We start from the raw sequence: 71786 nt of genomic DNA on the forward strand, positions 1-71786 counted from the left end.
TACTTTCTTCTCTTAATTTCTTTTCTATTTCTAATTCACCCCCACTTGGTTCCCTATTTTTCGTTTCCTCACCCAATTCATTCCTACACTGGATTTCTCTTTTAGTTTACTCGGTTTTCTAATTCACTCATTCCATATATCTTATTTGTCTCCGAAATCATCAAATACCAATTCTGATTTTCTCTATACCATGAGCAACAAATCAGATACTCAAAACTCCCATATAATTGATAGTGATCAAGAGGATGATTTGATCATTTTAGCTTATGAAGATGTTTCTGAAGGAATTCAAGCTTGTACACGGAGCCTGGAAGGATTTTCTCAGATCGATCTTTTCCGTAGATACCATGGAAGGAGCTCTCTATGCAATATGGAATAAATCAGAAGGATTCAGAGTAGTTAAAAAATACAGGAACCAGTTTCAATTTTTCTTTGAGAATAACTCTGATGTGACTCGAATTGAGAGGGGTTCACCTTGGTTATTCAAGAGTTTTGTTTTTCATGTTTGCATATGGAAGCAGTCAATAAACATGGAGGATAATCACATCTCTTTTTTTTGTATGGGCACAATTGTAGGAATTGCCTGAACAATACAAAACGCTTGAGGTTGGCCAAAAATTGGGTGGGAGACTTGGTCAAATTGAAGATGTTGCTCTGTTTGAAGTTAGAGGCAAAGATACACGCATAGTAAAGGCTAAAGTGGAACTGAACGGTGATAAAAGAGTGAGGGATACACTAAAATTGCTTGATCCTAATAAGAAAATACTGGAGATTGGAGTATGCTATGAACGTATAGGTGTGTTCTGTACTTATTGTGCAAAATTGGGGCATGAATATAAAAACTGCCAATTTTTTATTGATGATTCTGCCCAAAACAATATCAAGGAAGATAGAGTTGGTGAACGGCTTAAGGTAGATCAAGTCGGTAGGCGTTTAATTGAAAAGAGAGCTTCCTTCAATCCTACTCAACATTGGGATGGTTCTATTCCAGCTCAACCGAAGAAAAAATCTCCACCTGCTTGGCTTTTTCATAGTTTCTCAAAATTGAGTGTGCAAAATGATCAGAAAAAATAGAATAATGAAAAAATTGCTACCAATTCGGGTTCTAGAGCAGAAAATGAGGGTGAATCAGAAAACAATGGTACGGCTACTGATTCTAATTCTTCTTCTAATGCTTTATTGGAGATATCCTATCCCATGAATATTGTCCAATATAATAACAACGTCATGTCCAAGCTTAGAAAGGAGAACAAAAAGCCAAACCTGAAACAACTTGTCAGAAAGTCTGTGATAGGTTTCAAATGGAGGAGTGGAGGTAACGTTACCGAAGATATTTAAAAAAAAATGTTTCAATGATATTGTCTCTGATGCTATGATGGTGGAGAGTGCCAGCCTTTAAGTGGTACCCAAAGAAATATGAAACTGCTCTCGTGAAATTGTCGGAGTTTGGGGAGACCCCTGACAATCCACAATCTTAAAGGGATTTGCAAATCCTACTCCCCCGAAGTTGATTTTATCTGTGAAACAAAAAATTAATCTCGACAAGTTGAAGAAAAATTAAGATTTTGTGGTTTCAAGAAATGGTTTATTGTGGATCCGGATGGATTATCTGGGGGTTTGGCAATGGCATGGAGAGATGGTTGCACTGTTCATATTTTACAGCATGGTAAATTGTTCATTACGGCATCAGTTCTGAGAGCTGGTTATAATGATCCCTATGGTGTTCTAGGTGTTTATCTCAGTTCAAATGATCAATATAGAATGACTTAGTTTGTTGAATTAACTTCAGTCACCCAACAGTTCGATGGTAAGGTTATGTTAATGGGTGATTTTAATGCCCTTTCTAATCAATTGGAGAAAGCAGGTGGGGGTGTTAAATCTCCTTCTTCTATTGAAGCTTTTAACACTTTTATTTATGATAATTCCCTGATTGATATTGGTATGGTCGGAAGACCATTCACTTGGTCGAATAGGCGGAGTGGTGATGAGTTGATACAGGAAAGGCTGGACTGATTCCTGGTAGGAGTTGATTGGTAGCAACTCTATCCCAATGCAACAGTTCTTAGACTGTCAGAATCAGGGTCGGATCACTCTCCTTTTCTCTTATACTCTAATCCGAGAACTGAGAGATCTAAACGGCAATTCAAATTCCAAAAAAAATGGTGTTCCAATGATGAAATAAGGCAGATTGTTATAGAGGTTTGGCACGAACAGATTGATGGTTCAGCCATGTATATCCTAACTCAAAAAATAAAGCGTTGTCGGCATAAGATTGTCAGATGGTAGCAAGAACACAGATCTAATTCGAAGGAGGAGATTGATTTACTACAGTCTGAATTAGCGAAACTTCGTTTAACAGGAATTCATGGAGGCGACATCATTTCAGAAATAGAGGACAAACTTGAAAAAGCATTACAAAATGAGGAATCTTATTGGAAAGATAAGTCTAGAGTCAAATGGCTCAAATCCAGTGATCAGAATACAGCTTTCTTCCATCAGAAATTTAGAAATTGAACCTGATGGAATAAAATTTGGCAACTAACTGGCAGTGATAGTGAAGTGGCTACTTCAAATGCTAATATTGCTTCTGTGGCTGAATCTTATTTCAAGGACATTTTCTCCTCCACTTGACATGAGAACCCTGAACCTCTATTTACTGATTTTGAACATAAGGTTACAGCTCACATGAACTATAGGCTTCAAAGGCCATTGACTATGGAAGAGTAAAACGTGCAACATTTAGCATTCATCCTCAAAGTGCTCTAGGAGATGATTGTATGACAGCAAAAATTTTTCAAAGCTTCTGAAACATACTTAGTGGTGATGTGTTTCGAGCAGTTAAGAGCTTCTTTTCAGGGGGCAGAATTTTGAAGGGTTTTAACCACACTCAGATCTGTCTTATTCCCAAGATTTCTGATGCTAAAGGTATGACTTAGGTAAGACCAATAAGCCTATCCTCAGTCTTTTACAAGATTATCTCTAAGGTAGCATTTGTTTTGAGGTACTGGGACAGATATTGGAAAACTGAGACTCAATATCATGTTTGTTGGCTCAGAGACTGGTACTAAAATTTCTGTCTCTGTCCCCAAAATTTCAGTATTCCAGTACCTCCAAAAACTGGAGACACAGGAGACTAAAATTTTTAGAGACGGAGATTGAAACTTTAATAACATTTTATACCTAAAATACCCTCATTTCAATTAATTGATTCTAATTTTACCCTTTGTACAAATTAAATTAGAGCTTCATTTTTGTTTAAATTTTTGTCTTCCACTTTGCACCAAACAGAATATTGAAATTTATTTCAGTCTCTATCTCTGAGTCTCTATCTCTCAGTCTAGTCTTTCAATCTCTGTCTCTCTACCAAACACTACCTAAAGTACTTGTACATAGACTTCAGGGTATGATGAATAGACTAATTAGCCCTGTGCATAGTGCTTTTATTAAAGGCAGATTAATCTCTGATAATATCCTAATTCCTCATGAGTGTATGCATTACTTGAAGAACAAAAAAAAGAGAAAAATGAAATGACGCTAAAATTAGATATGAGTAAGGCATATGATAGGGTGGAATGACACTTTCTTTGGTTTATATTGGAGAAGTTTGGTTTTGACTCCCAGTGGATCATGTGGATTCGAGAATTAGTGACAACTGTTTCTTATTCTATCATTGTGGAAGGACAGCTCTATGGTTTCTTCAAACCAAATAGAGGTATTCGACAAGAAGATCCTCTATATCCCTATCTTTTTCTTTTCTGTGCAGAAGGTCTCTCCTTCTTGCTACACAAGGCAGAACAAAACAGACTAATTCAGGGTCTTCAGATACATAAGCGATGTCCCAAGGTCAACCACCTCCTCTTTGCTGATGATTCCATCTTATTCTATAAGGCTAATCCTGAAGCATGTTCATACATCCTGCATATATTGAATTCTTATGAAAGCATCAGTGGCCAGAGGGTAAATCTTAATAAATTTCTTGTATTCTTTAGCCACAACATTCCCTCCACTACTCGTACACTACTGGCTAACTCTATGAATATTAGTAATATTGGGGCTCAGGATAGATACCTTGGTTTGTCTTCTACAGTCTCTAAATCGAAAAAGACTTCTTTTAGTATGATCAAAGAGAAGGTTTGGAAAAGAATCCAAGGGTGGAAGCGCAATCTTCTATCGTAAGGTGGTAGACAGGTATTGCTTAAGGCAGTGGAAGAAGCTATTCCTATTTATACGTTGTCTTGCTTCAAGTTGTCTGATGGTTTAATTTCAGAAATTCACTCTCTACTTTCTCAATTCTGGTGGGGACAAAAAGGTTCTGAAAGGCGGATGGCTTGAATTAGTTGAGACACTATGACTCGTCCACGAAGAGAAGGAGGCCTTGGATTTAAAGATTTCATAATCCAAAATCTGGCACTTTTGGGCAAACAGTTTTGGCGACTCGTAACATAGTCTACTTCCCTATTATCCAAAATCCTAAGAGGTAAATACTTTAGTAATGGTAATGCTATAACAGCAGAAATTGGAGTCTTACCTTCTTGGGGATGGAGGAGCATACTGGAAGGCCGAAATATTGTTGAAAAAGGTCTTAACTGGGCTGTGAGTATTGGAGAGAATATCCGAACCTTTGAGGATCCTTGGCTGACACCTCTGTATCCTTTAATAATTTCTGACATGCCAAACAGACAAGCTATTTCTGATTTGGTTCCAAGAGTTAAAGATCTAATTATTGAAGATAGGAATTGGAATCAGAATCTCATTTAAGAATTATTTTTCCAAGACGTTGCAAACAGGATTTTGTAAGTTAAAATTCAGCAGAGTAGGGACAAATTGCAATGGGATTTGAATAAATTCAAGCAATATGATACAGCTTCAGGTTACAGAATTGGCTATTTATTTTATCATCCATCTCTGGAGCTTTGTCCTAATTATATATAGCAGAAAAAGGCGTGGAATGATCTATAGAAGTTGAACTTGCCTCACAAAATTAAGCTATTTATCTGGAAAGCTCTCCATGGCCGACTACTGGCGCTTGCTCAGATTCATCACCGCATTCCATCTATATCGCCAATATGCCCCTGCTGTCATGAAGCAACAGAAATAGTCACTCATTGTTTGATCGATTGCTCTAGAATTAAAGACGTATGGTCTCACAGTTATCTTTATGACGGTCTTCTCTCTCAAAGTCCTAATGACTTTTGGACATGGTGGACTGCATCAACAGAGATACTTAACCCGTTGAAGAATGTTGACCGTAATCCTCAATTGCTTGCCATTATTTGCTGGAACTGCTGGAAAGTTCGCAACCAGTTAATTTTTGAAGGTTCTACTTTAATGCCGTCTGTCATTCTAGCAAGCTATGTCAAGTTGCTCCGTGAAATCCAAAGAACTCCCAGTTTAGATCGTCATCTCCATGAGGCAAACTCTTAGTATCATTCAATTTGATTTATCATTCTTTCTTCTTTAAGATTTTTCTTCGTTTTTTGACCATGCACCGTTGGATAAATATCTTCAGTGTATTGTTTTGGAAAATCTCTACTTTTTATTATGTTGTCCTGCTTTTGGACATCTTTCTATTTCATTTTTCAATAATTAATGAAATATAATCTACTATTTTTAGAAAAAAAAGTTACAACAGTAGTCCACACTTTATATTTTATGCTGGTCATTTTGGAGGCTGGAGATAGAAAAAATAAAAAAATAAAAATAGTTAATTCAATCCTATAACATATAGTGAAAAGGTTATTCCCACAGTGAAAGTCCTACATGTCATTTATCGGGTTTATTCTCAATTTCGATTATATTTAAAAACTGGATCAGACTGGCCAGTCGAACCAGTTCAACCAGAAACTGGCATGGAAAATGGTCTGATCCTCTTCTTAAGATTGCTAATTTCTAAACCACTTAGAAACCGTTGAACCGGCCGGTTGGATTGGATCGCAAACCGACCGGTTCCTGTGAACGGCGTCGTTTTCTTTTTTTTTTATTAAATAAAAACCCACGTTCAGCCTTCACTCGCCCAACCCCTTCCCCCCAACACACGCCCCCCCCCCAATCGTGAATCACTATCCCTATGAACTCTCAAGCAAATTTCAAAATCACCCAATCAAAACCCTAGGTTCTCCCTGCAACGATTCTGCCGCAGTGCCGCCGCCGTCCGTGCTGTCCGCGTCCTCCTTCCCCCTGTCTCCGTCCTCCCTGGCTTCTCTCGAACTTGGAGTAGCTCGCCGCCGTGTCGCCGTCGTCTCGCCGGTCGCCGTCCGTGTCTCCATCGAAGGTTAGCGTCACTGCTTTCACTTCTTCAGTTCTTCTCTTCCTATTATGCTCTGTTTGCTGATTTTGTGATATTGTGAATGGATTAATGGAAAATCAAATAATTGATTTTGTGCTGCTGCTCTTTTTTTAATTCCTGCTCTTTTTCTAGGATTAATGAAAAATCAAATCATTATTGAAATTTTTGTTTAGCTTTATTGATTTCAGGTTTAGTGTGATTAGGTTTTACTTGTTGCTGTTTTGTAATGTTTGTTGCTGAATGCTAAAAATGGAAATCAAAGCAAATGCTGTTTGAATGATAATTTTTGTTGCTGAATGCTGAATGCTGTTGGTAGTATTAATTTTGTGCTGCTATTAATTTTCTGGCTATGCTGCTGCTGCTATGGGTTCTGAGTTCTGGTGTGCAGTTGTGTGTTTTGTGGCTCTGCTGTGTTGATCATCTTTATCAAATGTCAATGTTCAATTTTTACTTGCGTTGTGTTGATCATCTTTCTCAATTATTGTCAATGTTCTTTATCAGAACTGAGAAGGAAAATGGCAATCTGAACCAGCAAAAGGATTTTCGCAGCGTCAGCGCGTGCTCACACTTGCAGGAACAAGAAAACTAACTCTTTTTCTGCCCTCTTTCTGCACTCGTTCATTGTATAGTAATTAGTAAGTCAACTCTTTGGATTACTGGCATAATTGAATTGGAGATTTAAGAGACAGTTGATTTCTTAATACTGAAAATTTACCCTTAGTTTTGATCTAATTGTGTTGTTTAGTAGGAACTAATATAATCTCTTCATGGCTTTATCATCGTCTTTTCCAAGTTATACTAGTTTCTTGTAAGAGAATTAAAGCTAGCTAGTTTGGCCTTCCGTTTTGCACAAACAAAAATATGTTAATACGGCCATTTTATCAAAACAATAGTCACAATTAGGAAGTTTAATTTAATAGTATATGATGCAGATACGTCTATGATACAGATATTTGAGTAGAAACGAAGTATTTGTACATTATAGCTTGCATATGTTGTGGAATAGGATAATAACAATTAAGAGTATTGAGTATTGATATACTTGTTATCTCTCTTTGAAATGTTACTTTCTGTATTTACTGTTTTGATTTAGCTTTGCATTCTCTCATGACTTCTTGGAACAGCGATTATATTGTTGTTTATTGGGTTTCTTTCAATATATCATGGTATTATGTGATATCTTCACACTTTGTACTATTTGAATTGGCATTTCTTTCAATAGTCACTCACAAGCTGCTTCTATATTCTAGGATGTTTATAATTTATTTATTATTTTATTTTAAAATGGTTTTTCTGGTTGAACTACGGTTAGACCAATTTCATTACACCACACTTTTCATGACCATATCCAATTATTTCACGTGAAGTTGATAGTTGAGAGTCGTTAGATGAAAATTTAGTCAAATCAGTCAAACCATCCAACGACTTTCAACTATCAACTTTATGTGAAGTCGACTGCACCTAAGTTATCACCTTATTTATTTCCCTTTCTCAGCTTGCTTTACAATTTACATGTACACACACCCCTAAAATTTCAAATTTTAAATTTTGAATACAAAATTAAAATTAAAAAAGGGATTCTCTCTATTCTCTGTTTCCAATTTTATCTCTTCCTCCTCTTCTTCGGTTCTTCTACTTCTTCATCTTCAGTTTCTCTTCTTTTTTCTCCTCCGTTCACTGATTCTATTTTTGTATAATCTTCTTCTTCTTATTCTTCAGTAGTTCTTATTCATCTTCTTCTTCTAATTCTTATTGTTCCTAATTTAAGTCAGAGGTGGAGATTATAGAGTTAGTGTATGCACCAAGGCAGAGAATATCACTGTACCTGATGGCTCCAACCTTTAGGGGAGTCATCGCGGAGGAGGCAACGTCATCGCTGGTGTTAGGGTTGCGGCGGTGGATGAGATGGCGACTGCTACGGTGGTGGACCATGCTATGGCAGTGGTGGTCGCAGTAGGTGCGGTGGAGTTCGTGGTGATCTTCAATGCTGTAGTGATGGATACTGAGGAGGAAGCGGCGGAAGAGAGCAAATCGCTGGAAGGTATTGAGTCGCTGCCACAAAGAGCGCATGCAATGAGACTATTAAAGCAGAGAGCACAACAACGATATAATAATTTTATATTTGTCTTTATCTTTCTGTCCGTATAGATCCAGACAAGGATTCATCTTCATTGTCAAGACGTTCCTCATTTTCAAGATGTTCCTGATGTTCGTCCTTTTAATTTTGACTAAATCTATATGTAATTTGAAATTGAAATTTGAATTTTTAAATATGCACAACCTTATCAAGCATTCAAACCATCTCTCAAATAATCAAATTTCAATTTTCTTCTTACCATAACCCTCTTTCTTTCTCTATCTTCTCTCATGTCTTTCTTCTCCTAGATCTATATATCTCTCTGCATCATTTTTTTTCTTTTATTTTTGTTATCTTTGTCAAGCGGAGATTTCTTGATGGTGACATGCATTATGGTATTGTGTTTGTTGCGGGGAAGAAGTAGAGACACGACAGGGAGGAGCGAGAGATGCATACTGGCATTGACAACAATGGGCATGCAGTTTGGTGAGGCTGAGATGATTCGGATGGCAATAGACAGAACGGAAGAGAAGTCATAGTTGCAGCACCAGAAGCGGCCATCAACGGTCTTGGTGCGATGATTCTGTATTCTCTGCTTATGTAAGTAGTCGTCTTCTTCAAATGAACGTATACGTTTTTTAATTTTGATATCCCTACTCGTACTCCTCTTTGTTCGGTCACAGATTCATGATGGTTCTCGATGTGTGTTCCTTATTATTTGATCTGATGTATATGTTCTAATTTTGGTAAGAATTGAAATGATGATGTGCAGAGGCGTCTTTGCCTGGTGTGGAGCTTTTGATGCAGAAAATCCATAACCTCATTGTTGTTGCCGGGATTCTATTTGCAATTCCCCAAAAGGTCTTAATCTCTGTCCCTCTTATCTTCAATTTGCATCCAATGTACAAACCAAATGAGATTGTTAAGTAATGCAGCATGAACTAATCATTTTTCCTTTGGTTTTTGATGTCCTGGCTTTTGTATTTTCAGAGTATATATTCATTTTCATCATCCTCATAGATCATATTTTTCAATTTTTTTCTTCTCATCAATCTAATAACGGAGCATTAGTACGCGACGGCAAAATCAAATTGGCTACTGGAAATTAGTGGGCACCCCGGCAAGAAGGTTCAGCTCTCGGAGTCCAAGATCCGGCAGCTCTGCTTGATTTTCAGAGACATTTTCTTGCAACAGCCAAATTTATGGGATCCCCAATCTTTCATTTAGATTTGTGGTACTCTAACTTCTTGTAATCCCTTACTCTACTGCTTTCTTTCTTAATAACAAGTGAATATGTACACTTTTGTGCATCCCTTACTCTACTGATTTCTTTCTTGCAATCCCTTTTGTTTCGGTCTTCTTCCTTTCTTTTTGAAGTCGGCATTTGATTGATTTGTTATTGTGTTTATTTTTTATTTTAATTTTTTCTAATAGTGATTTTATATTCTTTTAATTTGAGAGTGACATTACTATTATATTTTTTAATATGTTTTTTAACCATATTTTAAAATCTTGATTTTCATTTCATATCACTTCTCTAGAATTTTATTTTTCCAATACATTTTTGACTAAGATTTGGTAACTTTTACTGTTTATGATACACGGTTCGGTATCTCCTTTTTGAGTTTTGATAATGAGATTTGGTAAATATTTTTATTTTAACTGTTTATGTGGTCTCTTCAAATCTTTATCATTATCATAACCTCAGAAAAAAGAAAATAATATCACCACAAAAGCAAGGAGGTGAAGAAACCATGATGGCAATCCTGAATGTAATAATTGAAAGAGAAGGGAGGAATTGGAGAAAGAAAGTGGTGGTTCAGGTTCACATTCCTCCTTACAAAGCCTTCTCTGGCATGGTGGTTCTGCTTATGGTGCTTGGTTCAGTTGTGCCTCAAATAAGGTTATATATGATGGATATGAATGAATCCACAAATTGAGACAATTTCATTCATAAATAACAAAGTAACTAACTCAGATTATTCTTTGTTTTCGCAGGTAGCATAGGTTCCATTAACACTGCCGTACCCATTCTCACATTAGTTTATTTTTTATTTTGTAGTTATTAGTTTAGTGCCTTCATTGCTATACCCTATTGTGGCATGTCTTTTGGGGTGCATTAAAACATGCGAATGGAATTGAAGGCGGAATTGTTGTTAGAGTAATAGCATGCTTTCAACCCTTGCACAATTGTCAGGTCAGTACTATATGATTTATATAGACATGGTTTACAAGCTTGATGTGAGATAAAAAAAAAACACTTGTGTCTATTATGTGTTATCCTCTGTTATTAATTATTGGATTGTTTTATGAGCTCATGGGGGACGAATGCTATCTTCAAGTTTTTTGTCATTTGCTGAATCGTGTCATAAAGATACATAAACTTTTTCTCATCTAGCTGAAGCTTGAAGTTTGTAGTTTTCCTTTATTATTATTTGTCTATAAAAGAAATCAAGTTATTGAAAAATTTCATATCAAAGCATTGTAGCATCGTAGCACCTACTGATAAATATTTTTATGTTATGCATTTTCACTGAAAATGGTCTATTTGTCATCTTCATCATTGATTGATTGACTATTGTTCTTTAGGTTATTTTTTTCGTTGGATGGTTAAGGCTCATACGAGCTATATGTTATAAGGATTTGTATTTTATTTTTATCCTTTTTGAAATTATATGGTTTGCTTTGTGTATTGGTATGTTTGAAAGACATCACAGCAGATGAGGGTATTAGCCTACTAGGTCAAAGTTTTTATGATAAAAAAAGTGTGAAAAATAACAAATATTGATAATCAGGTTGAATACTACCTTTACTCTCCACCATTTCAAAGCTTTGGTTAGACATAGTGAATATGATTTGGAATTACTTTTGCTCATGTTTTAATCTGTGAGTATGCATTAGAGTATATATATGTTTGTTTTCTTTTCAATTTTTTTTTTGTGATTGAACTTATGTGACATATAATGATTAATTCAAATAATCAACATATATTGTTACACGGAGAGATTTCTTCAATTTATGGTATTATGAGTTCAAATATCTTAGTGATTAAATGATAAATTAAATAACATTAATTATGTCTTTGTTTTTTGGTATTACTGAAAAGCCAATGACAGCTTTGGGTGAACAAATGTGTCAATCTGTGGTGATAATGTTGGAAAGACTATGCACGGCGAACCATTCGCGGTATGCGGTTTGTATGCCTTCCATATGTTCAAGCCTTTCTATGAGTATGACAGGAAGGATGGAACCAGTACTACCCCAGGCCATTCACTGTATTCACCATTCTTTTCATTCATATGTTGCAACTGTGCTAAAGATTTTTAGCATTATAACATGTTTTAAATATTTAATAAATTACTTCTAAAAAATAGAGCGATTATGTTTCAAATGGTTATGTTGATTTATTTTTTAGTCTCTCTTTGTATTATATGAGATATTCCAACTTGTATAATTAATTCAGACACCAACAAAAAAAAATTGCATAATTAATTGAGAATCAACAATTTTGGCAGAATTATTTTATAGACTTAAACTTTGACTAAGGATTAAATACATGTCATTAATAAATAATCGTCCACTTAATGGAACTCTCATCCTCTTGGTTGATTTTTTCATCAATTTGAGTTTGAAATCTTAGTTTTAGGTTTTTATTAATTGGTACTAAACAGACATTTTATTTTGTCATTGTAATTGATTTTGATTTACGGGTCATATTTTTGTTTTGGCTTATTACATAGTGTCTCATTAATTGACCGGATTTGATAGTTAATGAAAATTTTCTTAGCCTGTGACTTGATTCTAGTTTGACAGAGAATCTTGCCTGTCGAATGAATATTATTTTTTTAGTTTCATTAATAATATCATTTATCTTTAAATGATAACTTTTGAAAGTTTATTATCTAAATATGGTGACTGTATTGTAATATTTTATTAATAAAATTTTGTCATCTTTTTATAATTTTATAGTAAATAGCAGAAACAAATATTTTTTGTTATATTAAGGTTTGTTCATTAAAATTTTAATTTTATAGTTCAATTTTTTACGAAACTTTTAAATTGTTTTGTTCACAATTTTATTATACAATTATATTATATTGTGTTTCTTATAATTAAGCATATTTTTAAAAATTTTTTTAATAAATTCTTGCATTCTTTTAAAAAGTAAAATTATATATTCTTATTTCTATGATTTAATTTAAGGAAAAGTTTAGGGGGCCATTAATTTTTGTATTTTCTGGCCAGCACTATCAAAATAACTATCAAAATAAAAGTGATAGATCTCTCACCATTAGATATTATTAGATATAATCTCACACCATTAAAAATACTATTGATGACCAATTAATGGTTACAAAACACCAAAATTACTGGTCCTTTAATATTTTTCTTAATTTAATATAAAAGATCCATATCTAATCTAACAATATTTGAATATTAATTTTTTTTAATTATACTTATCATAGATAGATGCACGGAGTACTTCACTAATATTTTAAACATAAAAAAAAAGTAAAACAAAAATAGATATTATAACCACGTTATTCATTAGTGATAAGCACTACAGTGTGCAACTTTATTCCAATCTAAAAGGAACCCAGGTAGCGCGGGTTTTACATTATTAATTTTATATTATCTTAATTAATTGCCGCAGATGGGGTGGCATGGTGGAAATCCTTGGACACAACAGAACCGTCCAGGTCTGGGCGCCGGCCGACGATCGGCGAGTTCTCTTATTGCTGAATTTAATTGGAGCAGCGAAATCATAAGGATGAGGACGATGAAAGCAACATACTTCACTGATACCATTTTGTGTGTTGTGCATGAATGAAGATGATGTAGAATATATATATAGGGAAAGAGAGGGTATTACGTACACACAAAGATGGCTCTTAATCACACAAATTTCTTCTTCCCAGTTTTTATGCGGATTATAGGGTCACACAAACGTTGCTCTTCATCCCTCAAATCTCTTCTTTCCAGTTTTCACACAAAGATTCTGGTAATTTGATTTGTTAGAAGGCATGAAAGAGTGGTTTGTGATAGAGGGGGAAGAAGAAGAAGACGTTGACCAAGTTCGAGAACAAGAGTAACCGAGTGAAGGGGCTTAGTTTCCACAGCAAGAGGCCCTGGATCCTTGGGAGTCTTCACAGTGGTGTGATTCAGCTATGGGATGGATTACCGCATGGGAACCCTCATCGACAGGTTCGACGAGCATGATGGGCCCGTTAGAAGTGTTCACTTCCACAATTCTCAGCCTCTCTGTCTCTGGAGGTGAGGCCATTGTGTTGTTTGTTCATTTGATTTGTTTCATTCACTGCTTAATACTCTGTTCCATTGATTGTGCATACGCTATTAATCTAGGTTATGTTGTACACATCTAAATTATATTAGGATCCACTTAAACATTTCTGGTAGGTAACATATTTAAGTTTTAGAAAGCATTTGTTTGTGTGTGTGTTTGTGTAGTAATAAGTATGCTTCTAGTAACCATGCTGATAATCATATTATCTCTTTACCTAAATCTTTGGTTGCCCCATGGTGTTGATACAGTGAGCAGTACACATGAGGGGTACACTTTGTAATGTTTCGTGATTTGTTTTGGATGTAATTTATATGAAAAGGATATATCTTTGGTGTAATTGAGATTATCTAGATCTGTTAATTTAGTAACAAATCCGTTCTTTTAAACTAAGCTCTGTGTGTCATTGGTTGGGTTTAAATGTGATTTTTCCTGCACTTATGTTTATCATTTGATAAAGAGAGGAAGGGAAATTGGTGTATTTTGTTGTTAAGAAAAAAAAAATATATTGTCAGTTGTAGAAGGGGGAAGTTCATATTATTTGCTGCTTATTGGTGGTGGTTTTTTTCTTTTCTTTTCCTTTTTTTCCTCGGACAGGGGATGATTACAAGATTAAGGTTTGGAACTACAAGTTGCATAGGTGTTTGTTTACTCTTCTAGGACACCTTGATTATTCGCACTGTGCAATTTCATCATGAGAACCTGTGGATTGTGAGTGCAAGTGATGATCAGACTATTCGCATATGGAACTGGCAATCACGAACATGTATATCTGTCCTAACAGGGCATAATCATTATGTTATGTGTGCTTCATTCCATCCAAAAGAGGATATTGTGGTGTCAGCCTCTCTAGATCAGACTGTTCATGTTTGGGATATTGGTTCTCTCAAAAAGAAGGCTGGGCCTCCTTCAGATGATATATTGCGTTTTAGTCAGATGAACACGAATCTTTTTGGTGGTGTTGATGCAGTTGTTAAATATGTGTTGGAAGGTCATTATCGCGGGGTCAACTGGGCTTCTTTTCATCCTACACTTCCTTTCATTGTGTTTCGAGCTGATGACCGACAAGTGAAACTTTGGAGGATGAATGGTAAAACTGAAGCTTAGTTATTTTCTTTTTTGTTTCCTGAATAACAACTGAGTGGTAGTATCTATTACTTTCTATTTTGCAAACTATAGTTGAGCTGCCGTAGGCTTTCATATACTATACTCATTGATGCCATTCTGGTTATTAAAAATATTAGCATATCATTGTTTAGTGCTGGCAACAAAAATGTTTCATAAAATACATTTCTTGTGTGTATTAACTTTTGTACTGGATGGTTAACCAAGACGAGAAAGTATTTGCTGTCGTCTCGCACATTTCGCTAATGAAATTTATGTTGTGTTCAGATACTAAGGCATGGGAAGTGGATACTCTGCGAGGGCACATGAATAATGTTTCATGTTTTATGTTGTGTTATGGGATGTGACAAAGCGCACTGGAATTCAAACCTTTGGCAGAGAGCATGATCGATTTTGAATTCTTGCAATACATCCTGAAATGAATCTGTTGGCAGCTGGTCATGACAGTGGAATGATTGTCTTTAAGCTTGGAGAGAGAAAGGCCTGCTTTTGCAGTTGGTGGTGATTTTTTATTCTTTGCACAAGACCGGTTTTTGCGTTACTACCAATTGTCAACACAGAGAGAGACGCAACACAGAGAGAGACGCAAGTACTTCCAAGTCGACGACCTGGTTCTTTAACTCTGTATCAAAGTCCGAAGAGTCTTTCCTATACCCCGTCTGAAAATGCAGTTCTTCTCTGTTCAGATGTGGAGGGCGGGTCTTATGAGTTGTTAGTTGTATACCATATCCAAGGATGACTCATTTATTGGTAGGGGCGATATGCAAGAGCCAAAGAAAGGTCTTGGTGGATCAACTGTCTTTGTGGCTATGAATAGGTTTGTTGTGCTTGACAAAACCAGCAATCAAGTCCCAGTTAAAAATCTGAAGAATGAGCTTGTTAAAAAGAGTGCTCTCCCGATTGCCACAGATGCCATATTTTATGCTGGAACAGGCAATTTGTTATGTAGGTCAGAGGATACGGTATTTATATTTGATCCTCAGCAGAGGCTTGTTATTAGTGATCTTCAGACCCCTTTTATCAAGTATGTTGTCTGGTCTAATGACATGGAAAGTGTTGCCTTGCTCAGCAAACATGTCATTGTCATTGCAAGCAAGAAGCTTGTTCACCAATGCACTCTCCATGAGACAATCCGCGTGAAAAGTGGAGCATGGGATGAAAATGGCATTTTTATTTGGTGACATCTGAAATCAATGGCTAAGATGACCAAGGATACACTTTTAAGGCGCCCGATTTGATACTTCCAACTTGAATGGAGTTTCAATGCTCCAAAAATAAAATACAATGCAAAAGTATATGGTTGGAGTTTTAAAGCTCCATAAATGAGAAGAAATAGGAGAGTTTTTGTTTTTTGTTTTTTTACTTCGACCCATTTTAAGTTGGATGGTTATTTTTGTTAGTATTTAATATTTTAACCCAAAGTTTTTTAGAGAAATTCTTGGAGGCCAACCATATTTAGTATTTTTTGCACCTCAATATTGCCTACACATGATTTCACCACTAGGCCAACTATCTTCTTAATACATGTTGGGTTTATAATTTTATATATTCAATACTTAGTGTAACTTAAAGAATTTTTTTATTTTATATATTATATAAAAACTTATATTATATTATAATTTAATTAAGTTAAATTTAAATTATATCAAATATTTATTTTATCTTTTAATAATAATATTATATTTTTATTTTTATTATTAATATTTTTGTTTTATTATAATTTTAAATATGTAATGTTAGTAAATATATGAATTTTAAATTTTAATTTTACATTTTTTGTTATTTTATATTTACATATAAGACTAATTTTATCGATTTAACTAATAATTTATTGTTTGAATCAATAACCAATAAATTATAAATGAGTAACTTGATTAATTCAATTATCGATGCAGTTCTGCTATGCTATTTTGTCAATATCAAAACTGGCTTTGTGAGATTGATTATTTAAATACATTTATTATAGTTCAAAAAAAAAACAACACGGTCCGAGTATATTTTATGAAATTTTCTTTAATTGTATTTGTTTTGGTTTTTATTTATGTTTATCTTTTTAATTGTGTTGTTTATATTTTTAAGTTGTGTATATTGTTGCATAATTTATGAAATTGCATAAGATACAATGTTTTGTAAAAAAATTTTTATAGACAATTTTAAGATGTATTTATTAAAATTAATATTTTAAAAAGTAATGATACTTATACAAACAACGAAGAGTTAAAAAAAATACTTATGTATCGAGTGATTATAGAATAAATAAATTTATTACATTTAGTTAAAAATTAAATAATAAAAATATTTTTTATTAACGTAAAAGGTGAGAATCCAAGAATATTGAAAAAACAAATTCAAAAGAAGGAAGAAATTTTCAATCTGTTCGTTTCACAGGTCTTCTGCTAGTTGCTTGAAATAAGTTGACCTATTTGATGGGTAAACGAAATAAGTTCCATCCAAGGGGAGAAAAGAAAAGAAGCACATACTACCCCTAAAGAAAAGAAGCACACGTGTCCTCGGTACCACAGATAGAGCTTAGTCTCAATATCACAGAATCATAGCCGCCTCCAAGGTACAAACATCATCATCAAACCCCTCCGTAGAGGAAACAGCACTCACTCATTCACTCACTCATTCATTCAGAGTCTCACACTCACCAACCCCATACACAGAAGAAAGAAGAAGAAGAGTGACCCATCACTTAACTGGTCCCAAAGATTCAAACTTTGATAACGATTTAGAACAAGGATGATGTCCAGCAGCAATAGGGACAGAGAAGAAGCGCCACTTACATTCACGATCCCTTCATCTTCTTCCAATTCCTCACCAATCACCGTCTCCGACCAACTCGACAGCTACCTTACAGACCCTAGGAGTGCTTCTGGAAGCTTCCAGAACGAGGGACTCCTCGGTGGCGGCGGTGGAGGAGGAGACCCTGCTGCCGAAGCCGAATTCGGCTTCACTCGCCCGGATTTTAGGCAGAGCCCTCTCGCCGGCACTGTCGAGCTTTATGAGCGCCACGTGTTCCTTTGCTACAAGAATCCTCGGGTTTGGCCACCGAGAATCGAGGCGGCAGAGTTTGATCGGTTGCCGAGGTTGCTCTATGCAGCTGTCATGGCTAGGAAGAACCACATGAAGAAGGAGGTGACTGTAACATTTCGCTTTTTTTTTTTTTAATCCTTTTTTCTTATTTCAAATCTCAAATTTTTTAAGAGATTAAAAAAAATTTCAGGGTTGGTTTGTATGCTTGAGGTAATTGGTTCTTTAATGGTTGGTTAAACTTTGTTCCTTGATTTTGTTGTTGTTTGGGGAAATTAAGTAATTGATTTTCCTTGAAGCAGTGGGTGGTGAATCTGGTAGAAGGAGCTACTCTAGTGCCAAGTTACCATTCAATTTCAAATGCTTGCTAGATGAAGTGTTTAGTGAGTGCTCAATCTAGATTGCTTCCGGTGGAGTGTCATTTTTGTTAGTATAGTTTTCCTATGGACTATGGTATTTAGTAATGTGTGATTGAGTTTTGTTCCTTGATTTTGTTGTGCTGCGGAAATTAGTGATTTTGTTGATGCTGTTGTAAGTGCTAATTGAATGTAATATTAAAATGGTTGCTTTTTTGGCATTCTTTTTTGGTTTAACATTGGATGTAGCTGATTGTCTTGGATTTTCTATGTTTGCTAGACTCGCTTAACGATATGTGAGGGTCATGATGGGACTGAAACATCAAATGGTGATGTATTGATCTTTCCTGACATGATCAGATATAGGTTGGTATGATTTCGTTTTGCAGCATATGATTCCCTAGTGAAGGCTTTGATCTGTTTTTGTTCACTCCAGTTGGTTTCCGACGATGAACATTAGTGAAATTGCTTGATTGCAGGAGACTAACACATTTTGATGTTGAAACGTTTGTTGAAGAAGTTCTTGTGAAAGATGGAGAATGGCTTCCTGGAACCCCGGAAGCATTGAAAGGTTCATATGTTTTTGTGTGTTCGCATGGGTCCCGTGATCGTAGATGTGGGGTTTGCGGACCTGTCTTGGTCAGCAGATTCAGGGAAGAGATAGAGTTACATGGTCTTCAGGGTAAAGTGTTTGTAAGCCCATGCTCACATATTGGGGGTGATAAGTATGCCGGAAATGTTATTATATTTAATAGGTCGTGTGCATACGGAGAAGTCACCGGGCACTGGTAAGGAGATCTGCTTGGTCGATAAAATTTCTTTTTTGGTCAGAACTTTTTGAATCATTATTTAAAATTTTGAAATTCCACTATAAGATTGTGTATTATGTTGAATACTATGTAAATCAATATTTCTTCATGTAAAATATGTAGGTATGGATATGTTACTCCAGATGATGTACCTTCATTACTTCAACAGCATATTGTGAAAGGAGAGATTATAGACTCCTTATGGAGGTAATTGTTTCTTGTAATGCTTGATCTTGGTTAGTCTTTTGGTTTAAAAGTTATGTTTCTGTTTGAATTTTATCCTTGAAGTGACAACATGCCCCTTTTGCTTTCAACAACAATTTTATATACTGGCATTACTTTTATTCTGAAAATGTGGAATGTAAGCTTAGCCAGTCTACTTCGGTTTTCACATTAATTGACATCTTGATCTGTTCATTAGGGGTCAGATGGGTTTATCAGAAGATGAACAAATCAAGAGCCAAGAACAAAGGTTTCTGCTTAATGGTTTGGGAAGTTTCGAAGAAGGCAATGCAATATACAGATCTCAAGACAACTCTGTGGGATGCTGCCAAACAAATGGAGTGAGCTGCTGCCAAGAAAACGGAGTCTCTTCCTCTTCTCCGAATCACGTGTTAGTTGAAAAGAGAAAAAACGCCGATGTCATTGAGACAGAGGCAAAACTCTCAGCCGATAACAAGAGTGGTGAGACCGTGATTTCTCGCATCAAAAGCGGCAAAGGAGCTTCACGCAAGTTTCATTCCATGACAACATGGCTTGAGAGTTGGGAGCGAGAAGATACTTATGCCGCCCTTGCCGTTGTTTGTGCCGCTGTATCAGTTGGTATTGCCTATAACTGCTACAAACAGTTGACATAAGAGGAATCAACACTGGCAGTGCTTTTCGGTTATTCTGATCACATAGTTTTATTTTGCTGTATCTAGCTTCAAGTTATGTGATTCTGTTGCAGTTCCTCTTTGTATCAAAATCCTTGATGTGTGTCCTTTACTATTGGAGTATTGGCTGAGGCACTTGTGTTGGGGTAGTAGTTATCTTCATCTGTACATAAAAGAAACCTTAGCCCCAATATTCAAATTATCTATTGGTAGTTTGCTTAGGTTAGAATTTGATGTGACCCTTTTTTAAATTTTATATAAAGCATACAGCTTTGGTGTTGCTAGAACTTTTGTTAATCTTAATTCTAAAATTCTGTGCTACATAGTTGACAAGAATCATAAAGGTTTCATGCTTTAAAACAATGAGATCAAACAAAGTTCTGTTATTAGAGATTTAAATTGAGTTGATGCAAGAAATTACAGCTAATAGTTATGAGTTCTTCACTTCTTTGTCATTATAAAGAACTATTCCTTATCTGAAAGGGTTATATGTCAATTCAACAATTTGTGGCACTGAACTCTATAAGAGGCCAAAATAGTGTAATAATGAGTCTCCAAAGTTTCAAACACCTTTAACAGCAACACCATTTAGTGAATTATTTAGGCCATTCTTGCTTTCCACTTTCCTGAACTCAATTTCTATAGTCTTGACAATTTTGGCATCATCTGGGTCTGTCTCTGGCAATTCTACATAGAAAGAATCCTGTTTGATTTGTGATATGGACTCCATTATCATAGCTTGCTGCTTCATATAATTATAAAGTTGTTTATGGAAGACATGATCAAGGGAGTAGCAGTTTTCAGCATTCATTGTTGCATTGTGTTTGGTTAACTTTGATGAGTCCTTGCAAAAATGTGGAAGGGATGCATAGTCCATTACCTGTTTCACAAGTTTTAAAAGAACAATATGAAACCGTTTAATTTTGATGCACTAAAGTGTAAAACATTTTACATCGTCTAATCGTATCTGTTCTTTTAGATAACAATTTAGGTAGTCAATATGAAAAGTAGTTATTTTTTGCTAACGTGACATTATGTAACTGGATGTACGTGCAAAACTGCTTTACACTGACAGTATATCAAAATTAAATTCATATGATAATATGAAGCTCTATAATATTCTGAGATAACACCAAATATAAGAGGTAATAGTGTTTTTACCTTAAGTAATTCCTCCCTACCACAACCTTGCAGCACTTGAACTTTCTTCCTTGTTCTTTCTTGCAACAGAGGCTTTACAACCTGCCAATTGTTATTCAAGTGAAAAACAAAACAACCCTTAAGTTAGTTGTTAATCTATGGATTTTGTTATGACATTTATGAAACTAAGTTTAAATTCTTCAAACAAAAGGGTAGGTGCAAACCTTCCAACATGCAGAGAATACATATGGAGCATTGACAATATAGTATGTGTCTGTCTTTTCTGGATAATTCAAGTCATCTATGGTAGATATAGATGTCAAAAGCTGCACAAGGTGGATGATCAGGGAACTCTCATGAGAACAAAGATGAAGAAAAAGAACAAAAGATGGTAAACTACTATTTTGTCCCACGAATAATACAAATCGGTCCACATTTTGGGTGAATTTGGCAAACAGAAACTATGTTTTACCACAAGACAATTAACAATATTTGAGGAACCATTTTATCAGTGAATACTTTTTCTAGAGTTAAAATAGCAGTTTACTAAGAAAATGCTTTTAAGTTACATATTGTGTATGATGCTGAAAAATGTGAAAATCAATTGCCTACACACACATATACTGGTGGATCCTACATTGACAGCTTTTTCCAAAATCATATATCAAGACCAAATTTGACAGTTTTGACATGATTTTAAAAGACACCAGAGAAATTGGCCATTTAAGTTATTGACATACCTTCATTTGGTTCAGTGCTGATAGTCTTAGGCCTGTCATATCCAAGACTTTCACACAGGTACCAATGTATCTTCCATGATTCTTGGTAGCTGTTGGCTAAAAAGAAAACTTCCAAATAATCAAGCAGCAAATCAAAGAATTTTCAAGAAAACAATTGTCATAAACAGTGTTAGGTACTAACCAAGATCACCCTATCCCTATATTCATTCATTTGGATGTGTGATTGTACATAGTATTTGTCCTGAAACAAAAAAAAACAATACACAAATTAACATCATTGAAAAATCAAAATGAAGTTCAGATACCTCACTAATCAACATTAGTATTGAACTTACAGAAACTTTTCCATATGTGCTAAGACCAACACCAACAGCAATGACTGGTAGACCCTGCCATCATCATTCATCACAAAATGGAACATATTAGCAATCATCCATGAAGAAGAATAAAAGCTCTAATGAAATGTATCATTCTGTATAGCGCAGCACAGATCTTACCTCTTTTGTGTAACCAGACATTCCCATGAGTTGCGAATCTCTCACGCTTCTGTACGAATCGGCCAGGATTGGCCTCTGCTGATCAACAAATCCATGATGATCAAGATACAAAGATGCCATAAAACTAGAAAGACAATAGAATTCAGAAGAGAAATTGGAAAGTGAATCAAACTCACAGCTAAAACATTGTCAATCTCATTTTCCACTCTCCATTGCAAGCAATCAATGAACTGAAATATTAGTTTAAACCATCAGCATAGTGAATGAATACACCAAAAGTTGAAGATTTAAGAGAGAAACTACTAAACATATCTAACCATTTTATGTGCTTTGGGAACATTCCCATCCCTTGCTTTGAGAAAACGTACTAATGTTTCTCTTGGATAACCCTGGTGCATATTCTGCATTATAAACAAGCTTTCAGAGCTTAAGTACAAACCTAACAAATTTTATGAACCACAAAACTATAATCACTTGTTTATGATGGTTCTGACTTCTGACATACCTAAAACAAGGTGAACCAAAGCTTCTTACCCAAGTAAAATTTTGTGCTAAAGGAACAAACTTTCTGGTAAAAATAGATCATTTATAATAATCTATTTTATTTGGACTAAAGTAAGGGGAAAAGAAAACAATATATAAATTTAATATCTAAACATGTTTCTGATCATCATAGTTATAGCTTGTACAGATTTCTTTTTCCATTGCCATTCTCATTTCTCAACACATTAGAATATTAGATCAAATCAAATCAAACAAAACTAAGAGACTGAGGAACAAAACCTGGAATGTGTTCTTGTGTTGTTCATCCACTGCACCAGGAAGGTATTGTATGTATTGTGTCAGTAACATTTAAACAAATCAGCAGTAAGATCATAGAAGATGAAACAGAACAATATTATGCAAGCAAAGTTTGGAACTGAATATGCATACAGGTTTCCAGAAGGGACTGAAACTGCTTCATAGCTTCATCATTCCATGCATCCATGTCTTATGGTAAAGATTAAAATAGTCCCCAGGTTAACAAGTTGCTGAGAAATTCTAAGGGGAAAATCTGCAACTAGGAATTTGAAGCTTCTGATGTTTATATAATCAAGAAGCTACTGTGTCCACATAATTAAACCTTAAACTAATTAACCAATTGGGGTGTCCTTAGTTAAAAAATGTTGATGCTTTGTTTGTTGTGTCCACAACACTTCCTATGACAATAAAGTATCCAAGTATCTTGGACTTTTGTTGCAGCTTCCTTTTTAAAGTATGAACTCAATTCAGTGGGCATCACTACAAAGAAATAATATAAACACAAAAACTAAATCGCTCATTGAACTGATAAAATAGATTTAATTACAGAGGACTAATCCCTATTTAATTATGGTTAAAATTGATATAATAAAATAATATATAAATTCAATTTTGATATATGACTATGTAAAATAATATATAGTTATACAAAATATTTTACACGTTAGTGTATGAAAATTAAACTCATAATATATTTTTTTTTGTGAAACAAAATTATTGTACATAGTTTTTTTTTTCTTGCTAGTGTGAGACACTCATGAAAAAGAGCACTCATAGGTTCTTTATAAATCATTGAAAAAGTTAAGTTATTGTTAATTTGGTAAAAGAAGATGCACATTGCTTTTTTTTGTGGTTTAATACTATATATTATAAAAAATAATAATAAAAATCAAAGTACATAATCTTAAGTAAGTGAGCCATACCTTATAAAGTTCTAAAGGAAAATTTTAAAATATAATAAAGTTGACAATAATTTATATCTAAATCATGAAGGAACCTTATCTCCTAATAATTTGTCATTTTCATTTCTCTTTGGCAGTTGTTTTCCAAATCTTATAAAAAGGTCGAAAAAGAATGCATTAAAATAATTTCTAAGATTCAATAATACCTCTACTATTTTTTTTTCTATTATTCTCTAATTGTATTTCAAAACTTATCTAATTCTTAAATTTCATTAGATATGCTGCCTAACCTTTCTTTTTGCTTAAAGTTTTCCACGGCCAACAATGAAGATGCTTGTTTATATATATAAAACGTGGATAATAATAATAATAATAATAATAATAATAATAATAATAATAATAATAATAATAATAATAATAATAATAATAATAATAATGTGCCAAAACGACAAGATTTTCCATTTGAAAGATGCTCTAATAAAGAACAATCATGTAATTATTAATTAACTTGTAATTAAAATGGAGGAATCGACTCACTTAATTTAAGTATTTAACACACTATGTAGCTACTAGAAGATGGAATAGCACGAGAATATACCATTTCTCCATTATTATGTGCACATATGCTTGTGTCCATAATCCATCTATAAACAAATATTCCATGTCCAGCATAATATCTATGTCCAACGAAAAATAAGAACAAAAAAGCATTCATGTTAAAAAAACTAGGAACATACACACGTTTTATAACTAGAGAATGTATTGATTCTTTTGTCCATATATTGTAACTATACACCATAAAACATACCACGCATCTATAATAAATTGGATTTATTATAAGAACTTAATTTTGATATATTAATAATATAAAAATTATATATAATTATTAAATAAGATTTCTGTATTTAGATGATTTTTTAAATAATAAATTTAAAATTTTATTATTTTTACTAATGTGATAATAGAAGATTAGTTGTTTATGTAAAAATTCTACATTAAAGAATCACTCGGTTGAAATATACTCAGAACTTTATTATAAAAATTTTAATGGAGATAAATTTTTTTAAGTATATATAATATAGGCTAATTTGTTAAAATAATACAACGTATAATATGTAATAATATATGATATTAAGACGACTTAAACTGATTAATTATCACTTAGATCATTTAACAACCATGCACTTGTTCTCTATGAAAGATTCTAATTAATTTCTATAACATTTTTGACTTTGTAGATCGTTAAATATTATTCTCATATTGGTAATATAGTATAATAGCCACCTCATAGCTCATATATGTGCTTAACAGCATCTGATGCAAACAAACAAATTAAAATTGGGGAATCGTTTAATCCGTTTCTCAAAATTATATGTTCCTTAAAGATGATTTTTTGCCAATAATAATTTGAGTTGACAGAAAAACTTTTTTATAGTAAGCCTGGTGAATTCATAAAAATTCAATTTACTCAACTTTATGCATCAAGAGAAAAATGTTCTGATGATTTGGGTACACCACATCAATCACAGCATGTTATTTTTCTGATATTTAGAATTTCTCTGTAGTTTAGACATACAGCCAAGATTTCAATAATTTCTCTCGTAGAGACACATCAAATTAATAGGTTAATTAAGGATGATTTATCTCCATAATCTGGCAACTCATCTTGTAAACATTGTCATAGGTAAAGTATTGCTGCTGCTACAGAATTATCCATCACAATTCACTATATAAAGATATGAATGAGTCATGAGACTGTAAAATAGTCCTTGATCACATCAAGTACCCGGTTTGCTACTTCTGGACCAAACAACCTTGGAAAGCTTGAACCAAGATCAACCTCTATGGTCTTGTTTCTAATCACACCATCCCTTTTCTTCAGATACTCTCTTTCTTCATCTCCTACTTCTCTGTTTGCAGAGGCACACTTGTCCAGCCATATTTCAAGCACCTGCTTCGAAACGGGGTCCAGGTGCTTGGCAAGTATCTCCTCCATCCGCTCCTGCCCACCATTCTCTGTTTGAATTCGGACTAGGATACCGGTAGGGGAGGAAACGGCGCGGATGAAAAGTGACGAGGAGAAATAAGGTTGAACCTCAGGGAGTGTATGTAGGGCCTGCCTATGTGCATCAAGATGAGTGTCATCATAGAATGTTTGTAGGTAATTTGGCCAAAGTACAGGGTCTTTTCGAGGAGGCAAATCGAGGATGAGGATTAGATTTGTAGGGCTGCTGCGGATGATTTCAAAGACAAAGTTTGGTGCATCAGTTGAAGTGTTGAGATAAGCTGAAAGACTTGTGATATCAAAGGATCCTCCTGTTGGTAGCTCTGAATGCACCCAACTTCCCAGCACAAAATCTATCTGGATCACACATTCAAAATCCAATTTGATCATCATCAATTGTTTATGTGCAAAAAATAGACACTAGCACTTTACAAGTACCCCAAATCATGAGTGTTTCTACATAATCTCAAGGGATCTCAGTCCATGTTCTAGATAGACTATGTGAATAATCTTAGTAACAAAACAAGGTCAACAGCACAGAGCAGGAAACCAAAAAATCACAAGACAAAATGATTTTGTACACATAAGGAAACAATGGCAAGAAATAAACAAAGGATCCTTACATATTATATATGAACTAGACTATTTGTATTTCAAAAACTAAATCAACCACTCATGTAGAATACATACTGGAATACGAAATTCATATGAAAATGTGTAAAATAATGCATGTACATATACACAAATATAATTGATGACTGGTTTTTACATTAAGACAATAATCTATGGACATTTCCATATTATATACACTTCACATAGAATATCCCAACACATTGGGAGTCATATAACCTAAATCAATGCATAGTATTCTGGTGTGGTAGTTACTACTCTATAAGCATTAGTTTCATATGCAATCAACACAACACAATTACAATATTCAGATAACTAAATTCTCTCATGATAAGTTTATATATTAACGATCTTAAACAGACCCGACTCTACAACACTAAAGACATGCATTAGCTTAATTGAAATTGAGAATGCTGGAAAGAAGGAAGGGTGGGAATGATTACAGGGGAGTGAGGATGAGCAGCTCTAATATGGAGAGAGGCTTGTGCAGAACCAGTCTGGCTTTGGTAATGGCGAACATCGTTGGGGAGTGTGGAAGGAAGAAGATGCGAGTGAAATCGATTCTCCAGTGTGGAAACAAGATCAACCATGAGACTCTTATGTGGAGAAGAAACGAAAGGGAACTCCATGAATTTGTTGTTGTTGTTGTTGTTGGAATCCATTAGAGAGCAAGAGAGAGATAAAGGCGTATAACAAAAGGAAGAAGATAAGATGAACATCACTCCCTTGTATCACTTTCCAGTTTCCACTCACACTAGTGTTAAACCGTTACTTAAAAACATATTTAATTATTTTATTATTATTATTTTGGGTCTTGGGGGAAGTCCAGAAAACACTACCCGAACCGGAACCCGAACCCGAACCCCATTCTGATGGTCTCTCTGAGAGTGTTGAATGATAACGCCAAGAACATGCTCCCATGGCCACCGTCACATGGCTTATCGCTGTGCTTGTTCTCTTCGCCGCACATCCGCCGCGAGTGGCTTGTTCTCTTCAAATCCGCTGCTCCGTTGTGGTTGCCGGTTTCTGCTCTTCGCTGGCGGGGCTGAGAAGTCCGAAAAGGTTCAAAGAAATCAGCGCCGCAACCTCTTCTTGCGGCAGAGCAGAGTCCATCTCGTTCCGCCACCCGAACCCGCTGCTAGCACTTCTAATGGAAGCTCAACCTTAACTGTTTACCAAATCTTCCGTCAATGAAGGAGGGAGAGTGGTTAGGTTCTTTATGTTATTAGATGGGTAAGAGTCAGGTCTGTTTCAATGCGGGTCGGGTTTGTCCGGCCCATTCATTGACAAAAAAAAGTGCTTGCTTACAAACAACCCCCTCTTTTAATGCTTATCAACTTAGGAGTAGATGCTGAAATAAAGCTGAAAATTGGTCAACAAAATCAGAATTGGAAAATGAGACTATAAAGCTGAAATAAAATAAAAAAAAGTATAAACAAAAGAATTGAAACATGGAAATATTGTAAAATAAATAAAACGTGTACTAAATATAAAATAAAAATGTGTAAATAAAAGACTCTAATATTAATATAATTAGCTCAATAATAATAATTTATATATGTATTTACTAATATTATATTATATATATATATATATATATATATAAAAGAGAGAAGAATTTAGTAAATTTGCAACGTAAAAAAAGAGAGAGAATTAAATATTTTATTGCTGTGTATTTGCTTGAGATTTAGCCTCGTATTTATAGGCATTCAAAAGATAAATTGTCAAAAGGAATTAACTTTACTCTTCTTCTAATAGTATAAACTTTTCACCTGAAAAAGTTAGCCGCCCAAACATTAATGGGCATCCACCTCATGCCTTATCACAACACTCCCCTTGGATGACCATTTAAGATAATGCCTCGTTAAAACCTTACTAAAGAAAAATCTTGTGGAAAAAAAACTTTAGTGAAAGAAAAAGAGTACAATATCCTTTGTGATGGGAACTGCCTCATTAAAAACCTTGTCAAGAAAAACCCAAAGGAAAAAAACCTGACGAAGGGAAAAAGAGTACAGTCTCTCCCTCTTGTCAACATCATTTAATATCTCGAAATCGACGCATCCCAATCTGATGTACCAATCTTTCAAAGGAGGATTTTGGAAGTGACTTTGTAAATAAATCTGCCAGATTATAACTTGATCAAATCTGTTGGACATCAATTGTCCCTTGATTTTGAAGATCATGAGTGAAGAAGAATTTGGGAGAAACATGCTTTGTTCTATCACCTTTGATATATCCGCCTTTAAGTTGAGCAATGCATGCTGTATTATCTTTAAACATGACAGTTGGAGCTATCTTATGATCAATCAGTTCACATGATGACAGAATATATTGGATCAGACTCTTGAGCCAAAAACACTCGCGACTAGCTTCATGTATCGCTAGTATTTCAGCATGATTAGAAGATGTTGCTGCAATTGTCTGTTTCGTGGACCTCCATGATATAGCTGTACCACCATATGTGAATAGGTATCCTGTTTGAGATCTCCCTTTGTGTGGATCAGACAAGTATCCAGCATCTGCATAGCCAACTAATTGTGACTTGGATCCATAGGGATAAAACAATCCCATATCAACCGTTCCATGAAGATATCGAAAGATTTGCTTGATTCCACTCCAATGTCTTCTGGTTGGAGAGGAACTATACCTTGCTAGTAAATTCACCGCGAATGATATGTCAGGTCGCGTATTATTAGCAAGATACATTAGCGCTCCAATGGCACTAAGATATGGTATTTCAGGACCAATGATATCTTCATTTTCTTCTTTAGGACAAAATTGATCATTTTTCACATCCAAAGATCTTACGATCATTGGGGTACTTAATGGATGTGACTTATCCATATAAAATATCTTCAAGATATTTTATGTGTATGTCGTTTGATGAATAATGATCTCATTTTTTGTATGCTCGATCTACAAGTCGAGACAAAATTTAGTCTTTCCAAGATCTTTCATTTCAAACTCTTCTTTTAGAGTTTTTATAATTGTTGGAATCTCTTCAGGAGTCCCAATGATATTTAAATCATCAACGTACACAGCAATTATAATGAATCCAGATGTAGATTTCTTTATAAAAACACAGGGGCATATATCATCATTCTTGAATCCGTTTTTGGCCAGATACTCAGTAAGACGATTATACCACATTCGTCCAGATTGCTTTAGACCATATAAAGATCTTTGCAATTTGACTGAGTATAACCCTTGTGAATATTCATTGGATGGTTTAGATATCTTTAGTCCTTCAGGGACTTTCATATAAATATCCCGATCTAATGAGCCGTATAAATAGGCTGTTACCACATCAATTAAATGCATATGTAGTTTATGATATGCAGATAAACTGACCAAATAACGTAATGTTATCGCATCCACTACAGGGGAATACATTTCTTCATAATCTATACCGGGCCTTTGTGAAAAACCTTGTGCCACAAGTCGGGATTTGTAGCGCACAATTTCATTTTTCTCACAAATACACATCGGTATCCAACAGGTTTTACATCTTCTGGTGTACGGACTACAGGTCCAAAGACTTCACGTTTTGCAAGTGAGTCTAACTCAGCCTTCATGGCTTCTTTCCATTTTGGCCAATCATTCCTTTGTCGACATTTTTCGACTGATCTTGGCTCAAGATCCTTACTTTCATGCATGATATTCAATGCCACATTATATGAAAATATTTCATTGACAGTTGTCTTATTTGAGTCCCATTTCTCTCTTGTAAAGACATAATTTATCGAGATCTCGTCATTTTCACAATTTTCAGGTACATGAACGTCTTTTGGGATTAAAACTATATCAGACTTTTGGACAACCGCATGTGTCTCTACTATGTCTTTTTTAACAGGAATCGTATTTACCTCTTTTCTTTTTCGAGGATTTTTGTCTTTGGAACCGACAGGCCCTGCCACGCTTCTGGCGTGTATTTGCTTCGGTGGCAATTTGTCCAACTGGGACATCAATTCGAATTGGGGCATTTTTCGCTGGTATATACGACTTGGTTATCCTCTTTGTATCGAAAAATGCATCAGGCAATTCATTTGCTATTCTTTGCAAATGTATAATCTTTTGAACTTCTAGTTTACATTGTCCGGATCGAGGATCTAAATGCATCAAGAATGATGCATTCCAATTAAGTTCCTTTTCAGGAAGCTTATTCTCTTCCCCTAATGTTGGAAATTTTGATTCATCAAAATGACAATTCGCAAACCGGGCTTTAAATACATCTCCGGTTTGTATCTCAAGGTACCTCACTATAGAGGGAGAATCATATTCAACATATATCCCCAATTTTCTTTGGGGTCCCATTTTAGTGCGATTAGGTGGTGCAATTGGAACATATATCGCACACCCAAATATTCTTAAATGGGAAACATTTGGCTGCTAGCCAAATGCTAATTGCATAGGAGAGAACTGATGGTAATTCGTTGGCCTCAAACGAATAAGTGCTGCGGCATGTAAAATAGCATGCCCCAAACTGAGGTTGGGAGATTTGTTCTCATAAGCAATGGTCTAGCAATTAATTGGAGGCGTTTAATAAGCGATTCTGCTAACCCATTTTGTATGTGAACATAAGCTACTTGATGTTCAACACTTATTTCATTAGCCATACAATAAGCATCAAAAGCTTGAAAAGTAAATTCAGCAGCATTATCAAGGCGAATTGCTTTGATTGGATTTTCTGAAAATTGTGCTTTTAATCAAATAATTTAAGCCAGTAATCTTGTAAACGCCAAGTTGCGAGAGGACAATAAGCACATATGTGACCATCTCGAAGATGCGTCTATCAGGACCATAAAATATCTAAAAGATCCACATGGTGGATGAATAGGTCCACATATATCATCTTGAATCCTTTCTAGGAATTCAGGGGACTCAAATCCAGCCTTTACTGGTGATAGCCTTAAAATTAACTTTCCCTGAGAACATGCAGCACAACAAAATTCACTAGATTTAAGAATCTTCTGGTTCTTTAGTGAATGTCCATAGGAGTTTTCAATAATTCTCCTCATCATGGTTGTTCCCGGATGGCCCAATCGGTCGTGCGAAGTTATGAATTCATTTGGACTAGTAAACTTCTGGTTTACAGTGGCATGTGATTCAATTGCACTAATCTTGGTATAATACAACCCAGATGAAAGTGAGGGTAATTTTTCTAATATAACCTTTTTATTTAAATCATGAGTTGTGATACATAAATACTCATGACTTCCCTCATTCATAGTCTTAATATGATATCCATTTCGGCGAATATCTTTAAAACTCAACAAGTTTCTTCGAGACATGGTAGACAACAGTGCATTATTTATTATGAATTTTGTTCCTCCGGGAAACAAAATTATAGCTCTTCCGGAGTCTTCAATCACATTGCCTGAGCCAATAATAGTATTAACACATTCTTCTTTTGGCACAAGATGGGTAAAATATATATCACTTTTGAGAATGGTGTGCGAACTTGCACTATCCGCAAGGCATACATCTTCATTACATATCCTTACCATTCTCTTCAAAGACAAATAATAATGAAATGAGTAGTATGCACAGTTAAATTGAATACTTGATCAGAATTATTTTTCTAAGAAATACTGCACATAAAAATAATGTCATATACTAAAATTTTATTTTAAAACATGGCATATTTAATGATTTCAAAATTCATAAACATTAATATTTCATTATTTATATACATCATATTTGAAACTTAAATACATAGAAAATAAAACTTAATAATAAGTTCTTTACATTATTTATTTACATGAATACTTAACAATCTCACACATTAAACTATTCCATCATTGATCAAATGACCAATATTTCCTTCAGGATCCTCAAAGAAATCAGATACATCATAATGAGTGGTGAAATTTTCAGCATCATTTGAAACAAAATTCGACTATTTTCCCTTGTTGTCCTTTTTCAAAAATGCCTGGTAAAGATCGACTAGGTGTCTTGGGGTACGGCAGGTATGTGACCTATGGCCCTTTCCACCATAACGGAAACACTTATCATCTGTTGATTTATTCTGCCCGATATTTCTTTCTTTATCCCACTTTTGATGAGATCTTCTCTTTTGAATATAATTCATTTTCCTTCCATAATTTTTCTTGCTATTAAAACCTTGCCATTTACCTCTTCTGGGGTAATTTGCCGCATTTACTTCAGGAAATGGGGCGGCGCCAGCTGGGCGCGCTTCATGATTTTTCAAGAGCAACTCATTGTTGCGTTCAGCAACAAGTAGGCAAGAAATTAACTCAGAATATTTTTTAAACCCTTTTTTTCGATACTGCTGCTGCAGGAGCACATTCGAGGCATGGAAGGTTGAGAAAGTTTTCTCCAACATATCATGGTCAGTTATCTTTTCCCCACATAATTTCATTCGTGAGGTGATTCGAAACATTGCAGAATTATATTCATTTATGGATTTGAAATTCTGTAGACGCAAGTGCGTCCATTCATATTGGGCTTGAGGAAGTATTACCGTTTTTTGATGACTGTACCTTTCTTCAAGGTCTTTTCAAAGATCTGCAAGATCTTTTAATGTGAGATATTCATTTTTCAATCCTTCGTCAAGATGACGACGAAGAAAAATCATGGCTTTGGCTTTATCCTTCTGAGATGCATTATTTTCAGCTTTAATGGTATCTCCAAGATCCATTGAGTCAAGATGAATTTCAGCATCTAGTATCCATGATAAATAATTGTTTCCAGATATATCAAGAGCATTGAATTCAAGATGAGAGAGTTTCGACATAATGAAAATTTGTTACCTGAGTTTTCCTAAAAATTTGATCAGAGTCTTCATGCTGATATCGTGTTGTAAAATAAATAAAACGTGTACTAAATATAAAATAAAGATGTGTAAATAGAAGACTCTAATATTAATATAATTAGCTCAATAATAATAATTCATATATGTATTTACTAATATTATATGTTGTAATATATATATATATATATATATATATATATATAAAGAGAGAGAAGGATTTAATAAAGTTGCAACGTAAAGAAAGAGAAAGAATTAAATATTTTATTGCTGTGTATTTGCTTGAGGTTTAGCCTCATATTTATAGGTATTCAAAAGGTAAATTGTCAAAAGGAATTAACTTTAGTGTTCCTCTGATAGTATAAACTTTTCACTTGGAAAAGTTAGCCGCTCAAATATTAATGGGCATCCACCTCATGCCTTATCACAACAGGAAAGATGCTTTACAAAATTGGGTCAACAAAATCAGAATTGGAAAATTGGCAGAAAAAGAACCAAAGAGGCAAACCGGATTAAAAGTGATATTAAATTATCTAATTTTAAAGAACTATATACTGGTCCTTCCATGCCAGGAGCAATCACATTGAGAATTTATCAAATTACACAGATTCAATTTATATTTGTCAAAATATTTGAGCAGAAGTAAAGAGGTAGAAGAGAAGAAAGCATAACTAAGGTTTACTGCAATGAAGAAGGCGAAACTCGGCAGCACAATAGAAAAATTGTTTAAATACAAACAATAAATTTTAAAGGATTTGAGTAACAACAGAAGCAATAGTTTTAAACAGGAATAATTAATTGATCTCAAACAATCAAACAAGAACATAAGGACTTTTGTTAGAATGAAAGAACATAACCACAAAAAGATATACTTTCCTCTACATTCCAGTAAAGGAAATATCTAATCTTCTATTTTCCAAATGGAAAAATAGAAAATAAATTAGAGGAGGAGTGAGAGACTATACCTTGTCACTGTTTGACAGCAAGTTTTGTTTAGAAAACAACTTCATTCACATTTAGCAAAACATATGCATATTAGTTGCTCTATCTGTGTATCCAGATAAAAGAAAAGAGTAAACCGCTCTCCTTAGCACCATATGTCACAAAATTTGATACATTCTCTCTACCAATATGCAACAAAAACTAACAATTGCTACCAGATCAGAGGCATACAAATTGGTGAGGAATAAGAACCAATATATTCACACATCAACAAACAAAATTATGAGGATAATATATCCAGAAACAGAGTTCTAGCATCAACAAACAAAATTCCAACATCCAACTTAAAAAAGGAAAAGAAAAATCCTAAAGCTCGTTTGCTGTGGTGGTATGGTCTCCTGGGAGCTCATCTCCTCCAATGGCAACATTACTGCCTCTAAGGTTGGCCACAAGATTTCCATCCTTAATCTTAAAAGAGCCAACCTCGGAGAAAAGGTCCAAGCATGATGTTTGACATCCCTCTTGAAGCAGGGATTGAGCCTCACAATACCCCAAAAGAAATTGTTCAGTGACACTGGAACCAGTTTTAACAAGGCAGGTTTTCTTCTTCGACTCAAGAAATTGAGGTATTGAGGATTGAACAAGACTCTCAGCCAAAGGCCCAAATGTTGACATATCATAAGCTTTCCGATAATGCTGAGCAACCTACATCATCCCAATCAAACAATTCAACAAATCAAGATTGACATCAATCAATTGCACTAAGAAAAAATCAACTGAAAAGCTAGATGATGATACATACTGGAAATGCAGGTAATGACGGTGATAGATAAGAATGGGAATTACAATGGGAAGGAGGATAATTCCATTTCAATTCGTCAATCTGAGCGGTTATTATCTCGCGAAGCAGCTCGACGCAGTTTACTGACAAGTCAATGGTGGCAGATGCCTTCTCTGCCTCATGCTTCCATAGTATGAAGAACCAATACGAAGCATCATTTAAGGTGTCCACGGCAAGGTGAAGGCCTTGGTCGGTGGTAAGATCGCAGGAGAGAGTAATGTGGGTGCAGAGGGCTCCCAAGTTGAAGAGAACAGAGGCCTTTTCCAAATGGATGTTGTGCTGGGAAGAATTCTCTTGTGGGTTGAAGGCATTGTACCAAACAAAGATAGGTGGACTGGGTGAGTTAGTCATGGGGAACAAAGGCTCAACCATGCAAAGGCATTTGAAATAGCGGATGAGGCAGTCACGGCGAATGGGTAGAGAGAGTTCATCACGCTGCATTTCACTGCGCAATTTATGTAGCATTTGGAAAAGGCCTTCTACTCTCTTTGCCTCACTCTCCGAGTATTTAAGGGCAACATAACTGTGAAGGGGCTCATAGAGGTCCAAGGGCTCACTCTTCTTCAAAGGGATTGCCAGCATATCTGAGAAAGATGAAGCTGAGAGGATGGCCAAATTTATTGATAAGGTGGAGGCATGTTCCAAGGGCTGGCCACTAGCTTTCCATTGTCAATAATCTTGAAAGAGCTGTACTCAGAGAGGAGGAGGTCAAGGTATGGGATTCTATGGTGCTTGGGTATAGACATGTCCCAGGACTTGCAAAACTTTCTAGTGTTCTTTGCAAGGACAGGATTTACATCATGATCAAGACAAGATTGTAACAATGAAATCATGCTACAAATCCCTCTAACTAATTTTTCAGTGACAGATTATGCATCATGATCAAGACGACAAGATTGAACCAATGACAATGTTTTAGGTCGCTTGGAATTGTGTAGGATGGATGATCGCCTCTGACGAGCCTCCCCCTCCAAGAATTTCACCTTCCGAGAAAGATGTGTTATCCAGGTTTCGTCAAATGAGCCAACAAGTTTGATTGCAGCCGAATCACTTAGTATCAGATCAAATGCCATCCGATAAAGCTTAGAAACCTACATCATCATAATCATAATCAACATCATCCTATTGAAAATCTAAAATGAAAAAATAAATGTAAAATCAATCATTTGTGTTGTTGTTGTTGAGCGGAACTGGCGTCGTCATTTGTGTTGTTGTGGTGGAGTCGTTGCTGTAAGTTGAGCTCCGAGGCCTGAGCGGAGAAGAGGCGGTGCAGACTCGGCGAAGAGTAGAGTCAAGTCGAGCGTGGCGGAGACATCCTTGGCAAAAACCTTCCAGAGTTTGAAGAAGAAATTGGCGGCTGCATTGAATGCGTCCATTGCAAGGTGACGGCCAAGGGCGGTGGTGCGGTCGCAAGAGGCCCAAATCTGGCTGCAGATGGCGCCAAGGTTGAAGATAACAGCAGCCTTCTCCAATTGGAGGCTGTTGCGCTGCGAGGAGACCCCATTCTGATGCTCAGAGGAGAAGGCGTCGTACCAGACAAAGATGATGGGGTCGGCGTCGGCATCGGAGGAGATAGCGGTGAAGAGTGGGTCAACCATGCAGAGACATTTGAAGTAGTGGATGAGGCAGTCACGTTGCATGGGAAGGGAGAGGTCCCCTCGCTCCACCATGTCCCTGCGGCAGTTGTTTAGGGTTTCGAGAATGCTTTCCACTTTCTGTGCATCGCTCTCTGAATATTTTGTGGCTACGAACTTGCGTAACGGCCGGTACAGACCCACCGGATCACTCTTCTTCACAGGGATTGCCAGCAGCCTTTCCGGGTTCGGATTAACGTTGCTCATGGCGACGGCCAATCAGGATAGGATACGGTTAACATTGGATGAAAATCGACGAAAATCGGAACTGGAAGGAATTGATTCTGGTGAAGGCTAAAGAAGAAAGAGATTAAAGAGTAGAAATTAAAAAAAATTAACAGAGTCAACTTTAATTTTAATTATTGTCAAACAATACTCATTTTGTATGGGTACACTTATTTTTATGGGTTCCGTACAACACTAATTTATTTATTTTTTTAAGTTAATTTTGAGAACGATCAAATTTTACACGATCAAAAAGGACCATTTATTCTCAATAATTAAATGTTATAACATATATATCCCCTGCTTTTATTAGCTTTTTTTTTGTTATTTTAAGTAATTCAATTTAATATAAGTGAAAATTCATATACAATTGTGTTTATGTGAAGTTGTTATTTGACAATTGTTAAATAATTTGATATATTTGATTAAATTGTTATTTAATATTTTTTATTTAAATTCTAAAAGGTCAAACAAAATGCTACTTACCAATGAATTATAATTCAAATGACATAGTTTCTCTATACTCACCTAATAAATTGCGGGTTTGAATCTCTTTATTTTCGATTAAAAAAAAAGCTATTTGCATATAAAAATTAACTACTATATATTTTTGATTAAATACATATATAATTTAATTTATTTTTAATATATATTTTATATTTTAATATATATTTTACTTTAATCACTAATTTTAATAATTAATTTTAGTATACACTTAACATGTTTAAAAGTTAATATATATATATTCTCTCCCAATTGAGTTGGATTGGTTCATATTATTTTTGACATGATCTTGTCATGTTTGTTTCTCCATCATCGATTATTCAAGATTTTAATGTGAAAATGATAAAGTCATGGTAAAATGAAATCAAGAGAATCCAAAATTCTGGGAGTTTATTGAACCTCCTTATTAATTGTATTTTATGTTATTTTTTTTTTGGTATCGTTGCAAATTGCAGAAAAGAGATGGTACGAATTTTTTGTATGAGTAGATAAAGAAGATGAAATTATTATTGGGAGAGTTGATTCTGCAAGAGATATTGACTATTGGAAAATGAATTTAAAATAGACAATTAGGAATTTAGAAGTTAATGTTAGAATTTTAAAAATATGGAACTGTGTTTTAAGTTTGCTTGTGTTTTTTATTGTGGTTTTGTGTATTGGTTATGGCTTAGTTGTAAGAAAATAAACCATGTGAAATTGTTCGTCATTGTACAATTGAAATTGACTTGAATGAAATAGATATGTTAAACATCACTTTTTGCCAGTGTTATTTTCAAGTTGGCTAATATGATAATGTTGAATATTATCGTGGCTTAGTTGTAGAAAAATAAACCATGTGAAATTATTCCTGATTGTACAATTAAAATTGACTTGAATGCAATAGATATGTTGAACATCACTTTTTGTCAGTGTTATTTTCAAGTTGGCTAATATGATAATGTTGAATATTATCAATTTTTATAATGTAGTGGTATAAAGTTGCTGTAAAAAACAGCATCTAATTGAACATAAATTATTATAATAACTAATATGCAAGTTTCAATTTCAACTTGGCTAACATGGTGATATTAAATATTATCACAGTCTTCAAAGTGCACATATCAAGTTGCAATTAAAACACCTAACTTAAGATAAATGGTTATAGTAACATGGTGATACTAGCATTGACAGTCATAACAATCATCAGTATTGATTTGTATGTAGTATCATCATTATACAAAATATTAAAACCATTCAAAATAGAACCACCTATTGAAATTCAAACTTAAACATTCTATATTAGTTTTACTGTTTCTGACTTGTACATAAACTAATCCCAAAATACAATCATCAAGATGAACCCAAATTTAACATAATTAAATACAACAAAAACAGAAAGCTTCTCATCACTTCTTCTTTGGAGGTATGAAGTCTGGTGTAAGAACAAACCTCATGACCCCTGTCAATCTTGTTGCTGTCCCAGAACTTGCTCCCTGCATTGGATCTATATTTGCAGCAGTTGAGTGTTGAGATCTTCTCTTTGGGGGCAACTTATTTGGCCTCGTAGGTTGAATTGGAACAAGTGGAGCAACCTGCAAGATAATGAGTCAGTTCTACTAAAGAAATGTGTAAGGAATAATTATTGTTTATTGTTTTAAAGTGAGTTGAAAAATCATACCACTTCATTAATCAATGGTTGTGAATAACTGGGTTGTGTGATTTCAACCTCTGAGGCTGCAGTATCATTATTAGCATTGTTACCGGCATCGTTTTCAATATTATTAGCAACAACATGTCCATCATTGCTAGTAGTATTCCCATTATGCCCATCAACACCAACATCGACAGCATCACTAATATTTGCAGCAGCAGCAATAACTTCAGCAATTACTTCATCGTCAGCCTTTCTATGACTGCAACTTCTTTTAGTATTGTCTTTTGTCCCACAATAGGTACAAGTAAACTGCTTGTACTTTCTGTTCAACTTAGTTGAACTTTTTTGTTTTTTACTTCCTGAAGGTTCCTCGTCAGCATCTTTTCTTTTCTTCTTTGTCAAAGTTCCTGGCTTTCTTCTCTTAAGGTATTGAGATTTTTTTCATAATGTTTCTCCTGAAATTGGATTCAATAAGTGCAAATATGTAGCCTTATAAAAATTTATAGTCAACCATTTGTGACAAAAGTCTTCGGAATTTTTGTTTACTCTTGATAGTGCAGCACATGCGTAAACATATGGCATACCTACAATTCGGTGGATGTTACAATACTCTCCTTATGTTTGAAGTTTTGAAACTCCTTTACATTATTAATATTGTAATGTGTGTTGGTACAATTTTCTATCAGATATTCTATTAATAGAGTTTTTATTATATATTGATAACATCATGAAACAATTAATGCCAATAAATTATATTTTTTAAAAAAGTTAATATTAAAAAAATCAATACTAACATAAAATTATACTTTTAAATAAAAACCATAAAATAATCATAAAATACTAATCTCCCATCTTTATTTATTAAGCAACGTTTTTTTTAATTAGTATTTTATTAGTGTTAATTTTTTTATTGAAATAAAATAAAAAAATTATTGTTTTCCATAACAATTTTTTTCTTTTTATCTTTTAAAATTTATTTTGTTTTAAAATTTTATAAACTCATTGTTAATGCGATCTAAATCGTATTGGTATATTTTTATTTTTATTTAATCTAATTTTATTCACATAATTTAAAATTTTAAATTATAAAATTTTAAAATTTAAATATAAATAAATATAATTTAATTAATAACTTAATTTAATTTGATAAAAATAAACGTATTCATATTATTATACTTATATGATTAATTATATTTATTCCATTAAAAAAAAGTAACTATTTAAAATCGTTAATTATAAATTAAAAAAGTAATATACTCATATTATTTTTAATACGATTACGTTTACAATACTCCTTAATAGTTTGGTAAATTAACAGTGTATAAAATCTTTAATTATTTAATAAATTAATACTCCTTATATTTTTATTTTTAAATTAATTTTTTGCAGTTAAAATTTCTATTTTTTTATATTTATTTTACCTCTTCTGCTTTATATCTCTTTCATCATTTCTATTGTCGCGTCACCGTCTCGAGCTGCTTCGTTTTACTGGCTTAGTGTTTGGCAGGCTGCAACCGTACCCGCGTGGTAGTTATCTTCTCTTCATCGTGGTTACTCTTTTGGTTGCTCTGTTTAGTCTATCTTAAATCAATTCATATATTCTAGATCTATTTTTTTATTGTGATATATTCTTGTTCCTATTCTTCAAATTTTTGTTGCAAATAGAATATTTTTATGATATTTTAGAATTTTTACCCCTTATTTTAATTTTTCTGTTTTTCTATTCTAGACATAATGACATATTTTGAAATTGTCTTTAATTTTTGCCCCTATTTTAATTGTTCTGGTTTTTTATTTTTGCTCCTATTTTAATGTTTTAAATTATAATTCAAAATTTTATTTTCTAACTCATTTAAGTAATATAACCCTAAAAAAACATATTAATATTTAAACTTAATACTAAATAATATATTTAATTCTATTAATTAAATTCACATTCACATCCCTGTGTTGTTTCTTTCATTTACCAAAAGATAAAATATTCAAATTCAATTTTTTATTTTTTAATTTAATAAAACAACTTTAACTATTTAAAGAGTATTTTTATTATTTAAAATTATATGAAAAAGTGCATTTTAGTCTTTTAAAATCAAATTTAAATTTTAACATTATAAATTTATTAAAGAGTAAAGTACTGTTTTTGTCTCAAACATTTGGGATAAGTCTCAAAGTTATCTCTAATATTTAAATCGTCTTATTTAAGTCCCTAACATTTTAAAATTGGCTCAATGTTGTCCTGGTGTTAGTAATCTGACGACGAAACAAAATTGAGACTATTTTAAAATGTTAGGGACATAAATAGGACGAAAATGTTGGGACAAAAATAATAGATAGAAGTAAATTTTAATTTTATCCTTCAATAATATCAATTTTTTATGGTACATAGTTATTTAATTATTTTTTAATCACATCTAAGTAAATTACATTTAATTACATTACTTTCATTCTAAATAAATTTATTTTTTATAATTTTACTTTTAAATATTTTTACTCTTAAACATTAAAGAATTTCGATACATTAGAGACAAAAGGTACAATTTATACTTTATTGTATATGTATCATTTTTTTTCTTTTGTGCAAGTTTATGTACTAGTCATTTTTCAAAAATTTCATGATGAGTAAAAATCTTTAAGAGTAAAATTATAAAAAAATAAATTTATTTAGAATAAAAGTAATGTGATTAAATTTAATTTACTTAGAGGTGGTTAAAAAAATAATTGAATAACGATGTACCGTAAAAAATTGATATTATTGAAAGATAAAATTAAAATTTATTTTTATGTATCAACATTTTCGTCTTATTTAAGTTCCTAACGTTTCAAAATCGTCTCAATTTTGTCCTGCCGTCAATTCTGTTAACAAATCCCTAATAGCAGGACAATATTGAGCCAGTTTTGAAATGTTAGGGACTTAAATAGAACGATTTAAATGTTAGGGACAATTTTAGGACTTACCATAAATGTTGATGACAAAAATGATACTTTACTCTTTATTAAATGATATCAATTCAAATTAGAATTTGATTTTTAAATAAAAGAAAAAAATTTATGCAATGAAGAAAAATATAAATAAAAAAAGGTGAATGATAATTAAAGTGAGATTAGGGTTAGATAAAAATTATATAATTTATTGTTAGATTGGTTGTTTGAGCTTGTAAGTCGGTGTTAATTTTTATAAGGGCATTTTTGTCTTTATAAAATTATTTATGAGAATATTTGATAAATTAAAATTTAAAATTTTATTTTTTAATTTATTTAAACAAATTTAATCCTAAAATAATTTTTATTGTTTAAATTTCTAGTTTTTTGATGCATGTAAATAAGTTAATACCAAAAAGATATTTTTGTCTTTTTATTAATATCTAAATAAATATTTTATAATTTTTAAATTAATTTTTAAAAAAGATAATTTTATCTTTTTAAATTTAAATAAAATTTTTTTATTTTTATTCTTTTTAAAATTAAATTAAATTTTTAATTCAAATTAAATAACTTTAATTTTAAAAAAATTTAGTCTTTTAAAATTAGAAACGTCTTATTTATTCGTTTAATATTAATACACGTTTAATTTTTAAATCTTTTATAATAATGTTATAATAATCTTTTTTTAAATGTTATAATTGTTTAATATGAATAATATTAATCCAAAATATAATGGACTTAAAATGGCCCAAATTAAAATAATAATCTTAGTCCAAACACATTTTAAGAAGGACAAAAATATATATATAAGCATTAAGTGCTAATTTTTGTTTAACTATTTAAAAAGAGTTTTGATACTCCAAAACTTTAAGAAGCATTAAATCAAGCACCCTATAATTTATATGACTCCTTATTACAATAAGCTCAAAAACATAAATAAACTCATATATTAATCAAATTTTTAAAGTATTTAAAGTCAAGGAAAAAAATCTCATATGAGAAAATGTACTCTTAATGTACTTTTTATGTATTCCTAATATAAATTATTATCATCCTAAACAAATTTATATATATTAATCAAATTTATCGAAGTAATAATGGGCTCAACAATTAAAACAAATATATATATATTAATCAGAGTAAATATGTACAATTATTTAATTATTTTTCGCATGAAAACACATCTCCAACAACTCAGAATCATGTGAGAGAGCTCTTAACCATACTCTGGCGACAAAGGAGGACATTAAGAGGTTGGGAGAAAGAAATTCGGATAAAATTGGATCGTCAGCAAGTAATTCTAGCGGGGAAGCCATTCTTGAGAGAATGTGCAAATTGCAAGAATGTAACTAACTTATATGAAGAACTATTTAAACTAACCATGTCCCACTTCTTCTGCGCGCGGATCAGGGATGACTTATTTAAAAAATTATTTTAAATTAAAAATTTTAGTTTTAAATACTTTTATTATTTTATAAATTTTTATTTGCTAGACTGATTTTTCTCACTTTGAAATTTAAACAAACATTTTGATATGTGTATTAGACAAATATATTTTGTTTGTGTTTTGAATTATATTGACTTGCTTGTTTAGAATATTTTTCTTTTAATTTAATAATATGATGAATTTATTTATTTTTTGAAATAATATAAATATTCAAATACAAATTAGATAAAAACTTGTATTAAATTTATATTTATTTTGTATGAAAATAAATTTATTTTGCAATAAAAAATCTTAAAAAAATTATATTTTGTCTACTGACAAATTTATAGACGGATTTTCTTTAAATTATATTATTATCATACAATTCTACAATAAAAAATGTACTCCTAATATACTTTTTATGTACTCCTAATATAAATTATTACCATCATAAACAAATCTATATATATATTAATCAAATTTATAGAAGTAACAGTCGACTCAACAACTAAAACAAATTTATATATATTAATCAAAATAAACATGTATAATTTCTTAGTTATTCTTCGCATGAAAACATATCTCCAACAACTCCAAATCATGTGAAAGAGTTCTTAACCATACTCTGGCGACAAAGGAGGACATTAAGAAGTTGGGAGAAAGAAATTCGGATAAAATTGGATCGTCAGCAAGTAATTCTAACGAGGAAGCCATTATTGAGAGAATGTGCAAAATGTCAAAATGTAACTTATATGGAGAACTATTTAAACTAACCATGTCCCACTTCTTCTGCGCGCGATCAGGATGATTTATTTAAAAAATTATTTTAAATTAAAAATTTTAATTTTAAATATTCTTTATTATTTTATAAATTTTTATTTGCTAGACTGATTTTTCTATCACTTTAAAGTTTAAACAAACATTTTGATATGTGTATTAGACAAATATACTTTGTTTGTATTTTGAATTATATTGACTTGCTTGTTTAGAGTATTTTTCTTTTAATTTAATAATACGGTGAATTCATTTATTTTTTAAAATAATATAAATATTCAAATACAAATTAGATAAAAATTTGTATTAAATTTATATTTATTTTGTATGAAAACAAGTTTATTTTGCAATAAAAAATCTAAAAAAAATTATATTTTTTCACTAACCAATTTTCTGTAATTAGAGTATGAGATGATTTTCCAAAGTTTAAATTATAGACGAAAAATCTGTCGGAAAATTCGTCTGTAATTAGTCCGTCTGTAATTATGGACGGAAAATCCGTTGGAAAGTTCGTAGCCTTCGGGAAATGGATTGAGAATTTACAAAGGAAAAATCCGTCGGTAACTGGTAAAAATCAGTCGGTAATTTTTTTACAGAAAAAATCCGTCGGTAAATAATTTTCGACGAGGTTTTTACAGAGGGACAGAATCCGTCAGTAACAAAAAATCCGTCAGTAATAAAGATTAAATCTGTCTGTAAATCTGCCTGTATTAATTCATTTTCTAATGGTGAGATAGATAAATAGATATGTTTGGATATACAATATAAAAATATTTTTTTGTTTACTTCTTACATAAAAAACATCTTGTTTGTTAAGGAAAAAAATCTTTAAAAAAAAATAAATTACAACTTTTTAAAAGAGATATTTTTTATTTTTCTAATACTTTTACTTTTATAATTAGAAATTTACTAAATACGCTAAAAATAAAAAAAATCTTTTTTATTAAAAATAATATTTTTTTATCAAAATTAATGACGCCCAAAGAAGCACAAAAATTTATCCAAAACTCAATCAAATTCATGCCCGCAATTGTGTAGAAAAAATATATAAAAATTGGGATCCTATTTATATAATTTATTTGAAACAAATTCAACTCAAATCATTTGTGATTACGATCAATATATTATTTTAATTTAGAAGATTTGATTAGATTCAATTGGATTGGCCGTTTGTGATTTTGATCTCATATTAAAACCGTCCATAGATCCATTGAGATGCTAATGTCAATTTTTTTTTATTAACAACGGGGCTAAACGTCCAAAAAGGAGAAAACTAACCAGAAACTATTTTGGAGTGAACCGTTCCTACAGCATCAGTAAAGAAATGCAAGGAAATACAAGGTGGCAATGAAAAAAAAAATGACAACCATAGCTTAAATTATGACCAAAAGATGCCAATTTATCGGCACAAGAGTTTGCTTCCCTAAATTCATGGTGAAGAGTCCAGCTGCTGAGTCTGTTGCACCTGATCTTTATTGCTGATACAAGAGTTCCTACCGAATGTAGGTTACCCAAATCCTGAGAACATAGCAACGCTGTTACCGCTGAATCAACCTCAATTTCAACATAGGAATGTCCCAAGTTAATGATTAGTTCAAGGCCGAAGAGTATGCCCCAAAGCTCAGCTGCAGTCACAGTGCATGCACCCAAATTCGCACTATAGCAAGCTAAGAACTGACCATTGCTGTCTCTAAGGATACCACCACAAGCTGCTCTGCCATCCTTACTAACTGAGCCATCCGAATTCAGCTTGATAAAAGGAGGAGGAGGTGGCTGCCACTTAATGAGCTTCTCTGCAAAAGTCCCCACTCTTCTCCTAGATCGCATAGACTCAGAATGCGCCCTGTGATAATCCTGTGCCATATACCAGGCTATTTCATGAATCTTGCTTTCATCTGGGACTCTATCATTGTCAAAGACAAAAGTGTTCCTTCGAAACCACAGGAAGTTTAAGGTACTAGTAAAGAGGAGGGGCCACGGAACCCCTTTGAAAGGAGATTGGAAAGATAAGTTCTCCATCAACCAAGGGATAAGAGGTTTGGTGAAGAAATTCTCCGCATCCAACCTGTCATCAATGCTCTTCCATGTTCTATATGCGACTGGACAGTCCCGCAAGACATGGAGCAAATATTCTGAGTTGCTGCCACAAACACCGCACAAAGCAGACTGAGCTATATTTCTCCGAACACGCTCCTCATTCGTAAGAAGTGCATTATTGGCTACCAACCAGCAGAAACTGCGAAGCCTTTGAGGGGCTTCCAACTTCCATATCCGAGTAAAAAGGCTCGCATTCTCAGAACTAGCAGGGGAGGCAAGGGCAGAACAAGCTGGTTTTATGGAGAACACCCCATTCGGTGTTAGCATCCAAGCAATCGAATCTTCACCTAACTCCGCTTCTGGCGGCTTAATAGAGGCAAAGATGGAGAACCAATCATCCCCCAAATTGTAACCGATACGGTCATAATTCCAATTATTATTCACCACATAGTCATAGACTTTTTCATCTCTCATGTTCGATGTTACCTCTGTTTGGGCAAAGTCCATCAAGCAATGAACACCTGGGATCCAATGATGCTTCCAAAAATTCACGGTCTGACCTGAACCAATCCTCCAGATAAGGTTCCTCTCAAATTGTTTCCAAATGTGAGATATACCTTTCCAAGCGTTAGACATACGTTGAAGAGGCTTCATCAAAGGGATGGTATTATCACCACACCTATATTTACTGCGGAGGACCTGTACCCAGAGAGAATCCCTATTATGAATTAACTTCCAGGCCAGTTTCATCAGATTTGCATCGTTCATCACTCTGGCGGATCTAAACCCCAGGCCTCCAGATTTCTTCGGAGAGCATAGCTTTTTCCAGCTAAGTAAGTAGATTTTCTTACCAGAGTTATTACCTCCCCAAACAAAGCTCCTACATATACTATCAATCTTATCACAAACCCTCAAGGGAATTCTCATGGTTTGCATAATATAGGTTGGAATTGAAGCTAGAGCCGATTGGGTCAAGGTAACTCTGCCTGCCAGAGAGAGATTACGAGCCTTCCACGTACTCAACCGACTCATCATCCTATCAATAATAAACTGAAAGTCCTCAGTTTTAGTACGGCCATGGAGGAGAGGAACACCCAAGTATTTGCCCAAGTTTGAAGTTAGTCGCATACCTAAGGCTTCACTCAGTGCCCTCTTACGACTAAAACTCACATTCTCAGAGAAGTAGACGCAAGACTTATCATAACTAACTTTTTGACCAGAACACCGACAAAACAGCTCAAGAATACCGCGAGTTAACTCCACCTGCTCCATTGATGCTTTCCCAAATAGAACGATATCATCAGCAAAACATAAATGTGACAGCTTCGGACCTCCCCTATTCAGGGTGATTGGCTCCCAGATATTATGCTTAACTGCCATTGTGATAATTTGTGATAGCCGTTCGATACACAACACAAATAAGTAGGGTGACATGGGGTCACCTTGTCGGATACCCCTAGAAGGAACGAAAGGATCCGAAGGAGTCCCATTCCACAATAGATTCATGTTTGCAGACGAATAGCAACTCACTATCAAATCGATCAAATTCCCAGCAAACCTGCCTCCTGGAGAGTATCCTGGATAAATCTCCAATTCAACTTGTCATAAGATTTTTCAAGATCTATCTTGATTGCCATATAACCAGAAGTCCCTTTCTTATATCTCATAGAGTGTATAGCCTCCTGTGCCACCAAAATATTATCAGCACTTTGCCTCCCAGGGAAAAAACTGCACTGAGCAGGGCTTATGAGTTTGGACATGACTTCTTTCAACCTGTTGGATATAATTTTAGTAACTATCTTATAAGAGACGTTACACAATCCAATAGGTCGAAAATGGCAAAAATTCTCAGGAACCTCCCTTTTCGGAATTAGAGAAATATAGGTATTATTAACCTTCTTTATTTCTGCATGATCCACAAACACCTTTTTCACCCAATCTTCAACTGAGGTCTTCACAAGGCTCCAGTTGCTCTGGTAAAACATAGGGGGAAGACTGTCTGGTCCCGGGGCTTTCCAAGCTCCTATAGAAAATATAGCCGCAGAGACTTCTTCCACTGCAACCATACGATCCAGGCACCCAACCTCTTCGGACGTCAAAGTAGGGAACAGACCGGAAGCTACTAACTTCTCATATGGCTGATCATCAGCATAAAGTGAAAGAAAGTGGTTCATGCCCAATTGCTGAAGCTGAAACGTGTCATCTACCCACTCACCATGTTGGTTCTTAAGCATTGTCACTCTGTTTCTCCGTCTTCTAGCAGTTGCCAAATTGTGGAAGTAGGAGGTATTGCGATCCCCATAGTTTATCCACTTACATCTTGAACATTGTTTCCAAAGTATCTCCTCTTGAATAAAAATTGCTTCCAATTCTTTCCATAACTCAGTTTGGAGATCTTCCAAAAACGGATTCACTTCAAAATCAAGTTTCAAGAAGATACCATTCAGTCTGGCCAAAATTCTATTCTTTTTCCGATGAATATCACCAAAAACTTCCTTGTTCCAAACCTTTGCGGCTTCCATAAAATTAGTCACATTTTGGTCCATAGAAATTTCATCCTTCCAGTTTGTCTTCAACATAGAATTAAAGTTCTCATGAGTCAACCATGAAGCCAAGAACCGAAAGGGACGACAGGAGGATGCAGCAGTACTATCAACCCAAAGCTCCAGAAAAATTGGGACATGGTCTGATTTGAGTTTGGGAAGATGCTTTACCATGGCGCTACTAAAGCGTTGGGACCAAGCTGCATTCGTTACGTATCTATCCAACCGTCTTCTAATAATTCCTTTTTGCCAGGTAAACGACTGACCTTTAAAGCCCAGGTCCTGCAACCCACACTCTAACAGGCAATCCGCAAAACGATCATGGTCTCTAGAGAGACCAGAGTTACCCCCTGTATCGGTAGCAGATAAGACACAATTAAAGTCCCCTCCTACACACCACTCACTAGTCAAATTATCAGCAATACTTTTCAGACCTTCCCATAGACTAGTTCTCAGCCCAATTTGTGGGGAGCCATAAACAACCGTAAAAAACCAAGGACTTTCCAAACCATATCTAAGTTTCATGTGGACATATTGTTTATGAGACATAAGGACCTCAACATTCCAAAAATTTGAATTCCATAAAATCCAGATGCCCTCTGAAAAACCAATACCTTCTTCAAGAAACCAATCTGAGAAACCAAATCTCTTAGCAATCTTATTTGCCTTTGGACCCGATAGATGAGTTTCCAAAAGACACAACATATTGCAATTGAAATTCCTACATAAATCTTTAACCAAAGTAGAAAAACCTTTGCTATTAACACCTCTACAGTTCCAAGTAATAATATTCATAGGAAAAAATAAACAAGGAAGTAGAAGAGACAACCAACCGAAGCGGCCTTAATCAAGTAGAGCAGGAAGTTGGTGTGGTATCTACCACCATCCTTACAGACTCATCCTCCACTTCCAGGGAATCCGTCTGATTCGGGCATAAGCTAAGAATCTGAGTTGATCCAGGATCCGGAGGGTTGGCAGCTGCCAGTGCTTCTTCTTTCGCACTTCCCCTCAGAAACTTTAGTGCTGCGAGAGCCTCCTTCGAGGGTTGATGAATCTGAGTGAAAGGCACGTCATTTAAGAACAGCTCTTCATCTCCCGCCACATACTTCATCTGCTTCATCAAATTTAAAGTCCTCCAGTACTCTATATCTTTTCGCTCCAAGTTAACTTTAGAGATCCCCTCCACTACCTCTTTTCCTTTTACCAATGATTCCTCAGTACTCTTTGCTCCACCCTCCTTCTCACGAGAACTCCTCCCTTCTTGGGTTTTAGAAGTACCTTTTGGCCTAGCTAGCCTGCTCTTAGAGGAGGAGGTGTGTTTGGGCAGCTCTAGCTTCTTAGTCTTTCCCGCTTGTACTGAGTGCTTATTTGATAGAAAACCTTCTTTATGAACATGTGCTTCCATATTAGACTCCTTTTGTTCTACATATTCCAAAGATTGAAAATGTGAACCTGACCCAATTGGGTTACCTGTCTGGATTGAGATCCCAACATTACCGTTGCTTCGATTGAATCTGCGCTGGGGTTTCTTAGCCAACATCCACGGCCCAAACACTCCTGAAGAATCAGCTCTTGCCGTCAAATTTGAAATTCCCTGAGCCACAGGATTTTGTTCCAACACATTAGGCGACGGTTGAGATGGATAAGGAACAGTTAAATTCGACTTGTCCGCAATAATCGCCATTGTTGCATCTCGAGGATCCCCGAGGACCTTACTACCCTCCATTGTAGCTTCTCTGCTCTCCTTCTCTGGTCGCCTACTCTCTGGGCAACCATCAATTCTATGCCCATACTTACCGCAACCAAAGCAGATAAGATGGAGACATTCGTACTCTACCTTAAACTCCTTTCCGAGAACTTTTATAGCTGGGACAAGCTGGTTTCACAGATCCACCTCCACACATAAGCGGGCAAACTTTCCCCTAGAGTGTATAGAAGTAATTTGATCAATTTTCAATATTGTTCCGATCTTTTCACCTGCCCGCCATAGGAAGTGATAGGTGTAGAGTTCAACCGGCAGCTCCGGAATTCTCACCCATACCGCTAATTTTTGCATCGCATCTTCTGAAGGTTGAAACAACGGCCTCCATCTTTGTACTAACAGGTAGTGCCCAGCCACCTGCCACGGCCCTTCAAAGAGCGCGTGTTTATAGTCACCTTCGTTGTCAAAGCGCACGAGGAAGAACTCTCCAGTCAGATCAATTACTTTTACATCCCCGTTCTTAGACCAAAAACGGTGAACCCACGAGTCCATAGATCGAAATCCAATATTCTTACCGAGTACCTTTACAATAAGAGAAAGCTTCCATGGACGACACCATTCGTCATACTCTGCCAAACTCACCTCAACCTCTGGCTTTGGATTGAAGGGAGCTGCTCTGCCAGCACCGTCTTCAGAGACCTCCTCCAACATATAGTCCTCCGCTACCATCTGAACAATTTCCTCCGGTGAAAGAGACGTTCCCGCACCTCCCATCAAGAGTCTATCCTTATAAGAGACTTCACATACTCTACTTCCGTCATTTGACTTCAGCTTTGACGAGGTCACTCCTTTTTCAAAATCAAATCGGATGGTACCCTCTGTTCCTTCTCTTGGCTACCCTCAAAATTTGGGGAACCATTCACAGGTTGCAGATCCATGTCCTCTGATCTTCCGTTCTCCTCTGCCTCTGCGTCTAATAGCACTTCATCTCCGTTAGGTTTGACCTTCTTAGTGCTGCGGTTCATCAAGTCTTCCTCTTGGGAAGTCGTTTCGTCGGGCGCCATCACTCTCTCACTCATTTAGGGTTTTTTATGTACTCTCTATGTATTCTCTGATTGTTCTATTTTAGAGTCCATTATTCGAAAAATCGATGCTAATGTCATTTTAAAACATGAAAACCTTCATATAAATAGAATAAAATAAGAACATTAGAATAGATTTTAGATCGATAGTCATCTAGCAACGCAAACTCAAACCGAAACGATGACGTTACTGATCATAATTATGAATGACGCCGAGAAGAACGCGTCGACAGGACGTGTACTGCTCCATCATCACACGGCCACCGCAAGAACGCCGCCGCTGCCAGACCTTCCGAAGGAATTGATAATGGTCAATGGATATCTTGTTGAGGCTTCCGGCAAGGACGCTTGTTTCCCTAAGGAGCGTGTGCAGTTCCTGGAGAAACCTAATTTCCGGCCCTGACTTCACCCGCAACCACCTTCGTCATTCATGCTTATGCGATCCAAGCCTGACTTCGCTACGAAATGCTTGTTACAACAGTTTGCCCCTCAGAGACAATGGTGTCAGATACGACAGTTTTGGAATTCTGTCCGTACGGTCAATAATGGACAAACCTTTTGAACCTACTACCATTAAAGTCTGTATGCACCTTCATTTGGTGAAGCCTTTCTAGCATTAGTCTACTACCATCTCTTAAAGTCTGTATGCACCAGAACAGCAGCAACTTTTGATCGCGCCGGCAACAAAAGCTTGGACGCCCAGATGCAGGAAACGCGTGCTACGAGATGAATCTGTTCAACAATTCGCTTATATTTCAATCAATAGAGACAGGGAGGAGGGACCATGGAGATGGAAGAAGTCGCCGACAGCTTCAATGCATGTGGGGAGGGGACACGGAAGGTGAGAGTCGGAATCACCAAGAAACAGGAGAAGGAGCTTCTTCAAGGCATTAGCAAGCGCAGTCCAGAAAGAATAAAATGACATGCATGTTGGAGAGAGGTTGCAGTCATTGTGAAAAAGCACAAAATGATCACCATTGAAGACGACCAACATTTTACACGATCAAAAATGACTATTTATTCTCCATATTAATGTTATAACTATTCATATATTTCCTCTTTTTATTAGCTATTTTTTATTATTTTAAGTAATTCAATTTAATATAGGTAAAATTCATATGCAATTGTATTTATGTGAAATTGTTATTTGATAATTATTAAATAATTTGATATATTTAATTAAATTATTATTTAATATTTTTCATTTAAATCCTAAAAGATCAAACAAAAATTGCTACTTGCCAATGAGTTATAACTCAAATGATATCATCTCTTCGTACTTATCTAAGAGATTACGGGTTTGAGTCTCATTATTTTCGATAAAAAAAAAGCTATTTGCATATAAAACTCAACTACTATGTATTTCTGATTAAACACATACATAATTTAATTTATTTTTAATATATATTTTATATTTTAATATATATTCTATTTTAACTACTAATTTTAATAATTAATTTTAGTGTACACCTAATATATTTAAAAGTTAACATATATATTCTCCCCCAATTGGGTTGGATTGGTTCATATTCATTTTTGACATGATCTTGTCATGTTTGTCTCTCCATCATCGATTATTCAAGATTTTAATGTGAAAATGACAAAGTCATAGTAAAATGAAATCAAGAGAATCCAAAATCCTGCAGTAAAATGATAATTAACAACTTTACTGTCCTACAGAAATTCGTCTGGTGCAAAAACATATCACAATAGTGAGTAAACAACCATTCAAATTAACTTAAATATGAGGAAAATTGGTCAACAAGAAAGTTAATAATTCTTGCAAGCATTTTACCAGCACATCAAAATGCTGAATCCTGAAACTGCCACCTCAAACAAAACAATAATAAAAGCTAACAATTTGTGATACAAGCATTCATAGGACTATAAAAATGAGACTAAAGCTGAAATAAAATAAGAAAATATAAACAAGAGAAGTAAAACATCCAATACATAACGAGAACTAAACCTTCAACCAGGTTAGGTAAGAAAACCACATGATCAGATGCTTTGCAAGATTGGATCAACAAAATCAGAAATGGAAAAATGGAAGAAAAAAGTTAACAAAGAGGCAAACCCGGTTAAGAGTGATATTGAATTATCCAGGAGAAATCACATTGAGAATTTGAGATTACACCGATTTCATTTCTATTTATCAAAATATTTAAGCAAACTAAAGAGGTAAAAGAGGAGAAAACATAACTACGGTCTACTAAAACGAAGAAAGCAGAACTCATCTCGGAAGCACATCAGGAAAATTATGTAAATACAAATAATAAATTCAGAAGGATTTGAATAACAACAGAAGCAGCTTTAAACAAGGATAATTAATTGATCTCAATTCTCAAACAAGAACACAAGGACATTTGTTAGAATGAAAGAACATAACCACAAAAAGATATAATTCTCCTCTACATTCACATTGAGCAAAACATATGCATATAGTTTGCTCTATCTATGGTATCTCTAAGATAAAAGAAAAGAGCAAATCGCTCTCCTAGGCACCATATGTCACAAGATTTGATAAGAACCAATATGCAACAAAAACTAACAATGGCTACCACATCAGAGGCATACAAATTGGTGAGGAATAAGAACCAATGTGTATTCACACATTAACAAACAAAATTACGAGGATAGCATATGTACAAATAGAGGTCTAGCATCAACAAACAAAATTCCAACATCCAACTTAAAAAAGAAAATAGAAAATTCCTAAAGCTTGTTTAGTTTTTCTCTATGGTAATGTTACTGTGGTCTCCGGCAAGCTCATCTCCTCCATGGCAACATCACTGCCTCTAAGGTTGGCCACAAGATTTCCATCCTTAATCATGACAGGGCCAGCCTCAGAGAGAAGGTCCAAGCATAGTGGTTGACATTCCTCTGGAAGCAGGGAATTATACTTACAATACCTTAAAAGAAATTGTTCGCTGACATCAGTAGGAGCAGTCTTAACATGGTGGGATGTTATCTTCGACTCGAGATATTGAGGTATCGAGGATTGAACAAGATTCTCAGCTAAAGGCCCAACTGTCAACAGATCATAAGCTTTCCGATAAAGCGAAGAAACCTACATCATCCCAATCAAACAATTTAACAAATCAAGATTGATAACAATCAAACACGGTAAGAAAGGGTCAACTGAAAAGGTAGATGATGATACATACAGGATATCCAGGAAATGATGATCGATCATAACGGGAATGAGGTAAACAGTTCAAGTCAGCAATCTCAGCGGATATTATCTCGCGCAGCATATCACTGCAGTTTTTTGACAAGTCAACAGTGGCAGATGCCGACATAGTCACAGAATTTAGTAATAAGAACCAATATGAAGCATCATTTAAGGCGTCTATGGCAATGCGATGGCCTTGATTGGTGGTGAGATCACTGGAGAGAGCAATGTGGGTGCAGAGGGCTCCCAGGTTGAAGAGAACAGAGGCCATCTCCAAATAAATGTTGTGCTGAGAAGAGACTTCTTGTGGGTTGAAGGCATTGTACCAAACAAAGATAGGTGGGTTGGGTGAGGAAGTCATGGGGAACAAGGGCTGAATCATGCAAAGGCATTTGAAATAGCGGATGAGGCAATCACGGCGGACGGGAAGAGGGATGTCATCACGCTGCATCTCACCACGCAATTTGTTTAGCATTTGGAGAAGGCCTTCTACTCTCTTTGCCACGCTCTCAGAGTATTTGAGGACAAAGTAATTGCGCAGGGACTCATATAGGTCCAAGGGCTCACACTTCTTCAAAGGGAATGCCAGAATATGTGACGAAGACGAAGATGAAAGGAATGCCAAATTTGTTGGATAAGGAGGAGGCATGTCCCATGGGTAAGCCACCAGCTTTCCACCATCCATAATCTTGAAAGGGCTGTACTCCGAAAGGAAGAGGTCAATGAATGGGATTCGTAGTTGTTGTTCTAGTTGTCCTGTCCACGAGTCAGCGAGGTTACAGTTGCAGGCCGCTCTAACTAATTTTTCAGTGACAGACTCTGCATCATCATCAAGAGGAGACACCAATGATATTACTACAGGTTGGGTGGATTTGGGTAGGATGGATGATTTCCTCTGACGAGCCTCCACCTGAAAGAATGTCAACTTCTGGGAAAGATGAGTTATCCATGTTCGGTCAAATGAGAGGATATGTTCCGTTGCAGGCAAGTTACGTAGCATCATAACAGATACCGCCCGATAATTCTGAGAAACCTACATCATCATAATCATCAACATCATCAATATCATCCTATTGAAAATCTAAAATGAAAGAATAAATGTAAAATCAATCAAGAGGTAAAACTGACCGATTTAAACGAAACGGAACTGGCGTCGTCATTTGTGTTGTTGTGGTGGAGTCGTTGCTGTAAGTTGAGCTCCGAAGCCTGAGCGGAGCAGAGGCGGTGCAGACTCTTGGCGAAGAGTAGACTCAAGTCGAGAGTGGCGGAGACGTCCTTGGCAAAAACCGTCCAGAGTTTGTAGAAGAAATTGGCGGCGGCATTGAATGCGTCCATTGCAAGGTGACGGCCAAGGGAGGTGGTGCGGTCGCAAGAGGCCCCAATCTGGCTGCAGATGGCGCCAAGGTTGAAGATAACAGCAGCCTTCTCCAATTGGATGCTGTTCCGCTGCGAGGAGACTCCATTCTCATGCTCGGAGAAGAAGGCGTCGTACCAGACAAAGGTGATCGGGTCGGCGTCGGCGTCGGAGGAGATGGCGGCGAAGAGTGGTTCAACCATGCAGAGACATTTGAAGTAGTGGATGAGGCAGTCACGTTGCATGGGAAGGGAGAGGTCCCCTCGCTCCACCATGTCCCTGCGGCAGTTGTTTAGGGTTTCGAGAATGCTTTCCACTTTCTGTGCATCGCTCTCTGAATATTTTGTGGCTACGAACTTGCGTAACGGCCGGTACAGATCCACCGGATCACTTTTCTTCACAGGGATTGCCAGCAGCCTTTCCGGGTTCTGATTGACGTTGCTCATGGCGACGGCCAATCTGGATTGGAAGGAATTGATTCTGGTCAAGTACATTTACAAAACATACCATCAAACTCATGTGGTTATCAAAATCCACGATTCACATTATTGATCAAACCCCATTAAATTCAAAAATCGAATACTAATAAATTCACAAATCTAACAGCAAAAAACCTCGATCAAATTCATTATTTGCGCAATAATGCTTGATGACAATGATAATCGATAAATTTGCTATAGTAGAATTGAAAGGGAAAAATTATGAAAAATCACATATGAAATGAGTGTAAGTAGGTTAGTCAAATGCTAATCAGTTATAGTTCAATATTTAAGAGGGGGTGAATTCAAATTTCTTTATTTTTGATTAAAAAAAATAGTAGGTTAGTCAAATAAATTACAAAATGATTGAAATACTATGTGAAAAGTTTACAATGGTTAGTCAAAACTCTGGATCAAAATGCATAAATAATTTGCTAAATATAAAAATTATTTGTCACTTACAAAAAAATAATATTATTTTTTTTATTGTTTTTATCACGTTTAATAATATTTAAAAAACATTTTTTATTGTTATTAAAAGTGAAAATATTTTGAATGATATATTAAAAAATCGAAGATAATTTTAATAAGTCAATGAGTTATAATTCAAATGACTTCTCATATTTACTTAAGATCGGTCCTTATCTTTAGTATATAAAAAAAAAACAATTTTAATAGTTTAGTGTACCTGTATTTCGTATAAAAATATCACGTGACTTTTTCTAAAGCATTCTAAGATTAAAAACTGCCATAGTAAATGTACCAATTAAAAGTTATATAATAGCCACATAATCCCATATTAACAACTATATGCACCAAATCCCAATTTAGATTTTTCACCATTTTCACAATTGTACTGTGAAAACATTTGAAGATACTAGACTCGATGCAAAGTGACGAGGAGAAAATTATTATTATTATTATTATTATTGTTATTAATATTTTGGGTATGGATTCTGTTAACAAATATGAATAAAAAAATAAAGAAGAAAAAAACTAAAGCAGATTTTTTTTTTGGTAAAAAAACTAAAGCAGATTTTGATAAGCAAAAAAAAAGGAGTATGGGGCAGATTCTGATCCAAGCCTCCAACCACCAATCATGATTTTGAAGGCTTCTCCCTCCCATATTGCATAGGCTCGCTTGCTTTAGTGTGATAATAATGCCTTTATCTTATTGGGCTTTGAACCTCTGTGTTCCATACCACAAAAAGAGTAGGGTATTCTTGGGTAAACCATTTGTGTAGCCAAACTAAACTTCATCTTCACGACCCAAATTCTATATATTTAAAAAAAAAAAAGGGTTATGTTCTCTTCTTTCTGTGCAATTGATAGCAATTTTGAACTAGAATTGGAACTATTTAAGTCTCTTGTTATTGAACTATTATCAGTGGCGTTTAATTTTGATACATTGACAATCTAAAATATTTTGACTTTTGACAGTCTAAAATGTTTTATACGTCATATAATCACATTTATTCTTTTAGATAATTATTCACGCAGTTAATATAAATAATTATTTTTAAAAAAAGTCTATGGGACTAACAATTTTATTAAATTCTAGCCAACATGTAATTAACAAAAAAAATGAGTTATTGAATAAAATTTCACACCATTAAAATTATCATTGATGATTATTTGATAGCTACAAATCACAAAAATTACTGACCTAGTACTCCTCTAAAAAGATTAAGCAATTTAAGGAACACTAATGGGGGGTGGGGGGTGGGGGGAGGGTGGTTCTCGGATTCTGTATTTCTTGTTCATTATTCTCCACATTTTGTCACGTGAAGTCTCCCTCATCTCTCTCTATCTCTTTGTCTCTTCTTTATCTACATAGACATATATTGCTTAATATATTTATGTGCTCAATAATGTTGGCCCCATTCCATTTTAATATGTAAGAGTAATAGACTATGAAAGTGTGGAAATAAATACTTAAAGTATGCATCTCTTCTGCCTAATAAGAATATATGTACCCTCAAGTCATAACGTTCTTCTCTCTAGGGTACTTTTAAATTTCGAAGGTTAGTAGATAAGGTTATTATACAATAGTTTGACCAATAATATTATTTGAATATAATTATCAGTATAATATATTCTATATTGATATAATTTTGCTAAAATTTACACTACTACATCTAATAATAATAAATAAAAAAGAAATATATCAGCTTAAAATACTATAGTGAATAAATAGTCAAAATCGTTTCGGAAATACCATTAGTTTTTTAATCTGGTTTTCAAAATTTATTTTTAATTAAATTTGTCTTTCAAAAATTTTAAGTTAGTCACATTAATTTTTTTGTTATTTCTATTATTAACAGTATAAAAATTTATTGATGTAATACGTTAAATAATACTATACTGACATATTTAGCTATGTCATAATTGACTGTTAATATGATAAATATATATCCTCAACTTAGAATTAATTTTATTTAATTACATAAATTTATTATGTTAACAATTAATTAAAATTATTATACATATATATTATGATGTCACTTAATATACTATATTAACAAATTTTGATGTCATGAATAACAAAAATAATAAAAATATTAATGTGACCAATTTAAAATTTTTGAAAACTAAATTTTATTAAAAAGAATTCTCAAAAATTAATTTAAAAAATAGATTATTTTTTAGGGACAAATTTGTCTAACCATTTACTCATATTAATTTGACTCATGAACAAAGAAGTATAACACCAAACAAATCCATCTCAGACCTGGGATTAAATACACAAAGTGGTTGCTAATATGCTATATGCTTATGAACAAAAGATTATACTCATAATATAATGTTTTGGTTGAAATGAAATGGCATGCCATTATAGTACAACTTTATCAACACATGTTAAAGTTGTTATATATTACTAGTAAATTTTTTTAATATTTTAATAAATATATTAAAAACTTAAATTATATATTTTTTACACAAACTTAAATTGTAAAAAGTGAAATAGTAATCCAATGTCCTCCTAGGTTTAAAAGGATATCAAAGATTGACCTTTCTTTTTCACCCCTTTTTTGGGGCCATATTTTGATGGGGAAGTAAATACTAAAGAAAAAAAAGTCTCATCAAACTTAATTAATCTATCTCATTGCTGAATTTATTGTGTTCCCACTAAGCATTTGAAAAATATTTGCTGGGAGACATGTTTGCTGGGACAGTTTGTTAAGCAAGCACCACACAATTAATATTTTTTTCTTCAAAATGAAATGAAATATGATTTCAAGTTAGAGAGTGGCAAAGCAAGCCAAAGACATTAACCAATAATCAACCAGGTTTCTTCATAGAGAAGTAGTAAAGAAAAAAAAAAGAAATAGATAGAGACAGAGACAAAGACACAAGCCTGTGAAAGATAAAAAGAAAAAAGGTTGCTACTTGCTATGATATTATTTATTTTGGTATAGGGTTCAATAGTCCTTTATGGTTTGGTGATCCTCTCAGATTTTACTTTTGTGATTCTTGCAGATTTATTCACAACACCACACACTAGAAGTGTTCCTTTCATGGCCAATCAGATTTCACCAAACCTCAAGGGTACTAGTACTACTTTCTCTTATTAATATAAAGTTTCTTATGCTTACAAGTAACAAGTTCAAACAATAATAATCTTAATATTAATCATGTTGGGTTTGAATCATGCTCATCAAAATTAAATCTTTGCAATTAGGGAGGTTCAACATGATCATCATGATGCCTCAATAATAGTAGGCCCTTCTTCATCATCACAGAATCAATCACAAGCCAAATCACCTCATGAAAAGGTACCTTATTATCTTACTCTGATCTTCACAAAAACAACACTGTTTCTCAACTGTATCGGAAAATCAAAAGAATTCAGAGTTTTCCTGATTCCTGAAGGATTTTCTGATGAATATCTTCTGACATGAAATATGATGGAGAAAGTGAGAGAGAAATAGAGAGGGATGGATGTGTACAAAGTACTGAGAAACAAACAAACAATCAAAGGGAGAATCTTTTCAGTACTTACCAAGTATCAAAGCTTTCTCATTTTAAACCCAGTGTCCTACCAAAGTTTACTATCCTCTTCTTCTCTAAGTCCCCAACCCGACCCCTTTGTCTCTCTCCCACCCAGCAGAAAACCCTAATCTTTGAATTCGAATTAATTCGAATTACAGCCACCACCCATAATCCTCTCTTCTCTTCGAAGAACAGCCACTACCCACCATCCCACTTCCACTTCAGAGCTCAAACTCATCACCGAACCCTTCTCTCTCTCTGTCGCTGCTCCTCGCCGTGGGTCGTCGCCGCTTCTCTGCTCCTCCCCTGCGTCGATTCTGCTTCTCTCCTCCTCGCCGTCGTTGCTTCTCTTCTTCACGTGGAGTCTATAGTCTCTGCTTCAACCCTCTCAGGTCTCAGGTCTCAAGTCTCTTCTTCTCTGTTTCAAGCCTTCAACCCTCTCAGGTCTTAAGATATTAATGTTTTGAATTTTTATTTAAATTCAATCCGGTGATATTGAATTAATTCTTCTGAGATTGATTTTTAAATCTAATATACTGTATTTGTTTTGGTGAATTGTTGTTTTGCTGTTGTTGATTCAAAATAAAAACATTGCCACAGTTCTGCATTGAATTTACTATATAGCTTCATATGATTTGGTTATTCTCAGTTCGATACATATTTTGGATGTTTGTTAAATAAAATGCTCTTGAAATTATAATGTCTCTGGATAAAATGCAGATTTAGCAATGGCAACGAAGTCATTATTGGTCGTCGCTCATGACTATCGGGTTGAATACATGATCACACCAGAAACAACAGTGCAGCAAGTGAGAGAACTCGTGACTCAGCTAAGACAATTGGACGGAGATCATTTGCCTGCCTTTTTCATCCATCGTGATGAAATGATCATTGATAACCACGAGGTGCCAGATGATCTGGTCTTGTGGGATCATGTACATCCCCATACAGAGTTGGTTTTTTTTGGCCACCGATGATGAAGATGGAGAAGGGGATGGGGATGGGGATGGGGATGATGAAGATGGAGAAGACAACTATGGCAAAAATAAATAAATAATTCTTCTAATATTTTAGCTATTTCAACCTTGTTATAAGACCTTCAATTTCATTGTTATGTGTTTTACCTTAAATTGTGTTTCAAACTTTAAAACTTTAGTGATGAATATATAATTAAACTCCCGTTTAATTAAAATTTAAGTGGTACTTATATTGGTGTTGCTCTTATTACTGTTGTTGCTATTATTAATTTATTATTATTATTGATACAGAAAAATAATTTACATTACATTAAAATTGTGTTTGGTTTAGCGTTACAAAAAAGAAATGCACGTTTATTTGAGTGCATTGAACGTTTTTTCTTTATTTTTATAAAAAGTTAAAAATGGTAGCTTCTACATTTAAAAAATTACGTTAGGATTGAATTTATTTTTATTTTTTAATCAATTCTACCCTTTAGAAAATCTAGTTAGCATTGAAAATATTTTGTGATGCTTAAAGATCATGGTATTTCATGTTATTATTGAGATTCCCATCACGTGACACCAATAATTATTCATACCGGTATTATTTCAGTTTAAATTAAATTAATAATTAAATATTATTTAATTTATATTAATAAACACAATTCTAGATATAAATATAAAAATTTAATATTTAATAAATTAAATTAGATTAATAAAGTCTATTAATTTTGTTTTTATTTAATTGAAAATAAAAATAATTGACTTTATAACAACAGTGGTAGAATAAAGTTTAAATTCCAGTCAAATCTTGCTTATAGCTAGGTTTATATATCTCAATCTAAACTGTTTTGCATTCTAAATTTCTCAATTCAATCCATAAAATAAATGTATTAAAATTAACGATTTAATCCTTTTCACATTTGATGACACTAATTACGTATATGCAAAAGTAGAAGAGACTTTGAATTTAAATTTTTATTTGTTCAATTATATTTTTTTTTGTGACATTTGTTCAATTATATGTACACGTATTTTATGAATGTAAAAGTTATATATATATTAAGAATACATACACTATATTAATTGGGATACATTTAAAATGTTCTAGTTAAAAATCTGGACATGAGTATTTCAAGAAATATATATGTTTGATTTTGTATATGAGAATGTTATGCGTTGTTAGTGTTGGGCTTGGGCTTCACAAAGGAGAGAAAAAAACCCAACAAATCTCCCCCTTCTCGACTAGGTGGAGGCCCTCGCCATTCCGGCGATCAAACAACATGTTTCAAACTTTTCTCTTGACAATGCTTTTGTCATCATATCAGCACCATTGTCATCAGTGTGAACTTTCTCAAGTTCCAACAACTTAGAATCTAACACATCCCGTATCCAGTGATACCTAACATCGATATGTTTAGATCTTGGATGAAAAGTAGAATTCTTGGCAAGATGAATAGCACTTTGGCTATCACACAACAAGACATAACGGTCTTGCTTAAAACCAAGTGCTGCAAGAAACTTCTTCATCCACAACAACTCTTTACATGCTTCAGTTGCTGCAATAAACTCTGCCTCTGTGGTAGAAAGTGCAACACACTTTTGTAGCCTTGACTGCCATGAAATAGCTCCCCCTGCAAACTTGACCAAATAACCTGAAGTAGACTTTCGAGAATCAATATCTCCTGCCATGTCTGCATCAGTAAAGCCAACTAGCAAAGGTTTCTCACCACCAAAACTCAAACTCAAGTTAGTTGTACCTTTGAGATATCTCATAATCCATTTAACAGCATTCCAATGTTCTTTACCTGGATTAGAGAGAAAACGACTCACAGTACCAACCGCATGAGCAATGTCTGGTCTAGTACACACCATAGCATACATCAAGCTTCCAACAGCTGAGGCATAAGGAATTTCATCCATTGCTTTTTTCTCCTCATCAGTGGTTGGACACTGCTTGGTACTCAACTTAAAATGAGGAGCAAAAGAACTAGCAACACATTTGGCATCATTCATGCCAAACCTTTGAAGCACCTTCTTTATGTACTTCTCCTGTGACAAATAAAGCTTCTTGGAATCTCTATAACGAGTAATAGTCATGCCCAAAATCTGTTTGGCAGGACCCAAGTCCTTCATAGCAAAGAACCTGCTCAACTATTTCTTCAACTCATTAATCCTCAAAGCATTCTTGCCCACAATCAAAATATCATCCACATAAAGCAAAAGAATGATAAAATCATCATCAGAAAATTTTTGCACAAATACACAATGATCTGAAGTTGTCTTACGGTAACCATGCTTCCCCATAACAGATTCAAACTTCTTGTACCACTGTCTTGGAGCTTGCTTCAACCCATAAAGACTCTTCTTAAGCTTGCACACAAAATCTTCCTTTCCTTTAACAAGAAAGCCCTCCGGTTGCTCCATGTAGATCTCCTTATCTAAATCACCATGAAGAAAAGCTGTCTTCACATCCATTTGCTCAATCTCTAAATCAAGAGACGCTGCTAATCCAAGCACAGCACGAATGGATGACATCCTCACAACAGGAGAAAAGATCTCCTCATAATCAACACCTTTTCTCTGGCTAAAACCTCTAACAACCAATCTAGCCTTATACCGAGGCTTAGAATTGTGTTCTTCATTCTTGATTCTGAATACCCATTTGTTCTTCAAAACTCGCATACCCTTCGGTAGCTTCACCAACTCATAGGTATCATTCTCAAGCAAGGACTTCATTTCTTCTTGCATAGCTTTAAGCCATTGAGCTTTGCTTTCATCTTCAACAGCCTCTCCAAAGCATTCAGGTTCTCCCCCATCAGTCAACAAAACAAACTCATGTGGAGAATACCTTGATGAAGGCTTCCTCTCTCTTGTAGACCTTCTGAGTGCATTTGCAGGAATTTCCAAAGCTGGTTCTTCATCTTGATCATCATCACCAACTTCATCAAGTATCGGATCAACTGTTCCATCTTCATATGCACTTGTATCATGCTCATTATTTTAAGCTTCAACTCTACCATCTTCTACCATAGGCATAGAGGGAGTAATATCCATCTCAGAAAAATCATCACTAGGCTGAATCATTGACTTCTCCGCATGATCAACATCCTTCAATGTTTGGTCTTCAACAAAGACAACATCTCTACTCCGAATCACCTTCTTGTTAACAGGATCATAAAACCTGTAACCAAACTCATCCATGCCATAGCCAATAAAAATACACTGCCTAGTCTTTACATCAAGTTTAGATCTCTCATCTTTAGGAATATGAACAAAAGCTTTACATCCAAAGACTCTTAAATGATCATAAGAAACATCATTACCTGACCATACCTTCTCTGGCACTTCAAATTGCAAGGGAACACATGGTGTCCGGTTCAAGACATGAACAACAGTGCTCAAAGCTTCACCCCAAAAGGATTTTGCCAATCCAGATTGTGACAACAAGCACCTGACTCTTTCAACCAGTGTTCTGTTCATCCTTTCAGCCAAGCCATTCAACTGAGGAGTCTTTGGAGGAGTCTTCTGATGTCTTATACCATGCTCTTTACAGTAAGCATCAAATGGACCTGAGTACTCACCACCATTGTCAGTACGAATGCATTTCAACTTCTTCCCAGTTTCTCTTTCAACAAAAGCTTGAAATTGCTTGAACACATTCAAAACTTGATCTTTGGTCTTCAAAGTGTAAACCCATAATTTCCTGGAATGATCATCAATAAAAGTTACAAAATAGATAGACCCTCCAAGTGTTCTTGTCTTCATCGGCCCACATACATCAGAATGCACCAAATCAAGTATCTCCGGCTTCCTTGAAGGTGGATGGCTCTTAAAAGAGACCCTGTTTTGTTTTCCAGCAAAACAATGATTGCACTTTTGCAAAGCAACCTTACAACCAGATAAAAGATTCCTCTTGGATAACATATTCATACCCTTCTCACTCATATGACATAATCTCTTATGCCATAAATCAGTTTCATCAACAAACTCAGCAGCATTAACAACATCTTTCACAATCTTTGCTTGAGTTAAATAAAGAGTAGAGTGTCTTGTACCTCTAGCAACAACCATGGAACCCTTGGTGAGCTTCCAGCTATCACGAGAAAATGAGCTATCCAAATCTTCATCACACAACTTACCAACAGAAAGTAAGTTCAACCGAATATCCGGAACATGCTTCACACGCTTCAAAGTCAACTTGGTACCGTTGGAGGTTTCTAAGCAAACCTGTCCAACACCAGCACATTTTGCAACACCTTGATGAGCCATTTTCACATCACCAAAATCACCAGGAGTATAGGACGTAAACAAATCCCTCCTAGATGTAACATGAATAGAAGCACCGCTATCAATCACCCAACTAGTGCTATTATCAACAAGGTTAACAGATTCAAACTCCTCAACAACAAGAAAATCATCATGAGTTACATTAACCTTGTCTTCCTTGTTACCATCATCTTTATTTGTGCTCTTGTCTTTACTTGCCTTGGCTTTCTCCTTCTTTAGCTGCCAACAAAATCTCTTCACATGTCCCTTTTGACCACAATGATGACACTCAATATTCTTATACTTTCCTCGAGACTTGCTTCTGCTTTGATCTCTACCTTTAGGACCTCGACTTTTGCTTCTCCCCCTAGACTCAGAAACAAGAACATCTGAATGTGTAGTCGATGTACCTTGTGACTTTCTTCTCATCTCTTCATTCAAAACACTGCTCTTGGCAAGATCCATAGAGATTACACCATCAGGAGCAGAATTAGATAATGACATTCTGAGAATTTCCCACGAGTCTGGTAAGGAGCCAAGAAGTAACAATCCTTGAACCTCTTCATCAAACTTGATGCCCATGGAAGATAACTGATTCATAATTCCTTGGAAATTATTCAAGTGATCTGTCATTGATGTCCCATCTGTATACTTCAAAGCCAACAACTGCTTGATCAAAAACATCTTGTTATTCCCAGTTTTTCGAGCATACAACTGTTCAAGCTTAATCCAAAGGGTTCGAGCATGTGTCTCTCCAATAATATGGTTCAACACATTATCGTCAACCCACTGCCTAATATATCCACAGACTTGTCTATGCAACAAAGTCCAATCATCATCAGACTTATCATTAGGCTTCTCTGTACCAAAAACTGGTTGATGAAAATTTTTGACATAAAGCAAATCTTCCATCTTTGACTTCCACAAATCATAATTAGGACCATTAAGAGTGATCATCCTACTAGTATTAGTATTAGCTTCCATTGTTCACAGAATCACAAGCCCAGAAAAATACCAACAAGCTCTGATACCAGTATGAAAGAGCCTAGCAGCGGAAACGACAACAATGTCCAACACAAGAACAATATGGAAGCACTCACAACACAATATGGCAGCAACTATAACAAGCAAATATAGCAAATAAAGCAATAACAAGAACACACCAAGATTTTAACGTGGAAAACCCCCTCAATGTGAGAGGTAAAAACCACGGGTCGTCCAGACCAATGAAATAGCTCCACTATAATCAAATGAGGTACAAGAGAGTCTCAAACAAAGCACAAAAAATGTGCAAATAACCAGCCAAAATATCAATGCACCAAAGCTCACAAATAATAGGCAAGAAGATGAAATATACCCAAAAAACAGAGCTGATGTCGAAGCCAATTTCTCCCTCTGCAGACCTCCAATTAAAATCTTCACCGTTCAGAATGAAGAACAAGATGTGAAGAATCTACAGTCCAAATTTCACGTCGATCCAACGGTGAAAGAATGAGAAACTGCCGTTCCAAAATTGCTGCTCTGTGTAAAACCGGGAAACCTAATTTCTCTCTTGCGAAACCAATTTCTCCTACTGCAAACCTCCAATCAACATCTTCACCGATCAGAATGAAGAACAAGATGATAAGAACACGCAGTTTAAATTTCAAGCCGATCCAACGGTGAACAACTGAGAAACTGCCATTTGAAATTTACTGCTTTGGGCAAAAATGGAAATTCTGTTTTTCCCTCTTCTCTCTCACTTGGTGGCTATTCTCTCTCTCTCAAAAAACCTCAAAAACTGAATTAGGGTTATGACACTAGGGTGCAAGAATACACCCCCAAAATGTTGGGCTTGGGCCTCACAAAGGAGAGAAAAAAACCCAACAAATCTCCCCCTTCTCGACTAGGTGGAGGCCCTCGCCATTCCGGCGATCAAACAACATGTTTCAAACTTTTCTCTTGACAATGCTTTTGTCATCATATCAGCACCATTGTCATCAGTGTGAACTTTCTCAAGTTCCAACAACTTAGAATCTAACACATCCCGTATCCAGTGATACCTAACATCGATATGTTTAGATCTTGGATGAAAAGTAGAATTCTTGGCAAGATGAATAGCACTTTGGCTATCACACAACAAGACATAACGGTCTTGCTTAAAACCAAGTGCTGCAAGAAACTTCTTCATCCACAACAACTCTTTACATGCTTCAGTTGCTGCAATAAACTCTGCCTCTGTGGTAGAAAGTGCAACACACTTTTGTAGCCTTGACTGCCATGAAATAGCTCCCCCTGCAAACTTGACCAAATAACCTGAAGTAGACTTTCGAGAATCAATATCTCCTGCCATGTCTGCATCAGTAAAGCCAACTAGCAAAGGTTTCTCACCACCAAAACTCAAACTCAAGTTAGTTGTACCTTTGAGATATCTCATAATCCATTTAACAGCATTCCAATGTTCTTTACCTGGATTAGAGAGAAAACGACTCACAGTACCAACCGCATGAGCAATGTCTGGTCTAGTACACACCATAGCATACATCAAGCTTCCAACAGCTGAGGCATAAGGAATTTCATCCATTGCTTTTTTCTCCTCATCAGTGGTTGGACACTGCTTGGTACTCAACTTAAAATGAGGAGCAAAAGAACTAGCAACACATTTGGCATCATTCATGCCAAACCTTTGAAGCACCTTCTTTATGTACTTCTCCTGTGACAAATAAAGCTTCTTGGAATCTCTATAACGAGTAATAGTCATGCCCAAAATCTGTTTGGCAGGACCCAAGTCCTTCATAGCAAAGAACCTGCTCAACTATTTCTTCAACTCATTAATCCTCAAAGCATTCTTGCCCACAATCAAAATATCATCCACATAAAGCAAAAGAATGATAAAATCATCATCAGAAAATTTTTGCACAAATACACAATGATCTGAAGTTGTCTTACGGTAACCATGCTTCCCCATAACAGATTCAAACTTCTTGTACCACTGTCTTGGAGCTTGCTTCAACCCATAAAGACTCTTCTTAAGCTTGCACACAAAATCTTCCTTTCCTTTAACAAGAAAGCCCTCCGGTTGCTCCATGTAGATCTCCTTATCTAAATCACCATGAAGAAAAGCTGTCTTCACATCCATTTGCTCAATCTCTAAATCAAGAGACGCTGCTAATCCAAGCACAGCACGAATGGATGACATCCTCACAACAGGAGAAAAGATCTCCTCATAATCAACACCTTTTCTCTGGCTAAAACCTCTAACAACCAATCTAGCCTTATACCGAGGCTTAGAATTGTGTTCTTCATTCTTGATTCTGAATACCCATTTGTTCTTCAAAACTCGCATACCCTTCGGTAGCTTCACCAACTCATAGGTATCATTCTCAAGCAAGGACTTCATTTCTTCTTGCATAGCTTTAAGCCATTGAGCTTTGCTTTCATCTTCAACAGCCTCTCCAAAGCATTCAGGTTCTCCCCCATCAGTCAACAAAACAAACTCATGTGGAGAATACCTTGATGAAGGCTTCCTCTCTCTTGTAGACCTTCTGAGTGCATTTGCAGGAATTTCCAAAGCTGGTTCTTCATCTTGATCATCATCACCAACTTCATCAAGTATCGGATCAACTGTTCCATCTTCATATGCACTTGTATCATGCTCATTATTTTGAGCTTCAACTCTACCATCTTCTACCATAGGCATAGAGGGAGTAATATCCATCTCAGAAAAATCATCACTAGGCTGAATCATTGACTTCTCCGCATGATCAACATCCTTCAATGTTTGGTCTTCAACAAAGACAACATCTCTACTCCGAATCACCTTCTTGTTAACAGGATCATAAAACCTGTAACCAAACTCATCCATGCCATAGCCAATAAAAATACACTGCCTAGTCTTTACATCAAGTTTAGATCTCTCATCTTTAGGAATATGAACAAAAGCTTTACATCCAAAGACTCTTAAATGATCATAAGAAACATCATTACCTGACCATACCTTCTCTGGCACTTCAAATTGCAAGGGAACACATGGTGTCCGGTTCAAGACATGAACAACAGTGCTCAAAGCTTCACCCCAAAAGGATTTTGCCAATCCAGATTGTGACAACAAGCACCTGACTCTTTCAACCAGTGTTCTGTTCATCCTTTCAGCCAAGCCATTCAACTGAGGAGTCTTTGGAGGAGTCTTCTGATGTCTTATACCATGCTCTTTACAGTAAGCATCAAATGGACCTGAGTACTCACCACCATTGTCAGTACGAATGCATTTCAACTTCTTCCCAGTTTCTCTTTCAACAAAAGCTTGAAATTGCTTGAACACATTCAAAACTTGATCTTTGGTCTTCAAAGTGTAAACCCATAATTTCCTGGAATGATCATCAATAAAGGTTACAAAATAGATAGACCCTCCAAGTGTTCTTGTCTTCATCGGTTAAATAGATAGACCCATAAATTTTGCTTAATAGCGGTTTACACTCACACACTCCCACACATAAACCGCGGCAGGTAGTAGCGGTTTATGCACACCTATAAACCGCTACTGCCAGTAGCGGTTTACATAAAATAGTGAAACAATGCATTTGCGTATTGAATTTGGAAACAATGTATTTGCGTAAAATTGGAGCTCAAACAATTTAGATGCGTAAATTGTCCTTAAAACGATAAAAAAATACTTAATTAATAAAATGAGGAGTGAATAATATATTAAAAAAATAAATAATTTTTTTTATAAAATTAATAGAAAAACGACTGAGAGTGTTTGTTGAGTCGTTAATACATATAATTAAACAAATAAAAATTTAAATTCAAAATCTCCTCTATTTTTGCATATAAATGAAAAGATTAAATCGTGTATTTAATACATTTTATTTTGCAGATTAAATTGAGAAATTTAGAATATAAAAAAGTTTAGATTGAGATATTTAAACCACAAAATTGCAATAAAATTTAAACCTTATCCTATTTACTGTTATTATAAAGTCAAATAAACTTTTTTTCAATTAAATAAAAACAAAATTAATATACTTTATTTATCTAATTCAAAATATTAAATATTAATTTTTTATATTTATATTTAGAATTGTATTTATTAATATAAATTAAATAGTATTTAATTATTTATTATAATTTTATATATTTAAATAATAATTAATTATCAATTTAATATAAACTGAAATAATACCTGTATGAATAATTATTGGTGTTACGTGGCAAGAATTTCAATAATAACTTGGATTCCGTTAGGGAAACAATAAATTATTTGTACAAAATAAATATCTTACCAAAAAATTAAACTAATTTTAGAGTTCATCAAAAATTGAACTCTTGACCTTTCGAATCTAGCATTGTAATATCATGTCATAATACCACTTATCCCAAAAGGTTAAGTTAATGAAAAAAAATAACACTAATTATTATATCTCTAATATTCCATAAACCTTCATTGTATATATTATACAAATATTTCATTGGTTCCTCATACTTTTCTTAATAACTTCTACCTGCTTCGTTAAATCATGGAAGAATTTGGAGACCTATGCTAAAAAAAAATCATGGAAGAATTTGGAGACCTATGCTAAAAAAATTCTGTATTTACAACTTAGACTTGTTGACAATTTCTTGAGATACCATAGTCTTTTAAGCATCACAAAATATTTTTACTATTTAAGAATTTTCTATCTTTAGATTATCGTTTGATTCATTTTGTATAACTCTTTTTATTTTGATTGCTACACAATATTTTTAAGTTGAATATTTTGAATAATAGACTCAAAAATAAAATAAAAATGAAATATCTTGTTAATTATTGTGCGATTTACATTACGACAAAAACTGTTGAAAGATTTAATATAGATTATATCCATACATGGTCAAATAACAAAGTCAGACTCAAATCAAGTTAAAAGTCAGCAAATTGGTCTCTACTACTTGTTCGACTTCTTTCAAGATGTTGGGTTCGACGT

At 34.5% G+C, this 71786-nt stretch overlaps 5 protein-coding genes, 2 long non-coding RNA genes and 1 pseudogene across 16 annotated transcripts; 4 read left to right on the forward strand and 4 right to left on the reverse strand.

The window, feature by feature from the left end:
• The first annotated feature begins 6011 nt into the window (after positions 1–6011).
• On the forward strand, positions 6012–11754 carry LOC112701796 (uncharacterized). 8 transcript variants are annotated; one of them, XR_011863564.1, is made up of 9 exons: positions 6012–6271; positions 6788–6921; positions 8055–8327; positions 8435–8963; positions 9136–9224; positions 9354–9597; positions 10072–10328; positions 10426–10560; positions 11470–11754. It is a non-coding gene; the product is annotated as an uncharacterized lncRNA (long non-coding RNA). The 8 variants fall into 8 exon arrangements; XR_011863563.1 differs by having other exon boundaries at positions 8728–8963; positions 10072–10266; positions 10362–10560; XR_011863570.1 differs by having other exon boundaries at positions 8782–8963.
• Positions 11755–13531: 1777 nt separating this feature from the next.
• Positions 13532–16225, forward strand: LOC112703853 (coatomer subunit alpha-2-like; annotated as a pseudogene).
• Positions 16226–17310: 1085 nt separating this feature from the next.
• Positions 17311–20150, forward strand: LOC112701794 (uncharacterized). Its single transcript, XM_025752553.3, has 5 exons — positions 17311–17928; positions 18460–18545; positions 18659–18967; positions 19112–19195; positions 19410–20150. The coding sequence occupies exons 1-5, from the start codon at positions 17533–17535 to the stop codon at positions 19843–19845; spliced, it is 1311 nt and encodes a 436-aa protein (XP_025608338.1). The 5' UTR covers positions 17311–17532; the 3' UTR covers positions 19846–20150.
• Positions 19675–23373, reverse strand: LOC112701795 (SEC14 cytosolic factor). Its single transcript, XM_025752554.3, has 12 exons — positions 23174–23373; positions 23024–23052; positions 22558–22641; positions 22417–22470; positions 22241–22315; positions 22079–22132; positions 21925–21984; positions 21744–21839; positions 21228–21329; positions 21025–21105; positions 20434–20743; positions 19675–20026 (listed from the first exon to the last, which is right to left on the reverse strand). Exons 1-12 carry the CDS (start codon positions 23226–23228, stop codon positions 19950–19952), a joined length of 1077 nt encoding a protein of 358 aa, XP_025608339.2. The 5' UTR covers positions 23229–23373; the 3' UTR covers positions 19675–19949.
• Positions 23374–25527: 2154 nt separating this feature from the next.
• LOC112701797 (red chlorophyll catabolite reductase, chloroplastic) lies at positions 25528–27983 on the reverse strand. Its single transcript, XM_025752556.3, has 2 exons — positions 27022–27983; positions 25528–26305 (listed from the first exon to the last, which is right to left on the reverse strand). Exons 1-2 carry the CDS (start codon positions 27295–27297, stop codon positions 25691–25693), a joined length of 891 nt encoding a protein of 296 aa, XP_025608341.1. The 5' UTR covers positions 27298–27983; the 3' UTR covers positions 25528–25690.
• A 6543-nt stretch (positions 27984–34526) lies between these two features.
• LOC112701798 (vacuolar-sorting protein BRO1) lies at positions 34527–37153 on the reverse strand. Of its 2 annotated transcripts, none has more exons than XR_003811015.2 (2): positions 35139–37131; positions 34527–34997 (listed from the first exon to the last, which is right to left on the reverse strand). XR_003811015.2 is itself a non-coding variant. In XM_025752557.3 (2 exons), exons 1-2 carry the CDS (start codon positions 35713–35715, stop codon positions 34659–34661), a joined length of 960 nt encoding a protein of 319 aa, XP_025608342.2. In that variant the 5' UTR covers positions 35716–37153; the 3' UTR covers positions 34527–34658. The 2 variants fall into 2 exon arrangements, 1 of the variants encoding a protein (XP_025608342.2); XM_025752557.3 differs by having other exon boundaries at positions 35095–37153.
• Positions 37154–54224: 17071 nt separating this feature from the next.
• On the reverse strand, positions 54225–56766 carry LOC112701799 (uncharacterized). Its single transcript, XM_025752558.3, has 3 exons — positions 55919–56766; positions 54783–55823; positions 54225–54685 (listed from the first exon to the last, which is right to left on the reverse strand). The coding sequence occupies exons 1-3, from the start codon at positions 56636–56638 to the stop codon at positions 54353–54355; spliced, it is 2094 nt and encodes a 697-aa protein (XP_025608343.1). The 5' UTR covers positions 56639–56766; the 3' UTR covers positions 54225–54352.
• A 2985-nt stretch (positions 56767–59751) lies between these two features.
• LOC112701800 (uncharacterized) lies at positions 59752–61808 on the forward strand. Of its 2 annotated transcripts, XR_011863574.1 has the most exons (5): positions 59752–60005; positions 60104–60172; positions 60306–60399; positions 60497–61060; positions 61337–61808. It is a non-coding gene; the product is annotated as an uncharacterized lncRNA (long non-coding RNA). The 2 variants fall into 2 exon arrangements; XR_011863573.1 differs by lacking the exon at positions 59752–60005 and having other exon boundaries at positions 60031–60172.
• Positions 61809–71786: the final 9978 nt, after the last annotated feature.

This window comes from Arachis hypogaea, chromosome 7, assembly GCF_003086295.3.
Source record: "Arachis hypogaea cultivar Tifrunner chromosome 7, arahy.Tifrunner.gnm2.J5K5, whole genome shotgun sequence".
In the NCBI taxonomy this organism is placed as follows: Eukaryota; Viridiplantae; Streptophyta; class Magnoliopsida; order Fabales; family Fabaceae; genus Arachis; species Arachis hypogaea.

What these genes read in the sequence shown, in the direction of transcription:
- LOC112701794 (XM_025752553.3), top strand. Translation starts at nt 17,533, where the DNA reads ATGATGTCCAGCAGCAATAGGGACAGAGAAGAAGCGCCACTTACATTC. An exon ending in AGAACCACATGAAGAAGGAG is followed by an intron (nt 17,929 to 18,459) that starts GTGACTGTAACA and finishes TATGTTTGCTAG; the next exon opens with ACTCGCTTAACGATATGTGA. An exon ending in CCTGACATGATCAGATATAG is followed by an intron (nt 18,546 to 18,658) that starts GTTGGTATGATT and finishes GCTTGATTGCAG; the next exon opens with GAGACTAACACATTTTGATG.
- LOC112701795 (XM_025752554.3), bottom strand. Translation starts at nt 23,228, where the DNA reads ATGGATGCATGGAATGATGAAGCTATGAAGCAGTTTCAGTCCCTTCTG. An exon ending in GCACATATGGAAAAGTTTCT is followed by an intron (nt 21,985 to 22,078) that starts GTAAGTTCAATA and finishes TTTTTGTTTCAG; the next exon opens with GACAAATACTATGTACAATC. An exon ending in CAGCACTGAACCAAATGAAG is followed by an intron (nt 21,330 to 21,743) that starts GTATGTCAATAA and finishes CACCTTGTGCAG; the next exon opens with CTTTTGACATCTATATCTAC.
- LOC112701797 (XM_025752556.3), bottom strand. Translation starts at nt 27,297, where the DNA reads ATGTTCATCTTATCTTCTTCCTTTTGTTATACGCCTTTATCTCTCTCT. An exon ending in CTGCTCATCCTCACTCCCCT is followed by an intron (nt 26,306 to 27,021) that starts GTAATCATTCCC and finishes TGTGTGATCCAG; the next exon opens with ATAGATTTTGTGCTGGGAAG.
- LOC112701798 (XM_025752557.3), bottom strand. Translation starts at nt 35,715, where the DNA reads ATGCTGGCAATCCCTTTGAAGAAGAGTGAGCCCTTGGACCTCTATGAG. An exon ending in CGTCATTACCTGCATTTCCA is followed by an intron (nt 34,998 to 35,094) that starts GTATGTATCATC and finishes GGGATGATGTAG; the next exon opens with GTTGCTCAGCATTATCGGAA.
- LOC112701799 (XM_025752558.3), bottom strand. Translation starts at nt 56,638, where the DNA reads ATGTACTTGACCAGAATCAATTCCTTCCAATCCAGATTGGCCGTCGCC. An exon ending in GTTCCGTTTCGTTTAAATCG is followed by an intron (nt 55,824 to 55,918) that starts GTCAGTTTTACC and finishes ATGATGATGTAG; the next exon opens with GTTTCTCAGAATTATCGGGC. An exon ending in CATCATTTCCTGGATATCCT is followed by an intron (nt 54,686 to 54,782) that starts GTATGTATCATC and finishes GGGATGATGTAG; the next exon opens with GTTTCTTCGCTTTATCGGAA.